Genomic DNA, 72,089 nt, shown 5'->3' with positions numbered 1-72,089 from the left:
ACTAAAATAAGTGTGTTTAAAGTGATTTCTAGGCCTGAAATTGGTCAAAAGTGAAGCTTCTGAGTAAGCAAAACTCTGTAAAAATGACAATTTTGGTAACTGTGAGGGTTTAAAAAGTGGTTATTCAACATGAGGCCCGATCCAAATGACATTTTGAATCATTTTTGGTAGAGTCCATAAAATCAATTTTATGATGAAAAACTATGACCCCGGACCAGTCGAATATACAAAAAAAAAAAAAAAATTAACAAAAAAAAAAAAAAATTTAACAAACAAAAAAATGATGAAATTTTAACATTTAATCTTTTGACTTTAAATTACTGTTGGATGTGAATTATTACTTTTTCAACTAAAATAAGTGTGTTTAAAGTGACTTCTGTGCCTGAAATTGGTCAAAAGTGAAGCTTCTGAGTAAGCAAAACTCTGTAGAAATGACAATTTTGGTAACTGTGAGGGTTTAAAAAGTGGTTATTCAACATGAGGCCGGTTCCAAATGACATTTTGAATCATTTTTGGTAGAGTCCATAAAATCAATTTTATGATGAAAAACTATGACCCCGGACCAGTCGAATGTACAAAAAAAAAAAAAAATTATCAAAAAAAAAAAAAAACATTTAAATTTAAAAAAAATGATGAAATTTTAACATTATCAGCCTGATTCATCAATATCCCGTTTTGCGAGCCCCTAATAGCGAATCATAGCGATTCGCTATTAAGGACTCGCAAAACGGTATTCATGTAGGAATTGCTAAATAATTAGCGATTCCTACACATTCCTCATTTGCGAGTAGCAAATTGCTAATCGCAAATAAGGAAAAACTCCCCATTCATTCCTATGGGCCAAAAGGCCCATAGGAATGAATGGGGAGTATTCCTTATTTGCGATTAGCAATTTGCTACTCGCAAATAAGATAGCGATTTGAAGGGTGCCAGGGGTGTCCAAAGGACACCCTGTAGCACCCCTTAAATGCACATTTGAACAGATGTTGCGCACACACATGTCCAAAGGACATGTGTGTGTGTGTAACATGCAAAAGAAAAAAATGGACTTAAGTGCTTTTTACACTATTTTCGCAATTTACCACCAAGTCAGACTTGGTGGTAAATTGCGACCAAATATTGCAATTTCGCAATTTCTAATTGGTTGATGAATTGCATTTAAGGAATCCCTATTAGAGATTCCTTAAATCCAATTCCTCGCAAATATGCGAATTCTTAAATAGCGATTTTTGCATTTGGGATGATGAATCCCAAATGCAAAAATTGCACTCGCAAAAGGCAAGATTCTGAGAATCTTGCCCTTTGCGAGTGCAATTTAGCTTGATGAATCAGGCTGTTAAACTTTTGACTTTAAATTACTGTTGGATGTGAATTATTACTTTTTCAACTAAAATAAGTGTGTTTAAAGTGATTTCTGTGCCTGAAATTGGTCAAAAGTGAAGCTTCTGAGTAAGCAAAACTCTGTAAAAATGACAATTTTGGTAACTGTGAGGGTTTAAAAAGTGGTTATTCAAGAGGCCCGATCCAAATGGCATTTTGAATCATTTTTGGTAGAGTCCATAAAATCAATTTTATGATGAAAAACTATGACCCCGGACCAGTCAAACGTACAAAAAAAAATAATTAACAAAAAAAAAAAAAAAAAAAAATTACATAAAAAAAAATGATGACATTTTAACATTTAATCTTTTGACTTTAAATTACTGTTGGATGTGAATTATTACTTTTTCAACTAAAATAAGTGTGTTTAAAGTGATTTCTGTGCCTGAAATTGGTCAAAAGTGAAGCTTCTGAGTAAGCAAAACTCTCTAAAAATGACAATTTTGGTAACTGTGAGGGTTTAAAAAGTGGTTATTCAACATGAGGCCCGATCCAAATGACATTTTGAATCATTTTTGGAAGAGTCCATAAAATCAATTTTATGATGAAAAACGATGACCCCTGACCAGTCGAACGTACAACAATAAAAAAAAAAAAAAAAAAAAATTGATAAAAAAAATTGTAAACAAATTTAACAAAATTAAAAAAAAAAAAATGATGACTTTTTAACATTTAATCTTTTGACTTTAAATTACTGTTGGATGTGAATTATTACTTTTTCAACTAAAATAAGTGTGTTTAAAGTGATTTCTGTGCCTGAAATTGGTCAAAAGTGAAGCTTCTGAGTAAGCAAAACTCTGTAAAAATGACAATTTTGGTAACTGTGAGGGTTTAAAAAGGGTTATTCAACATGAGGCCCGATTCAAATGACATTTTGAATCATTTTTGGTAGAGTCCATAAAATCAATTTTATGATGAAAAACGATGACCCCGGACCAGTCGAACATACAACAATAAAAAATAATAATAAAATGAATAAAATGCTTAAAATTTTTTTTTTTTTAAAATTGAACAAAATTTACAAAAAACCAAAAAACCAAAATGATGACATTTTTACATTTAATCTTTTGACTTTAAATTACTGTTGGATGTGAATTATTACTTTTTCAAGTAAAATAAGTTTGTTTAAAGTGATTTCTGTGCCTGAAATTGGTCAAAAGTGAAGCCTCTGAGTAAGCAAAACTCTGTAAAAATGACAATTTTGGTAACTGTGAGGGTTTAAAAAGTGGTTATTCAACATGAGGCACGATCCAAATGACATTTTGAATCATTTTTGGTAGAGTCCATCAAATCAATTTTATGATGAAAAACGATTACCCCGGACCAGTCGAACATACAACAATAATAAAAAAAAAATAAAAAAAAAATGATAACAAAATTTTTTTTTTTAAATTTAACAAAATTAAAAAAAAAAAAAAGATGACATTTTTACATTTAATCTTTTGACTTTAAATTACTGTTGGATGTGAATTATTACTTTTTCAACTAAAATAAGTGTGTTTAAAGTGATTTCTGTGCCTGAAATTGGTCAAAAGTGAAGCTTCTGAGTAAGAAAAACTCTGTAAAAATGACAATTTTGGTAACTGTGAGGGTTTAAAAAGTGGTTATTCAACATGAGGCCCGATCCAAATGACATTTTGAATCATTTTTGGTAGAGTCCATAAAATCAATTTTATGATGAAAAACTATGACCCCGGACCAGTCAAACGTACAAAAAAAAAAAAAAAATTAAATAAAAAAAAAATGATGACATTTTAACATTTAATCTTTTGACTTTAAATTACTGTTGGATGTGAATTATTACTTTTTCAACTAAAATAAGTGTGTTTAAAGTGATTTCTGTGCCTGAAATTGGTCAAAAGTGAAGCTTCTGAGTAAGCAAAACTCTCTAAAAATGACAATTTTCGTAACTGTGAGGGTTTAAAAAGTGGTTATTCAACATGAGGCCCGATCCAAATGACATTTTGAATCATTTTTGGAAGAGTCCATAAAATCAATTTTATGATGAAAAACGATGACCCCTGACCAGTCTAACGTACAACAATAAAAAAAAAAATTTGAAAAAAAGATGATAAAAAAAAATTGTAAACAAATTTAACAAAAATAAAAAAAATAAAAATGATGACATTTTAACATTTAATCTTTTGACTTTAAATTACTGTTGGATGTGAATTATTACTTTTTCAACTAAAATAAGTGTGTTTAAAGTGATTTCTGTGCCTGAAATTGGTCAAAAGTGAAGCTTCTGAGTAAGCAAAACTCTGTAAAAATGACAATTTTGGTAACTGTGAGGGTTTAAAAAGTGGTTATTCAACATGAGGCCCGATCCAAATGACATTTTGAATCATTTTTGGTAGAGTCCATCAAATCAATTTTATGATGAAAAACGATAACCCCGGACCAGTCGAACATACAACAATAATAAAAAAAAAAATAAAAAAAAAAATAATAACAACATTTTTTTTTTAAATTTAACAAAATTAAAAAAAAAAAATGATGAAATTTTTACATTTAATCTTTTGACTTTAAATTACTGTTGGATGTGAATTATTACTTTTTCAACTAAAATAAGTGTGTTTAAAGTGATTTCTGTGCCTGAAATTGGTCAAAAGTGAAGCTTCTGAGTAAGCAAAACTCTGTAAAAATGACAATTTTGGTAACTGTGAGGGTTTAAAAAGTGGTTATTCAACATGAGGCCCGATCCAAATGACATTTTATATCATTTTTGGTAGAGTCCATAAAATCAATTTTATGATGAAAAACGATGACCCCGGACCAGTCGAACGTACAAAAATAAAAAATAAATAAGCAAAAAAAATAACAAAATTTAAAAAAAAACAAAAAACAAATGTATTTAAAAAAAATTATGACATTTTAACATTTAATCTTTTGACTTTAAATTACTGTTGGATGTGAATTATTACTTTTTCAACTAAAATATGTGTGTTTAAAGTGATTTCTGTGCCTGAAATTGGTCAAAAGTGAAGCTTCTGAGTAAGCAAAACTCTGTAAAAATGACAATTTTGGTAACTTTGAGGGTTTAAAAAGTGGTTATTCAACATGAGGCCCGATCCAAATGACATTTTGAATCATTTTTGGTAGAGTCCATAAAATCAATTTTATGATGAAAAACGATGACCCCGGACCAGTCGAACATACAACAATAAAAATAAAAATAATAAAATAAATAAAATGTTTAAAAATTTTTTTTTTTTTAAATTGAACAAAATTTACAAAAAACAAAAAAAACAAAATGATGACATTTTTACATTTAATCTTTTGACTTTAAATTACTGTTGGATGTGAATTATTACTTTTTCAACTAAAATAAGTGTGTTTAAAGTGATTTCTGTGCCTGAAATTGGTCAAAAGTAAAGCTTCTGAGTAAGCAAAAATCTGTAAAAATGACAATTTTGGTAACTTTGAGGGTTTAAAAAGTGGTTATTCAACATGAGGCCCGATCCAAATGACATTTTGAATCATTTTTGGTAGAGTCCATAAAATCAATTTTATGATGAAAAACGATGACCCTGGACCAGTCGAACATACAACAATAAAAAAAAAATTTGAAAAAAATGATAAAAAAAAATAACAAAATTTAACAAAATAAAAAAAATAAAAAAAAATGATGACATTTTTACATTTAATCTTTTGACTTTAAATTACTGTTGGATGTGAATTATTACTTTTTCAACTAAAATAAGTGTGTTTAAAGTGATTTCTGTGCCTGAAATTGGTCAAAAGTGAAGCTTCTGAGTAAGCAAAACTCTGTAAAAATGACAATTTTGGTAACTGTGAGGGTTTAAAAAGTGGTTATTCAACATGAGGCCCGATCCAAATGACATTTTGAATCATTTTTGGTAGAGTCCATAAAATCAATTTTATGATGAAAAACTATGACCCCGGACCAGTCGAATGTACAAAAAAAAAAAAAAAATTATCAAAAAAAAAAAAACAACATTTTAATTTCAAAAAAATGATGAAATTTTAACATTATCAGCCTGATTCATCAATATCCCGTTTTGCGAGCCCCTAATAGCGAATCATAGCGATTCGCTATTAAGGACTCGCAAAACGGTATTCATGTAGGAATTGCTAAATAAATAGCGATTCCTACACATTCCTTATTTGCGAGTAGCAAATTGCTAATCGCAAATAAGGAAAAACTCCCCATTTATTCCTATGGGCCAAAAGGCCCATAGGAATGAATGGGGAGTATTTCTTATTTGCGATTAGCAATTTGCTACTCGCAAATAAGATAGCGATTTGAAGGGTGCCAGGGGTGTCCAAAGGACACCCTGTAGCACCCCTTAAATGCACATTTGAACAGATGTTGCGCACACACATGTCCAAAGGACATGTGTGTGTGTAACATGCAAAAGAAAAAAATGCACTTAAGTGCTTTTTACACTATTTTCGCAATTTACCACCAAGTCAGACTTGGTGGTAAATTGCGACCAAATATTGCAATTTCGCAATTTCTAATTGGTTGATGAATTTCATTTAAGGAATCCCTATTAGAGATTCCTTAAATCCAATTCCTCGCAAATATGCGAATTCTTAAATAGCGATTTTTGCATTTGGGATGATGAATCCCAAATGCAAAAATTGCACTCGCAAAAGGCAAGATTCTGAGAATCTTGCCCTTTGCGAGTGCAATTTAGCTTGATGAATCAGGCTGTTAAACTTTTGGCTTTAAATTACTGTTGGATGTGAATTATTACTTTTTCAACTAAAATAAGTGTGTTTAAAGTGACTTCTGTGCCTGAAATTGGTCAAAAGTGAAGCTTCTGAGTAAGCAAAACTCTGTAAAAATGACAATTTTGGTAACTGTGAGGGTATAAAAAGTGGTTATTCAACATGAGGCCCGATCCAAATGACATTTTGAATCATTTTTGGTAGAGTCCATAAAATCAATTTTATGATGAAAAAGGATGACTCCAGACCAGTCAAACGTACACAAAAAAAAAAAATTTACAAAATTAAAAAAAAAAAAAAAAATTTAAAAAAAAATGATGACATTTTAACATTTAATTTTTTGACTTTAAATTACTGTTGGATGTGAATTATTACTTTTTCAACTAAAATAAGTGTGTTTAAAGTGATTTCTGTGCCTGAAATTGGTCAAAAGTGAAGCTTCTGAGTAAGCAAAACTCTCTAAAAATGACAATTTTGGTAACTGTGAGGGTTTAAAAAGTGGTTATTCAACATGAGGCCCGATCCAAATGACATTTTGAATCATTTTTGGAAGAGTCCATAAAATCAATTTTATGATGAAAAACGATGACCCCTGACCAGTCGAACGTACAACAATAAAAAAAAAAATTTGAAAAAAAGATGATAACAAAATTTAAAAAAACCCAAAAATGATGACATTTTTACATTTAATCTTTTGACTTTAAATTACTGTTGGATGTGAATTATTACTTTTTCAACTAAAATAAGTGTGTTTAAAGTGATTTCTGTGCCTGAAATCGGTCAAAAGTAAAGCTTCTGAGTAAGGAAAACTCTGTAAAAATGACAATTTTGGTAACTTTGAGGGTTTAAAAAGTGGTTATTCAACACGAGGCCCGATCCAAATGACATTTTGAATCATTTTTGGTAGAGTCCATAAAATCAATTTTATGATGAAAAACGATGACCCCGGACCAGTCGAACATACAACAATAAAAAAAAATTGAAAAAAATGATAAATTTTTTTTAAAAAAAAATTTAACAAAATAAAAAAAATAAAAAAAAATGATGACATTTTTACATTTAATCTTTTGACTTTAAATTACTGTTGGATGTGAATTATTACTTTTTCAACTAAAATAAGTGTGTTTAAAGTGATTTCTGTGCCTGAAATTGGTCAAAAGTGAAGCTTCTGAGTAAGCAAAACTCTCTGAAAATGACAATTTTGGTAACTGTGAGGGTTTAAAAAGTGGTTATTCAACATGAGGCCCGATCCAAATGACATTTTGAATCATTTTTGGTAGAGTCCATAAAATCAATTTTATGATGAAAAACTATGACACCGGACCAGTCAAACGTACACAAAAAAAAATTTAACAAAATTAAAAAAAAAAAAAAAATTAAATACAAAAAAATGATGACATTTTAACATTTAATCTTTTGACTTTAAATTACTGTTGGATGTGAATTATTACTTTTTCAACTAAAATAAGTGTGTTTAAAGTGATTTCTGTGCCTGAAATTGGTCAAAAGTGAAGCTTCTGAGTAAGCAAAACTCTCTGAAAATGACAATTTTGGTAACTGTGAGGGTTTAAAAAGTGGTTATTCAACATGAGGCCCGATCCAAATGACATTTTGAATCATTTTTGGAAGAGTCCATAAAATCAATTTTATGATGAAAAACGATGACCCCTGACCAGTCGAACGTACAACAATAAAAAAAAATTGAAAAAAAGATGATAAAAAAAAAATGTAAACAAATTTAACAAAATTAAAAAAAAACAAAATGATGACATTTTAACATTTAATCTTTTGACTTTAAATTACTGTTGGATGTGAATTATTACTTTTTCAACTAAAATAAGTGTGTTTAAAGTGATTTCTGTGCCTGAAATTGGTCAAAAGTGAAGCTTCTGAGTAAGCAAAACTCTGTAAAAATGACAATTTTGGTAACGTGAGGGTTTAAAAAGGGTTATTCAACATGAGGCCCGATCCAAATGACATTTTGAATCATTTTTGGTAGAGTCCATAAAATCAATTTTATGAAGAAAAACGATGACCCCGGACCAGTCGAACATACAACAATAAAAAAAAATAATAAAATGAATAAAATGATTAAAAAAAATTTTTTTTTAAAATTGAACAAAATTTACAAAAAACAAAAAAAATAAAATGATGACATTTTTACATTTAATCTTTTGACTTTAAATTACTGTTGGATGTGAATTATTACTTTTTCAAGTAAAATAAGTTTGTTTAAAGTGATTTCTGTGCCTGAAATTGGTCAAAAGTGAAGCTTCTGAGTAAGCAAAACTCTGTAAAAATGACAATTTTGGTAACTGTGAGGGTTTAAAAAGTGGTTATTCAACATGAGGCCCGATCCAAATGACATTTTGAATCATTTTTGGTAGAGTCCATAAAATCAATTTTATGATGAAAAACGATAACCCCGGACCAGTCGAACATACAACAATAATAAAAAAAAAAATGAAAAAAAAAATGATAACAACATTTTTTTTTAAATTTAACAAAATTTAAAAAAAAAAAATGATGAAATTTTTACATTTAATCTTTTGACTTTAAATTACTGTTGGATGTGAATTATTACTTTTTCAACTAAAATAAGTGTGTTTAAAGTGATTTCTGTGCCTGAAATTGGTCAAAAGTGAAGCTTCTGAGTAAGCAAAACTCTCTGAAAATGACAATTTTGGTAACTGTGAGGGTTTAAAAAGTGGTTATTCAACATGATGACCGATCCAAATGACATTTTGAATCATTTTTTGAAGAGTCCATAAAATCAATTTTATGATGAAAAACGATGACCCCTGACCAGTCGAACGTACAACAATAAAAAAAAAATTTGAAAAAAGATGATAAAAAAAATTGTAAACAAATTTAACAAAAAAAAAAAAAAAAAAAATGATGACATTTTAACATTTAATCTTTTGACTTTAAATTACTGTTGGATGTGAATTATTACTTTTTCAACTAAAATAAGTGTGTTTAAAGTGATTTCTGTGCCTGAAATTGGTCAAAAGTGAAGCTTCTGAGTAAGCAAAACTCTGTAAAAATGACAATTTTGGTAACTGTGAGGGTTTAAAAAGGGTTATTCAACATGAGGCCCGTTCCAAATGACATTTTGAATCATTTTTGGTAGAGTCCATAAAATCAATTTTATGATGAAAAACGATGACCCCGGACCAGTCGTACATACAACAATAAAAAAAATAATAAAATGATTAAAAAAATTTTTTTTTTAAAAATTGAACAAAATTTACAAAAAACAAAAAAAACAAAATGATGACATTTTTACATTTAATCTTTTGACTTTAAATTACTGTTGGATGTGAATTATTACTTTTTCAAGTAAAATAAGTTTGTTTAAAGTGATTTCTGTGCCTGAAATTGGTCAAAAGTGAAGCTTCTGAGTAAGCAAAACTCTGTAAAAATGACAATTTTGGTAACTGTGAGGGTTTAAAAAGTGGTTATTCAACATGAGGCCCGATCCAAATGACATTTTGAATCATTTTTGGTAGAGTCCATCAAATCAATTTTATGATGAAAAACGATAACCCCGGACCAGTCGAACATACAACAATAATAAAAAAAAAAATAAAAAAAATAATAATAACAACATTTTTTTTTTAAATTTAACAAAATTAAAAAAAAAAATGATGAAATTTTTACATTTAATCTTTTGACTTTAAATTACTGTTGGATGTGAATTATTACTTTTTCAACTAAAATAAGTGTGTTTAAAGTGATTTCTGTGCCTGAAATTGGTCAAAAGTGAAGCTTCTGAGTAAGCAAAACTCTGTAAAAATGACAATTTTGGTAACTGTGAGGGTTTAAAAAGTGGTTATTCAACATGAGGCCCGATCCAAATGACATTTTATATCATTTTTGGTAGAGTCCATAAAATCAATTTTATGATGAAAAACGATGACCCCGGACCAGTCGAACGTACAAAAATAAAAAATAAATAAGCAAAAAAAATAAAAAAATTTAAAAAAAAACAAAAAACAAATGTATTTAAAAAAAATTATGACATTTTAACATTTAATCTTTTGACTTTAAATTACTGTTGGATGTGAATTATTACTTTTTCAACTAAAATATGTGTGTTTAAAGTGATTTCTGTGCCTGAAATTGGTCAAAAGTGAAGCTTCTGAGTAAGCAAAACTCTGTAAAAATGACAATTTTGGTAACTTTGAGGGTTTAAAAAGTGGTTATTCAACATGAGGCCCGATCCAAATGACATTTTGAATCATTTTTGGTAGAGTCCATAAAATCAATTTTATGATGAAAAACGATGACCCCGGACCAGTCGAACATACAACAATAAAAATAAAAATAATAAAATAAATAAAATGTTTAAAAAAAATTTTTTTTTAAAATTGAACAAAATTTACAAAAAACAAAAAAAACAAAATGATGACATTTTTACATTTAATCTTTTGACTTTAAATTACTGTTGGATGTGAATTATTACTTTTTCAACTAAAATAAGTGTGTTTAAAGTGATTTCTGTGCCTGAAATTGGTCAAAAGTAAAGCTTCTGAGTAAGCAAAACTCTGTAAAAATGACAATTTTGGTAACTTTGAGGGTTTAAAAAGTGGTTATTCAACATGAGGCCCGATCCAAATGACATTTTGAATCATTTTTGGTAGAGTCCATAAAATCAATTTTATGATGAAAAACGATGACCCTGGACCAGTCGAACATACAACAATAAAAAAAAAAATTGAAAAAAATGATAAAAAAAAATAACAAAATTTAACAAAATAAAAAAAATAAAAAAAAATGATGAAATTTTTACATTTAATCTTTTGACTTTAAATTACTGTTGGATGTGAATTATTACTTTTTCAACTAAAATAAGTGTGTTTAAAGTGATTTCTGTGCCTGAAATTGGTCAAAAGTGAAGCTTCTGAGTAAGCAAAACTCTGTAAAAATGACAATTTTGGTAACTGTGAGGGTTTAAAAAGTGGTTATTCAACATGAGGCCCGATCCAAATGACATTTTGAATCATTTTTGGTAGAGTCCATAAAATCAATTTTATGATGAAAAACTATGACCCCGGACCAGTCGAATGTACAAAAAAAAAAAAAAAATTATCAAAAAAAAAAAACAACATTTTAATTTAAAAAAAATGATGAAATTTTAACATTATCAGCCTGATTCATCAATATCCCGTTTTGCGAGCCCCTAATAGCGAATCATAGCGATTCGCTATTAAGGACTCGCAAAACGGTATTCATGTAGGAATTGCTAAATAAATAGCGATTCCTACACATTCCTTATTTGCGAGTAGCAAATTGCTAATCGCAAATAAGGAAAAACTCCCCATTTATTCCTATGGGCCAAAAGGCCCATAGGAATGAATGGGGAGTATTCCTTATTTGCGATTAGCAATTTGCTACTCGCAAATAAGATAGCGATTTGAAGGGTGCCAGGGGTGTCCAAAGGACACCCTGTAGCACCCCTTAAATGCACATGTGTCCAAAGGACATGTGTGTGTGTAACATGCAAAAGAAAAAAATGCACTTAAGTGCTTTTTACACTATTTTCGCAATTTACCACCAAGTCAGACTTGGTGGTAAATTGCGACCAAATATTGCAATTTCGCAATTTCTAATTGGTTGATGAATTTCATTTAAGGAATCCCTATTAGAGATTCCTTAAATCCAATTCCTCGCAAATATGCGAATTCTTAAATAGCGATTTTTGCATTTGGGATGATGAATCCCAAATGCAAAAATTGCACTCGCAAAAGGCAAGATTCTGAGAATCTTGCCCTTTGCGAGTGCAATTTAGCTTGATGAATCAGGCTGTTAAACTTTTGGCTTTAAATTACTGTTGGATGTGAATTATTACTTTTTCAACTAAAATAAGTGTGTTTAAAGTGACTTCTGTGCCTGAAATTGGTCAAAAGTGAAGCTTCTGAGTAAGCAAAACTCTGTAAAAATGACAATTTTGGTAACTGTGAGGGTATAAAAAGTGGTTATTCAACATGAGGCCCGATCCAAATGACATTTTGAATCATTTTTGGTAGAGTCCATAAAATCAATTTTATGATGAAAAAGGATGACTCCAGACCAGTCAAACGTACACAAAAAAAAAAAATTTACAAAATTAAAAAAAAAAAAAAAAAATTTAAAAAAAAATGATGACATTTTAACATTTAATTTTTTGACTTTAAATTACTGTTGGATGTGAATTATTACTTTTTCAACTAAAATAAGTGTGTTTAAAGTGATTTCTGTGCCTGAAATTGGTCAAAAGTGAAGCTTCTCAGTAAGCAAAACTCTCTAAAAATGACAATTTTGGTAACTGTGAGGGTTTAAAAAGTGTTTATTCAACATGAGGCCCGATCCAAATGACATTTTGAATCATTTTTGGAAGAGTCCATAAAATCAATTTTATGATGAAAAACGATGACCCCTGACCAGTCGAACGTTCAACAATAAAAAAAAAAATTTGAAAAAAAGATGATAACAAAATTTAAAAAAAAACAAAAATGATGACATTTTTACATTTAATCTTTTGACTTTAAATTACTGTTGGATGTGAATTATTACTTTTTCAACTAAAATAAGTGTGTTTAAAGTGATTTCTGTGCCTGAAATCGGTCAAAAGTAAAGCTTCTGAGTAAGGAAAACTCTGTAAAAATGACAATTTTGGTAACTTTGAGGGTTTAAAAAGTGGTTATTCAACATGAGGCCCGATCCAAATGACATTTTGAATCATTTTTGGTAGAGTCCATAAAATCAATTTTATGATGAAAAACGATGACCCCGGACCAGTCGAACATACAACAATAAAAAAAAATTGAAAAAAATGATAAATTTTTTTTTAAAAAAAATTTAACAAAATTAAAAAAATTAAAAAAAATGATGACATTTTTACATTTAATCTTTTGACTTTAAATTACTGTTGGATGTGAATTATTACTTTTTCAACTAAAATAAGTGTGTTTAAAGTGATTTCTGTGCCTGAAATTGGTCAAAAGTGAAGCTTCTGAGTAAGCAAAACTCTGTAAAAATGACAATTTTGGTAACTGTGAGGGTTTAAAAAGTGTTTATTCAACATGAGGCCCGATCCAAATGACATTTTGAATCATTTTTGGTAGAGTCCATAAAATCAATTTTATGATGAAAAACTATGACCCCGGACCAGTCAAACGTACAAAAAAAAAAACAATTAACAAAATAAAAAAAATAAAAAAATTTCATTAAAAAAAAATGATGACATTTTAACATTTAATCTTTTGACTTTAAATTACTGTTGGATGTGAATTATTACTTTTTCAACTAAAATAAGTGTGTTTAAAGTGATTTCTGTGCCTGAAATTGGTCAAAAGTGAAGCTTCTGAGTAAGCAAAACTCTGTAAAAATGACAATTTTGGTAACTGTGAGGGTTTAAAAAGTGGTTATTCAACATGAGGCCCGATCCAAATGACATTTTGAATCATTTTTGGTAGAGTCCATAAAATCAATTTTATGATGAAAAACTATGACACCGGACCAGTCAAACGTACACAAAAAAAAAAATTAACAAAATTAAAAAAAAAAAAAAAATTAAATACAAAAGAATGATGACATTTTAACATTTAATCTTTTGACTTTAAATTACTGTTGGATGTGAATTATTACTTTTTCAACTAAAATAAGTGTGTTTAAAGTGATTTCTGTGCCTGAAATTGGTCAAAAGTGAAGCTTCTGAGTAAGCAAAACTTTCTGAAAATGACAATTTTGGTAACTGTGAGGGTTTAAAAAGTGGTTATTCAACATGAGGCCCGATCCAAATGACATTTTGAATCATTTTTGGAAGAGTCCATAAAATCAATTTTATGATGAAAAACGATGACCCCTGACCAGTCGAACGTACAACAATAAAAAAAAAATTGAAAAAAAGATGATAAAAAAAAATTGTAAACAAATTTAACAAAATTAAAAAAAAACAAAATGATGACATTTTAACATTTAATCTTTTGACTTTAAATTACTGTTGGATGTGAATTATTACTTTTTCAACTAAAATAAGTGTGTTTAAAGTGATTTCTGTGCCTGAAATTGGTCAAAAGTGAAGCTTCTGAGTAAGCAAAACTCTGTAAAAATGACAATTTTGGTAACGTGAGGGTTTAAAAAGGGTTATTCAACATGAGGCCCGATCCAAATGACATTTTGAATCATTTTTGGTAGAGTCCATAAAATCAATTTTATGAAGAAAAACGATGACCCCGGACCAGTCGAACATACAACAATAAAAAATAATAATAAAATGAATAAAATGATTAAAAAATTTTTTTTTTAAAAATTGAACAAAATTTACAAAAAACAAAAAAAATAAAATGATGACATTTTTACATTTAATCTTTTGACTTTAAATTACTGTTGGATGTGAATTATTACTTTTTCAAGTAAAATAAGTTTGTTTAAAGTGATTTCTGTGCCTGAAATTGGTCAAAAGTGAAGCTTCTGAGTAAGCAAAACTCTGTAAAAATGACAATTTTGGTAACTGTGAGGGTTTAAAAAGTGGTTATTCAACATGAGGCCCGATCCAAATGACATTTTGAATCATTTTTGGTAGAGTCTATAAAATCAATTTTATGATGAAAAACTATGACCCCGGACCAGTCAAACGTACACAAAAAAAAAAATTAACAAAATAAAAAAAAAAAAAAAAAATTTAAAAAAAAATGATGACATTTTAACATTTAATCTTTTGACTTTAAATTACTGTTGGATGTGAATTATTACTTTTTCAACTAAAATAAGTGTGTTTAAAGTGATTTCTGTGCCTGAAATTGGTCAAAAGTGAAGCTTCTGAGTAAGCAAAACTCTCTAAAAATGACAATTTTGGTAACTGTGAGGGTTTAAAAAGTGGTTATTCAACATGAGGCCCGATCCAAATGACATTTTGAATCATTTTTGGAAGAGTCCATAAAATCAATTTTATGATGAAAAACGATGACCCCTGACCAGTCGAACGTACAACAATAAAAAAAAAAAATTGAAAAAAAGATGATAAAAAAAAATTGTAAACAAATTTAACAAAATAAAAAAAAAAAAAAATGATGACATTTTAACATTTAATCTTTTGACTTTAAATTACTGTTGGATGTGAATTATTACTTTTTTAACTAAAATAAGTGTGTTTAAAGTGATTTCTGTGCCTGAAATTGGTCAAAAGTGAAGCTTCTGAGTAAGCAAAACTCTGTAAAAATGACAATTTTGGTAACGTGAGGGTTTAAAAAGGGTTATTCAACATGAGGCCCGATCCAAATGACATTTTGAATCATTTTTGGTAGAGTCCATAAAATCAATTTTATGAAGAAAAACGATGACCCCGGACCAGTCGGACATACAACAATAAAAAAAAATAATAAAATGATTAAAAAAAATTTTTTTAAAAAATTTAACAAAATTTACAAAAAACAAAAAAAATAAAATGATGACATTTTTACATTTAATCTTTTGACTTTAAATTACTGTTGGATGTGAATTATTACTTTTTCAAGTAAAATAAGTTTGTTTAAAGTGATTTCTGTGCCTGAAATTGGTCAAAAGTGAAGCTCCTGAGTAAGCAAAACTCTGTAAAAATGACAATTTTGGTAACTGTGAGGGTTTAAAAAGTGGTTATTCAACATGAGGCCCGATCCAAATGACATTTTGAATCATTTTTGGTAGAGTCCATCAAATCAATTTTATGATGAAAAACGATAACCCGGACCAGTCGAACATACAACAATAATAAAAATAAAAAATTAAAAAAAAAATGATAACATTTTTTTTTAAATTTAACAAAATTTAAAAAAAAAAATGATGACATTTTTACATTTAATCTTTTGACTTTAAATTACTGTTGGATGTGAATTATTACTTTTTCAAGTAAAATAAGTTTGTTTAAAGTGATTTCTGTGCCTGAAATTGGTCAAAAGTGAAGCTTCTGAGTAAGCAAAACTCTGTAAAAATGACAATTTTGGTAACTGTGAGGGTTTAAAAAGTGGTTATTCAACATGAGGCCCGATCCAAATGACATTTTGAATCATTTTTGGTAGAGTCCATCAAATCAATTTTATGATGAAAAACGATAACCCCGGACCAGTCGAACATCCAACAATAATAAAAAAAAAAATAAAAAAAAAAATGATAACAAAATTTTTTTTTTTATTTAACAAAATTAAAACAAAAAAAATGATGAAATTTTTACATTTAATCTTTTGACTTTGAATTACTGTTGGATGTGAATTATTACTTTTTCAACTAAAATAAGTGTGTTTAAAGTGATTTCTGTGCCTGAAATTGGTCAAAAGTGAAGCTTCTGAGTAAGCAAAACTCTGTAAAAATGACAATTTTGGTAACTGTGAGGTTTTAAAAAGTGGTTATTCAACATGAGGCCCGATCCAAATGACATTTTGAATCATTTTTGGTAGAGTCCATAAAATCAATTTTATGATGAAAAACGATGACCCCGGACCAGTCGAATGTACAAAAATAAAAAATAAATAAGCAAAAAAAATAACAACATTTAAAAACAAAAAAAAAAAAAAATTTATTTAAAAAAAATTATGACATTTTAACATTTAATCTTTTGACTTTAAATTACTGTTGGATGTGAATTATTACTTTTTCAACTAAAATAAGTGTGTTTAAAGTGATTTCTGTGCCTGAAATCGGTCAAAAGTAAAGCTTCTGAGTAAGGAAAACTCTGTAAAAATGACAATTTTGGTAACTTTGAGGGTTTAAAAAGTGGTTATTCAACATGAGGCCCGATCCAAATGACATTTTGAATCATTTTTGGTAGAGTCCATAAAATCAATTTTATGATGAAAAACGATGACCCCGGACCAGTCGAACATACAATAATAAAAAAAAATGGAAAAAAATGATAAATTTTTTTTTAAAAAAAATTTAACAAAATAAAAAAAATTAAAAAAAATGATGACATTTTTACATTTAATCTTTTGACTTTAAATTACTGTTGGATGTGAATTATTACTTTTTCAACTAAAATAAGTGTGTTTAAAGTGATTTCTGTGCCTGAAATTGGTCAAAAGTGAAGCTTCTGAGTAAGCAAAACTCTGTAAAAATGACAATTTTGGTAACTGTGAGGGTTTAAAAAGTGTTTATTCAACATGAGGCCCGATCCAAATGACATTTTGAATCATTTTTGGTAGAGTCCATAAAATCAATTTTATGATGAAAAACTATGACCCCGGACCAGTCAAACGTACAAAAAAAAAAAAAATTAACAAAATAAAAAAAAAAAAAAACATTTTATAAAAAAAAAAATGATGACATTTTAACATTTAATCTTTTGACTTTAAATTACTGTTGGATGTGAATTATTACTTTTTCAACTAAAATAAGTGTGTTTAAAGTGATTTCTGTGCCTGAAATTGGTCAAAAGTGAAGCTTCTGAGTAAGCAAAACTCTCTAAAAATGACAATTTTGGTAACTGTGAGGGTTTAAAAAGTGGTTATTCAACATGAGGCCCGATCCAAATGACATTTTGAATCATTTTTGGAAGAGTCCATAAAATCAATTTTATGATGAAAAACGATGACCCCTGACCAGTCGAACGTACAACAATAAAAAAAAAAAATTGAAAAAAAGATGATAAAAAAAAATTGTAAACAAATTTAACAAAATAAAAAAAAAAAAAAATGATGACATTTTAACATTTAATCTTTTGACTTTAAATTACTGTTGGATGTGAATTATTACTTTTTTAACTAAAATAAGTGTGTTTAAAGTGATTTCTGTGCCTGAAATTGGTCAAAAGTGAAGCTTCTGAGTAAGCAAAACTCTGTAAAAATGACAATTTTGGTAACGTGAGGGTTTAAAAAGGGTTATTCAACATGAGGCCCGATCCAAATGACATTTTGAATCATTTTTGGTAGAGTCCATAAAATCAATTTTATGAAGAAAAACGATGACCCCGGACCAGTCGGACATACAACAATAAAAAAAAATAATAAAATGATTAAAAAAAATTTTTTTAAAAAATTTAACAAAATTTACAAAAAACAAAAAAAATAAAATGATGACATTTTTACATTTAATCTTTTGACTTTAAATTACTGTTGGATGTGAATTATTACTTTTTCAAGTAAAATAAGTTTGTTTAAAGTGATTTCTGTGCCTGAAATTGGTCAAAAGTGAAGCTCCTGAGTAAGCAAAACTCTGTAAAAATGACAATTTTGGTAACTGTGAGGGTTTAAAAAGTGGTTATTCAACATGAGGCCCGATCCAAATGACATTTTGAATCATTTTTGGTAGAGTCCATCAAATCAATTTTATGATGAAAAACGATAACCCGGACCAGTCGAACATACAACAATAATAAAAATAAAAAATTAAAAAAAAAATGATAACATTTTTTTTTAAATTTAACAAAATTTAAAAAAAAAAATGATGACATTTTTACATTTAATCTTTTGACTTTAAATTACTGTTGGATGTGAATTATTACTTTTTCAAGTAAAATAAGTTTGTTTAAAGTGATTTCTGTGCCTGAAATTGGTCAAAAGTGAAGCTTCTGAGTAAGCAAAACTCTGTAAAAATGACAATTTTGGTAACTGTGAGGGTTTAAAAAGTGGTTATTCAACATGAGGCCCGATCCAAATGACATTTTGAATCATTTTTGGTAGAGTCCATCAAATCAATTTTATGATGAAAAACGATAACCCCGGACCAGTCGAACATCCAACAATAATAAAAAATAAAATAAAAAAAAAAATGATAACAAAATTTTTTTTTTTATTTAACAAAATTAAAACAAAAAAAATGATGAAATTTTTACATTTAATCTTTTGACTTTGAATTACTGTTGGATGTGAATTATTACTTTTTCAACTAAAATAAGTGTGTTTAAAGTGATTTCTGTGCCTGAAATTGGTCAAAAGTGAAGCTTCTGAGTAAGCAAAACTCTGTAAAAATGACAATTTTGGTAACTGTGAGGTTTTAAAAAGTGGTTATTCAACATGAGGCCCGATCCAAATGACATTTTGAATCATTTTTGGTAGAGTCCATAAAATCAATTTTATGATGAAAAACGATGACCCCGGACCAGTCGAATGTACAAAAATAAAAAATAAATAAGCAAAAAAAATAACAACATTTAAAAACAAAAAAAAAAAAAAATTTATTTAAAAAAAATTATGACATTTTAACATTTAATCTTTTGACTTTAAATTACTGTTGGATGTGAATTATTACTTTTTCAACTAAAATAAGTGTGTTTAAAGTGATTTCTGTGCCTGAAATCGGTCAAAAGTAAAGCTTCTGAGTAAGGAAAACTCTGTAAAAATGACAATTTTGGTAACTTTGAGGGTTTAAAAAGTGGTTATTCAACATGAGGCCCGATCCAAATGACATTTTGAATCATTTTTGGTAGAGTCCATAAAATCAATTTTATGATGAAAAACGATGACCCCGGACCAGTCGAACATACAATAATAAAAAAAAATGGAAAAAATGATAAATTTTTTTTAAAAAAAAATTTAACAAAATAAAAAAAATTAAAAAAAATGATGACATTTTTACATTTAATCTTTTGACTTTAAATTACTGTTGGATGTGAATTATTACTTTTTCAACTAAAATAAGTGTGTTTAAAGTGATTTCTGTGCCTGAAATTGGTCAAAAGTGAAGCTTCTGAGTAAGCAAAACTCTGTAAAAATGACAATTTTGGTAACTGTGAGGGTTTAAAAAGTGTTTATTCAACATGAGGCCCGATCCAAATGACATTTTGAATCATTTTTGGTAGAGTCCATAAAATCAATTTTATGATGAAAAACTATGACCCCGGACCAGTCAAACGTACAAAAAAAAAAAAATTAACAAAATAAAAAAAAAAAAAAACATTTTATAAAAAAAAAAATGATGACATTTTAACATTTAATCTTTTGACTTTAAATTACTGTTGGATGTGAATTATTACTTTTTCAACTAAAATAAGTGTGTTTAAAGTGATTTCTGTGCCTGAAATTGGTCAAAAGTGAAGCTTCTGAGTAAGCAAAACTCTCTAAAAATGACAATTTTGGTAACTGTGAAGGTTTAAAAAGTGGTTATTCAACATGAAGCCCGATCCAAATGACATTTTGAATCATTTTTGGAAGAGTCCATAAAATCAATTTTATGATGAAAAACGATGACCCCTGACCAGTCGAACGTACAACAATAAAAAAAAAAATTGAAAAAAAGATGATAAAAAAAAATTGTAAACAAATTTAACAAAATAAAAAAAAAATGATGACATTTTAACATTTAATCTTTTGACTTTAAATTACTGTTGGATGTGAATTATTACTTTTTCAACTAAAATAAGTGTGTTTAAAGTGATTTCTGTGCCTGAAATTGGTCAAAAGTGAAGCTTCTGAGTAAGCAAAACTCTGTAAAAATGACAATTTTGGTAACTGTGAGGGTTTAAAAAGGGTTATTCAACATGAGGCCCGATCCAAATGACATTTTGAATCATTTTTGGTAGAGTCCATAAAATCAATTTTATGATGAAAAACGATGACCCCGGACCAGTCGAACATACAACAATAAAAAAAATAATAAAATGAATAAAATGATTAAAAATTTTTTTTTAAAGAAATTAAAATTGAACAAAATAAAAAAAAAAAAAAAAAATGATGACATTTTTACATTTAATCTTTTGACTTTAAATTACTGTTGGATGTGAATTATTACTTTTTCAACTAAAATAAGTGTGTTTAAAGTGATTTCTGTGCCTGAAATCGGTCAAAAGTAAAGCTTCTGAGTAAGGAAAACTCTGTAAAAATGACAATTTTGGTAACTTTGAGGGTTTAAAAAGTGGTTATTCAACATGAGGCCCGATCCAAATGACATTTTGAATCATTTTTGGTAGAGTCCATAAAATCAATTTTATGATGAAAAACGATGACCCCGGACCAGTCGAACATACAATAATAAAAAAAAATGGAAAAAATGATAAATTTTTTTTAAAAAAAAATTTAACAAAATAAAAAAAATTAAAAAAAATGATGACATTTTTACATTTAATCTTTTGACTTTAAATTACTGTTGGATGTGAATTATTACTTTTTCAACTAAAATAAGTGTGTTTAAAGTGATTTCTGTGCCTGAAATTGGTCAAAAGTGAAGCTTCTGAGTAAGCAAAACTCTGTAAAAATGACAATTTTGGTAACTGTGAGGGTTTAAAAAGTGTTTATTCAACATGAGGCCCGATCCAAATGACATTTTGAATCATTTTTGGTAGAGTCCATAAAATCAATTTTATGATGAAAAACTATGACCCCGGACCAGTCAAACGTACAAAAAAAAAAAAATTAACAAAATAAAAAAAAAAAAAAACATTTTATAAAAAAAAAAATGATGACATTTTAACATTTAATCTTTTGACTTTAAATTACTGTTGGATGTGAATTATTACTTTTTCAACTAAAATAAGTGTGTTTAAAGTGATTTCTGTGCCTGAAATTGGTCAAAAGTGAAGCTTCTGAGTAAGCAAAACTCTCTAAAAATGACAATTTTGGTAACTGTGAAGGTTTAAAAAGTGGTTATTCAACATGAAGCCCGATCCAAATGACATTTTGAATCATTTTTGGAAGAGTCCATAAAATCAATTTTATGATGAAAAACGATGACCCCTGACCAGTCGAACGTACAACAATAAAAAAAAAAATTGAAAAAAAGATGATAAAAAAAAATTGTAAACAAATTTAACAAAATAAAAAAAAAATGATGACATTTTAACATTTAATCTTTTGACTTTAAATTACTGTTGGATGTGAATTATTACTTTTTCAACTAAAATAAGTGTGTTTAAAGTGATTTCTGTGCCTGAAATTGGTCAAAAGTGAAGCTTCTGAGTAAGCAAAACTCTGTAAAAATGACAATTTTGGTAACTGTGAGGGTTTAAAAAGGGTTATTCAACATGAGGCCCGATCCAAATGACATTTTGAATCATTTTTGGTAGAGTCCATAAAATCAATTTTATGATGAAAAACGATGACCCCGGACCAGTCGAACATACAACAATAAAAAAAATAATAAAATGAATAAAATGATTAAAAATTTTTTTTTAAAGAAATTAAAATTGAACAAAATAAAAAAAAAAAAAAAAAATGATGACATTTTTACATTTAATCTTTTGACTTTAAATTACTGTTGGATGTGAATTATTACTTTTTCAACTAAAATAAGTGTGTTTAAAGTGATTTCTGTGCCTGAAATTGGTCAAAAGTGAAGCTTCTGAGTAAGCAAAACTCTGTAAAAATGACAATTTTGGTAACTGTGAGGGTTTAAAAAGTGGTTATTCAACATGAGGCCCGATCCAAATGACATTTTGAATCATTTTTGGTAGAGTCCATAAAATCAATTTTATGATGAAAAACTATGACCCCGGACCAGTCGAATGTACAAAAAAAAAAAAAAAATTATCAAAAAAAAAAACCAACATTTTAATTTAAAAAAAATGATGAAATTTTAACATTATCAGCCTGATTCATCAATATCCCGTTTTGCGAGCCCCTAATAGCGAATCATAGCGATTCGCTATTAAGGACTCGCAAAACGGTATTCATGTAGGAATTGCTAAATAAATAGCGATTCCTACACATTCCTTATTTGCGAGTAGCAAATTGCTAATCGCAAATAAGGAAAAACTCCCCATTTATTCCTATGGGCCAAAAGGCCCATAGGAATGAATGGGGAGTATTCCTTATTTGCGATTAGCAATTTGCTACTCGCAAATAAGATAGCGATTTGAAGGGTGCCAGGGGTGTCCAAAGGACACCCTGTAGCACCCCTTAAATGCACATTTGAACAGATGTTGCGCACACACATGTCCAAAGGACATGTGTGTGTGTAACATGCAAAACAAAAAAATGCACTTAAGTGCTTTTTACACTATTTTCGCAATTTACCACCAAGTCAGACTTGGTGGTAAATTGCGACCAAATATTGCAATTTCGCAATTTCTAATTGGTTGATGAATTTCATTTAAGGAATCCCTATTAGAGATTCCTTAAATCCAATTCCTCGCAAATATGCGAATTCTTAAATAGCGATTTTTGCATTTGGGATGATGAATCCCAAATGCAAAAATTGCACTCGCAAAAGGCAAGATTCTGAGAATCTTGCCCTTTGCGAGTGCAATTTAGCTTGATGAATCAGGCTGTTAAACTTTTGGCTTTAAATTACTGTTGGATGTGAATTATTACTTTTTCAACTAAAATAAGTGTGTTTAAAGTGACTTCTGTGCCTGAAATTGGTCAAAAGTGAAGCTTCTGAGTAAGCAAAACTCTGTAAAAATGACAATTTTGGTAACTGTGAGGGTATAAAAAGTGGTTATTCAACATGAGGCCCGATCCAAATGACATTTTGAATCATTTTTGGTAGAGTCCATAAAATCAATTTTATGATGAAAAAGGATGACCCCAGACCAGTCGAACGTACAAAAAAAAAAAATAACAAAATTAAAAAAAATAATAATAATTTTAATTAAAAAAATGATGAAATTTTAACATTTAATCTTTTGACTTTAAATTACTGTTGGATGTGAATTATTACTTTTTCAACTAAAATAAGTGTGTTTAAAGTGATTTCTGTGCCTGAAATTGGTCAAAAGTGAAGCTTCTGAGTAAGCAAAACTCTGTAAAAATGACAATTTTGGTAACTGTGAGGGTTTAAAAAGTGGTTATTCAACATGAGGCCCGATCCAAATGACATTTTGAATCATTTTTGGTAGAGTCCATAAAATCAATTTTATGATGAAAAACTATGACCCCGGACCAGTCAAACGTACACAAAAAAAAAAATTTCACAAAAAAAAAAAAATAATAATAATTAAATAAAAAAAAAATGATGACATTTTAACATTTAATCTTTTGACTTTAAATTACTGTTGGATGTGAATTATTACTTTTTCAACTAAAATAAGTGTGTTTAAAGTGATTTCTGTGCCTGAAATTGGTCAAAAGTGAAGCTTCTGAGTAAGCAAAACTCTCTAAAAATGACAATTTTGGTAACTGTGAGGGTTTAAAAAGTGGTTATTCAACATGAGGCCCGATCCAAATGACATTTTGAATCATTTTTGGAAGAGTCCATAAAATTAATTTTATGATGAAAAACGATGACCCCTGACCAGTCGAACGTACAACAATAAAAAAAAAAAATTGAAAAAAAGATGATAAAAAAAAATTGTAAACAAATTTAACAAAATTAAAAAAAAACAAAATGATGACATTTTAACATTTAATCTTTTGACTTTAAATTACTGTTGGATGTGAATTATTACTTTTTCAACTAAAATAAGTGTGTTTAAAGTGATTTCTGTGCCTGAAATTGGTCAAAAGTGAAGCTTCTGAGTAAGCAAAACTCTCTAAAAATGACAATTTTGGTAACTGTGAGGGTTTAAAAAGTGGTTATTCAACATGAGGCCCGATCCAAATGACATTTTGAATCATTTTTGGAAGAGTCCATAAAATCAATTTTATGATGAAAAACGATGACCCCTGACCAGTCGAACGTACAACAATAAAAAAAAAAATTGAAAAAAAGATGATAAAAAAAAATTGTAAACAAATTTAACAAAATTAAAAAAAAACAAAATGATGACATTTTAACATTTAATCTTTTGACTTTAAATTACTGTTGGATGTGAATTATTACTTTTTCAACTAAAATAAGTGTGTTTAAAGTGATTTCTGTGCCTGAAATTGGTCAAAAGTGAAGCTTCTGAGTAAGCAAAACTCTGTAAAAATGACAATTTTGGTAACGTGAGGGTTTAAAAAGGGTTATTCAACATGAGGCCCGATCCAAATGACATTTTGAATCATTTTTGGTAGAGTCCATAAAATCAATTTTATGAAGAAAAACGATGACCCCGGACCAGTCGAACATACAACAATAAAAAAAATAATAAAATGGTTAAAAATTTTTTTTTTTAAAAATTGAACAAAATTTACAAAAAACAAAAAAAATAAAATGATGACATTTTTACATTTAATCTTTTGACTTTAAATTACTGTTGGATGTGAATTATTACTTTTTCTAGTAAAATAAGTTTGTTTAAAGTGATTTCTGTGCCTGAAATTGGTCAAAAGTGAAGCTTCTGAGTAAGCAAAACTCTGTAAAAATGACAATTTTGGTAACTGTGAGGGTTTAAAAAGTGGTTATTCAACATGAGGCCCGATCCAAATGACATTTTGAATCATTTTTGGTAGAGTCCATCAAATCAATTTTATGATGAAAAACGATAACCCCGGACCAGTCGAACATACAACAATAATAAAAAAAAAATATTAAAAATAAAATGATAACATTTTTTTTTTAAATTTAACAAAATTTAAAAAAAAGAAATGATGAAATTTTTACATTTAATCTTTTGACTTTAAATTACTGTTGGATGTGAATTATTACTTTTTCAACTAAAATAAGTGTGTTTAAAGTGATTTCTGTGCCTGAAATTGGTCAAAAGTGAAGCTTCTGAGTAAGCAAAACTCTGTAAAAATGACAATTTTGGTAACTGTGAGGGTTTAAAAAGTGGTTATTCAACATGATGACCGATCCAAATGACATTTTGAATCATTTTTGGAAGAGTCCATAAAATCAATTTTATGATGAAAAACGATGACCCCTGACCAGTCGAACGTACAACAATAAAAAAAAAATTGAAAAAAAGATGATAAAAAAAAATTGTAAACAAATTTAACAAAATAAAAAAAAAAAAAATGATGACATTTTAACATTTAATCTTTTGACTTTAAATTACTGTTGGATGTGAATTATTACTTTTTCAACTAAAATAAGTGTGTTTAAAGTGATTTCTGTGCCTGAAATTGGTCAAAAGTGAAGCTTCTGAGTAAGCAAAACTCTGTAAAAATGACAATTTTGGTAACTGTGAGGGTTTGAAAAGGGTTATTCAACATGAGGCCCGATCCAAATGACATTTTGAATCATTTTTGGTAGAGTCCATAAAATCAATTTTATGATGAAAAACGATGACCCCGGACCAGTCGAACATACAACAATAAAAAAAAATAATAAAATGAATAAAATGATTAAAAAAAGTTTTTTAAAAAAATTGAACAAAATTTACAAAAAACAAAAAAAACAAAATGATGAAATTTTTACATTTAATCTTTTGACTTTAAAGTACTGTTGGATGTGAATTATTACTTTTTCAAGTAAAATAAGTTAGTTTAAAGTGATTTCTGTGCCTGAAATTGGTCAAAAGTGAAGCTTCTGAGTAAGCAAAACTCTGTAAAAATGACAATTTTGGTAACTGTGAGGGTTTAAAAAGTGGTTATTCAACATGAGGCCCGATCCAAATGACATTTTGAATCATTTTTGGTAGAGTCCATCAAATCAATTTTATGATGAAAAACGATAACCCCGGACCAGTCGAACATCCAACAATAATAAAAAAAAAATACAAAAAAAATGATAAATTTTTTTTTTAATTTAACAAAATTAAAAAAAAAAAATGATGAAATTTTTACATTTAATCTTTTGACTTTAAATTACTGTTGGATGTGAATTATTACTTTTTCAACTAAAATAAATGTGTTTAAAGTGATTTCTGTGCCTGAAATTGGTCAAAAGTGAAGCTTCTGAGTAAGCAAAACTCTGTAAAAATGACAATTTTGGTAACTGTGAGGGTTTAAAAAGTGGTTATTCAACATGAGGCCCGATCCAAATGACATTTTGAATCATTTTTGGTAGAGTCCATAAAATCAATTTTATGATGAAAAACGATGACCCCGGACCAGTCGAACGTACAAAAATAAAAAATAAATAAGCAAAAAAAATAACAAAATTTAAAAAAAAATAAAAAAAACATTTATTTAACAAAAATTATGACATTTTAACATTTAATCTTTTGACTTTAAATTACTGTTGGATGTGAATTATTACTTTTTCAACTAAAATAAGTGTGTTTAAAGTGATTTCTGTGCCTGAAATTGGTCAAAAGTGAAGCTTCTGAGTAAGCAAAACTCTGTAAAAATGACAATTTTGGTAACTTTGAGGGTTTAAAAAGTGGTTATTCAACATGAGGCCCGATCCAAATGACATTTTGAATAATTTTTGGTAGAGTCCATAAAATCAATTTTATGATGAAAAACGATGACCCCGGACCAGTCGAACATACAACAATAAAAACAAAAATAATAAAATAAATAAAATGTTTAAAAAAAAATATTTTTTTAAAAATTGAACAAAATTTACAAAAAACAAAAAAAACAAAATGATGACATTTTTACATTTAATCTTTTGACTTTAAATTACTGTTGGATGTGAATTATTACTTTTTCAACTAAAATAAGTGTGTTTAAAGTGATTTCTGTGCCTGAAATCGGTCAAAAGTAAAGCTTCTGAGTAAGGAAAACTCTGTAAAAATGACAATTTTGGTAACTGTGAGGGTTTAAAAAGTGGTTATTCAACATGAGGCCCGATCCAAATGACATTTTGAATCATTTTTGGTAGAGTCCATCAAATCAATTTTATGATGAAAAACGATAACCCCGGACCAGTCGAACATCCAACAATAATAAAAAAAAAAATTTAAAAAAAAATGATAACAAATTTTTTTTTTTTTAATTTAACAAAATTTAAATAAAAAAAAAGATGAAATTTTTACATTTAATCTTTTGACTTTAAATTACTGTTGGATGTGAATTATTACTTTTTCAACTAAAATAAGTGTGTTTAAAGTGATTTCTGTGCCTGAAATTGGTCAAAAGTGAAGCTTCTGAGTAAGCAAAACTCTGTAAAAATGACAATTTTGGTAACTGTGAGGGTTTAAAAAGTGGTTATTCAACATGAGGCCCGATCCAAATGACATTTTGAATCATTTTTGGTAGAGTCCATAATATCAATTTTATGATGAAAAACGATGACCCCGGACCAGTCGAACATACAACAATAAAAAAAATAATAAAATGAATAAAATGATTAAAAAAATTTTTTAAAAAAAATTGAACAAAATTTACAAAAAACAAAAAAAACAAAATGATGACATTTTTACATTTAATCGTTTGACTTTAAATTACTGTTGGATGTGAATTATTACTTTTTCAAGTAAAATAAGTTTGTTTAAAGTCATTTCTGTGCCTGAAATTGGTCAAAAGTGAAGCTTCTGAGTAAGCAAAACTCTGTAAAAATGACAATTTTGGTAACTGTGAGGGTTTAAAAAGTGGTTATTCAACATGAGGCCCGATCCAAATGACATTTTGAATCATTTTTGGTAGAGTCCATCAAATCAATTTTATGATGAAAAACGATAACCCCGGACCAGTCGAACATCCAACAATAATAAAAAAAAATATAAAAAAAAAAATGATAACAAATTTTTTTTTTTTAATTTAACAAAATTAAAAAAAAAAAGATGAAATTTTTACATTTAATCTTTTGACTTTAAATTACTGTTGGATGTGAATTATTACTTTTTCAACTAAAATAAGTGTGTTTAAAGTGATTTCTGTGCCTGAAATTGGTCAAAAGTGAAGCTTCTGAGTAAGCAAAACTCTGTAAAAATGACAATTTTGGTAACTGTGAGGGTTTAAAAAGTGGTTATTCAACATGAGGCCCGATCCAAATGACATTTTGAATCATTTTTGGTAGAGTCCATCAAATCAATTTTATGATGAAAAACGATAACCCCGGACCAGTCGAACATCCAACAATAATAAAAAAAAAAAAAAAAAAAAAATGATAACAATTTTTTTTTTTTTAATTTAACAAAATTTTAAAAAAAAAAAAGATGAAATTTTTACATTTAATCTTTTGACTTTAAATTACTGTTGGATGTGAATTATTACTTTTTCAACTAAAATATGTGTGTTTAAAGTGATTTCTGTGCCTGAAATTGGTCAAAAGTGAAGCTTCTGAGTAAGCAAAACTCTGTAAAAATGACAATTTTGGTAACTTTGAGGGTTTAAAAAGTGGTTATTCAACATGAGGCCCGATCCAAATGACATTTTGAATCATTTTTGGTAGTCCATAAAATCAATTTTATGATGAAAAACGATGAACCCGGACCAGTCGAACATACAACAATAAAAACAAAAATAATAAAATAAATAAAATGTTTAAAATTTTTTTTTTTTTTTAAATTGAACAAAATTTACAAAAAACAAAAAAAACAAAATGATGACATTTTTACATTTAATCTTTTGACTTTAAATTACTGTTGGATGTGAATTATTACTTTTTCAACTAAAATAAGTGTGTTTAAAGTGATTTCTGTGCCTGAAATTGGTCAAAAGTAAAGCTTCTGAGTAAGCAAAACTCTGTAAAAATGACAATTTTGGTAACTTTGAGGGTTTAAAAAGTGGTTATTCAACATGAGGCCCGATCCAAATGACATTTTGAATCATTTTTGGTAGAGTCCATAAAATCAATTTTATGATGAAAAACGATGACCCCGGACCAGTCGAACATACAAAAAAAAAAAATGTAATTAAAAAAAATGATGAAATTTTAACATTTAATCTTTTGACTTTAAATTACTGTTGGATGTGAATTATTACTTTTTCAACTAAAATAAGTGTGTTTATAGTGATTTCTGTGCCTGAAATTGGTCAAAAGTGAAGCTTCTGAGTAAGCAAAACTCTGTAAAAATGACAATTTTGGTAACTTTGAGGGTTTAAAAAGTGGTTATTCAACATGAGGCCCGATCCAAATGACATTTTGAATCATTTTTGGTAGAGTCCATAAAATCAATTTTATGATGAAAAACGATGACCCCGGACCAGTCGAACATACAACAATAAAAAAAAAAAAATGAAATGAATAAAATTATTTTAAAAAAAATTAAAAAAAATTGAACAAAATTTACAAAAAACAAAAAAACCAAAATGATGACATTTTTACATTTAATCTTTTGACTTTAAATTACTGTTGGATGTGAATTATTACTTTTTCAAGTAAAATAAGTTTGTTTAAAGTGATTTCTGTGCCTGAAATTGGTCAAAAGTGAAGCTTCTGAGTAAGCAAAACTCTGTAAAAATGACAATTTTGGTAACTGTGAGGGTTTAAAAAGTGGTTATTCAACATGAGGCCCGATCCAAATGACATTTTGAATCATTTTTGGTAGAGTCCATCAAATCAATTTTATGATGAAAAACGATGACCCCGGACCAGTCGAACATACAAAAAAAAAAAATGTAATTAAAAAAAATGATGAAATTTTAACATTTAATCTTTTGACTTTAAATTACTGTTGGATGTGAATTATTACTTTTTCAACTAAAATAAGTGTGTTTATAGTGATTTCTGTGCCTGAAATTGGTCAAAAGTGAAGCTTCTGAGTAAGCAAAACTCTGTAAAAATGACAATTTTGGTAACTGTGAGGGTTTAAAAAGTGGTTATTCAACATGAGGCCCGATCCAAATGACATTTTGAATCATTTTTGGTAGAGTCCATCAAATCAATTTTATGATGAAAAACGATAACCCCGGACCAGTCGAACATCCAACAATAATAAAAAAAAAAATAAAAAAAAAAATGATAACAAATTTTTTTTTTTTAATTTAACAAAATTAAAAAAAAAAAAGATGAAATTTTTACATTTAATCTTTTGACTTTAAATTACTGTTGGATGTGAATTATTACTTTTTCAACTAAAATAAGTGTGTTTAAAGTGATTTCTGTGCCTGAAATTGGTCAAAAGTGAAGCTTCTGAGTAAGCAAAACTCTGTAAAAATGACAATTTTGGTAACTGTGAGGGTTTAAAAAGTGGTTATTCAACATGAGGCCCGATCCAAATGACATTTTGAATCATTTTTGGTAGAGTCCATCAAATCAATTTTATGATGAAAAACGATGACCCCGGACCAGTCGAACATACAACAATAAAAAAAAAATAATGAAATGAATAAAATGATTTAAAAAAAAATTAAAAAAAATTGAACAAAATTTACAAAAACCAAAAAAACCAAAATGATGACATTTTTACATTTAATCTTTTGACTTTAAATTACTGTTGGATGTGAATTATTACTTTTTCAAGTAAAATAAGTTTGTTTAAAGTGATTTCTGTGCCTGAAATTGGTCAAAAGTGAAGCTTCTGAGTAAGCAAAACTCTGTAAAAATGACAATTTTGGTAACTGTGAGGGTTTAAAAAGTGGTTATTCAACATGAGGCCCGATCCAAATGACATTTTGAATCATTTTTGGTAGAGTCCATCAAATCAATTTTATGATGAAAAACGATAACCCCGGACCAGTCGAACATACAACAATAATAAAAAAAAAAGTTAAAAAAAAAATGATAACAACATTTTTTTTTTTAATTTTAACAAAATTAAAAAAAAAATGATGAAATTTTTACATTTAATCTTTTGACTTTAAATTACTGTTGGATGTGAATTATTACTTTTTCAACTAAAATAAGTGTGTTTAAAGTGATTTCTGTGCCTGAAATTGGTCAAAAGTGAAGCTTCTGAGTAAGCAAAACTCTGTAAAAATGACAATTTTGGTAACTGTGAGGGTTTAAAAAGTGGTTATTCAACATGAGGCCCGATCCAAATGACATTTTGAATCATTTTTGGTAGAGTCCATAAAATCAATTTTATGATGAAAAACGATGACCCCGGACCAGTCGAACGTACAAAAATAAAAAATAAATAAGAAAAAAAATAACAAAATTAAAAAAAAAAAAAAAAAAATGTAATTAAAAAAAAAATTATGACATTTTAACATTTAATCTTTTGACTTTAAATTACTGTTGGATGTGAATTATTACTTTTTCAACTAAAATAAGTGTGTTTATAGTGATTTCTGTGCCTGAAATTGGTCAAAAGTGAAGCTTCTGAGTAAGCAAAACTCTGTAAAAATGACAATTTTGGTAACTTTGAGGGTTTAAAAAGTGGTTATTCAACATGAGGCCCGATCCAAATGACATTTTGAATCATTTTTGGTAGAGTCCATAAAATCAATTTTATGATGAAAAACGATGACCCCGGACCAGTCGAACATACAACAATAAAAAAAAAAATAATAAAAGGATTAAAAAAAAATTTTAAAAAATTGAACAAAATTTACAAAAACCAAAAAAAACAAAATGATGACATTTTTACATTTAATCTTTTGACTTTAAATTACTGTTGGATGTGAATTATTACTTTTTCAAGTAAAATAAGTTTGTTTAAAGTGATTTCTGTGCCTGAAATTGGTCAAAAGTGAAGCTTCTGAGTAAGCAAAACTCTGTAAAAATGACAATTTTGGTAACTGTGAGGGTTTAAAAAGTGGTTATTCAACATGAGGCCCGATCCAAATGACATTTTGAATCATTTTTGGTAGAGTCCATCAAATCAATTTTATGATGAAAAACGATGACCCCGGACCAGTCGAACATACAAAAAAAAAAAATGTAATTAAAAAAAATGATGAAATTTTAACATTTAATCTTTTGACTTTAAATTACTGTTGGATGTGAATTATTACTTTTTCAACTAAAATAAGTGTGTTTATAGTGATTTCTGTGCCTGAAATTGGTCAAAAGTGAAGCTTCTGAGTAAGCAAAACTCTGTAAAAATGACAATTTTGGTAACTGTGAGGGTTTAAAAAGTGGTTATTCAACATGAGGCCCGATCCAAATGACATTTTGAATCATTTTTGGTAGAGTCCATCAAATCAATTTTATGATGAAAAACGATAACCCCGGACCAGTCGAACATCCAACAATAATAAAAATAAAAATAAAAAAAAAAATGATAACAAATTTTTTTTTTTTTTATTTAACAAAATTAAAAAAAAAAAAGATGAAATTTTTACATTTAATCTTTTGACTTTAAATTACTGTTGGATGTGAATTATTACTTTTTCAACTAAAATAAGTGTGTTTAAAGTGATTTCTGTGCCTGAAATTGGTCAAAAGTGAAGCTTCTGAGTAAGCAAAACTCTGTAAAAATGACAATTTTGGTAACTGTGAGGGTTTAAAAAGTGGTTATTCAACATGAGGCCCGATCCAAATGACATTTTGAATCATTTTTGGTAGAGTCCATCAAATCAATTTTATGATGAAAAACGATGACCCCGGACCAGTCGAACATACAACAATAAAAAAAAAATAATGAAATGAATAAAATGATTTAAAAAAAAATTAAAAAAAATTGAACAAAATTTACAAAAACCAAAAAAACCAAAATGATGACATTTTTACATTTAATCTTTTGACTTTAAATTACTGTTGGATGTGAATTATTACTTTTTCAAGTAAAATAAGTTTGTTTAAAGTGATTTCTGTGCCTGAAATTGGTCAAAAGTGAAGCTTCTGAGTAAGCAAAACTCTGTAAAAATGACAATTTTGGTAACTGTGAGGGTTTAAAAAGTGGTTATTCAACATGAGGCCCGATCCAAATGACATTTTGAATCATTTTTGGTAGAGTCCATCAAATCAATTTTATGATGAAAAACGATAACCCCGGACCAGTCGAACATACAACAATAATAAAAAAAAAGTTTTAAAAAAAATGATAACAACATTTTTTTTTTTAATTTTAACAAAATTAAAAAAAAAATGATGAAATTTTTACATTTAATCTTTTGACTTTAAATTACTGTTGGATGTGAATTATTACTTTTTCAACTAAAATAAGTGTGTTTAAAGTGATTTCTGTGCCTGAAATTGGTCAAAAGTGAAGCTTCTGAGTAAGCAAAACTCTGTAAAAATGACAATTTTGGTAACTGTGAGGGTTTAAAAAGTGGTTATTCAACATGAGGCCCGATCCAAATGACATTTTGAATCATTTTTGGTAGAGTCCATAAAATCAATTTTATGATGAAAAACGATGACCCCGGACCAGTCGAACGTACAAAAATAAAAAATAAATAAGAAAAAAAATAACAAAATTAAAAAAAAAAAAAGAAAATGTAATTAAAAAAAAAATTATGACATTTTAACATTTAATCTTTTGACTTTAAATTACTGTTGGATGTGAATTATTACTTTTTCAACTAAAATAAGTGTGTTTATAGTGATTTCTGTGCCTGAAATTGGTCAAAAGTGAAGCTTCTGAGTAAGCAAAACTCTGTAAAAATGACAATTTTGGTAACTTTGAGGGTTTAAAAAGTGGTTATTCAACATGAGGTCCGATCCAAATGACATTTTGAATCATTTTTGGTAGAGTCCATAAAATCAATTTTATGATGAAAAACGATGACCCCGGACCAGTCGAACATACAACAATAAAAAAAAAAATAATAAAAGGATTAAAAAAAAATTTAAAAAAATTGAACAAAATTTACAAAAACCAAAAAAAACAAAATGATGACATTTTTACATTTAATCTTTTGACTTTAAATTACTGTTGGATGTGAATTATTACTTTTTCAAGTAAAATAAGTTTGTTTAAAGTGATTTCTGTGCCTGAAATTGGTCAAAAGTGAAGCTTCTGAGTAAGCAAAACTCTGTAAAAATGACAATTTTGGTAACTGTGAGGGTTTAAAAAGTGGTTATTCAACTTGAGGCCCGATCCAAATGACATTTTGAATCATTTTTGGTAGAGTCCATCAAATCAATTTTATGATGAAAAACTATAACCCCGGACCAGTCGAACATACAACAATAATAAAAAAATTTTTTTTTAAAAAAAATGCTAACAACATTTTTTTTTTTTAAATTTAACAAAATTTAAAAAAAAATGATGAAATTTTTACATTTAATCTTTTGACTTTAAATTACTGTTGGATGTGAATTATTACTTTTTCAACTAAAATAAGTGTGTTTAAAGTGATTTCTGTGCCTGAAATTGGTCAAAAGTGAAGCTTCTGAGTAAGCAAAACTCTGTAAAAATGACAATTTTGGTAACTGTGAGGGTTTAAAAAGTGGTTATTCAACATGAGGCCCGATCCAAATGACATTTTGAATCATTTTTGGTAGAGTCCATAAAATCAATTTTATGATGAAAAACGATGACCCCGGACCAGTCGAACGTACAAAAATAAAAAATAAATAAGAAAAAAAAATAACAAAATTTAAAAAAAAAATAAAAAAAAAATTAATTTAAAAAAAATTATGACATTTTAACATTTAATCTTTTGACTTTAAATTACTGTTGGATGTGAATTATTACTTTTTCAACTAAAATATGTGTGTTTAAAGTGATTTCTGTGCCTGAAATTGGTCAAAAGTGAAGCTTCTGAGTAAGCAAAACTCTGTAAAAATGACAATTTTGGTAACTTCGAGGGTTTAAAAAGTGGTTATTCAACATGAGGCCCGATCCAAATGACATTTTGAATCATTTTTGGTAGAGTCCATAAAATCAATTTTATGATGAAAAACGATGACCCCGGACCTGTCGAACATACAACAATAAAAAAATAATAAATAAAATGATAAAAAAAATTAAAAAATTGAACAAAATTTACAAAAAACAAAAAAAACAAAATGATGACATTTTAACATTTAATCTTTTGACTTTAAATTACTGTTGGATGTGAATTATTACTTTTTCAACTCAAATAAGTGTGTTTAAAGTGATTTCTGTGCCTGAAATTGGTCAAAAGTGAAGCTTCTGAGTAAGCAAAATTCTGTAAAAATGACAATTTTGGTAACTGTGAGGGTTTAAAAAGTGGTTATTCAACATGAGGCCCGATCCAAATGACATTTTGAATAATTTTTGGTAGAGTCCATAAAATCAATTTTATGATGAAAAACGATGACCAGTCGAACATACAACAATAAAAAAAAAATAATAAAATGAATAAAATGATTAAAAAAAAAATTAAAAAAAATTTGAACAAAATTTACAAAAAACAAAAAAAAACAAAATGATGACATTTTTACATTTAATCTTTTGACTTTAAATTACTGTTGGATGTGAATTATTACTTTTTCAACTAAAATAAGTGTGTTTATAGTGATTTCTGTGCCTGAAATTGGTCAAAAGTGAAGCTTCTGAGTAAGCAAAACTCTGTAAAAATGACAATTTTGGTAACTTTGAGGGTTTAAAAAGTGTTTATTCAACATGAGGCCCGATCCAAATGACATTTTGAATCATTTTTGGTAGAGTCCATAAAATCAATTTTATGATGAAAAACGATGACCCCGGACCAGTCGAACATACAACAATAAAAAAAATATTAATAAAATGAATAAAATGATTAAAAAAAAAATTTAAAAAAATTGAACAAAATTTACAAAAAACAAAAAAAACAAAATGATGACATTTTTACATTTAATCTTTTGACTTTAAATTACTGTTGGATGTGAATTATTACTTTTTCAACTAAAATAAGTGTGTTTAAAGTGATTTCTGTGCCTGAAATTGGTCAAAAGTGAAGCTTCTGAGTAAGCAAAACTCTGTAAAAATGACAATTTTGGTAACTGTGAGGGTTTAAAAAGTGGTTATTCAACATGAGGCCCGATCCAAATGACATTTTGAATCATTTTTGGTAGAGTCCATAAAATCAATTTTATGATGAAAAACGATGACCCCGGACCAGTCGAACGTACAAAAATAAAAAAAAAATAAAAAAAAAAATAACAAAATTTAAAAAAAAAATAAAAAAAATATAATTTAAAAAAAATTATGACATTTTAACATTTAATCTTTTGACTTTAAATTACTGTTGGATGTGAATTATTACTTTTTCAACTAAAATATGTGTGTTTAAAGTGATTTCTGTGCCTGAAATTGGTCAAAAGTGAAGCTTCTGAGTAAGCAAAACTCTGTAAAAATGACAATTTTGGTAACTTTGAGGGTTTAAAAAGTGGTTATTCAACATGAGGCCCGATCCAAATGACATTTTTAATCATTTTTGGTAGAGTCCAAAAAATCAATTTTATGATGACAAACAATGACCCCGGACCAGTCGAACGTACAAAAAATTGTCAATATTGATAACATTTTAACATTTAATCTTTTGACTTTAAATTACTGTTGGATGTGAATTATTACTTTTTCAACTAAAATAAGTGTGTTTAAAGTGATTTCTGTGCCTGAAATTGGTCACAATTGAAGCTTCTGAGTAAGCAAAACTCAGTAAAAATGACAATTTTGTTAACTGTGAGGGTTTAAAAAGTGGTTATTCAACATGAGGCCCGATCCAAATGACATTTTGAATCATTTTTGGTAGAGTCCATAAATCAATTTTATGATGAAAAACGATGACCCCGGACCAGTCGAACATACAACAATAAAAAAATAATAAATAAAATGATAAAAAAAATTAAAAAAAATTGAACAAAATTTACAAAAAACAAAAAAAACAAAATGATGACATTTTAACATTTAATCTTTTGACTTTAAATTACTGTTGGATGTGAATTATTACTTTTTCAAGTAAAATAAGTTTGTTTAAAGTGATTTCTGTGCCTGAAATTGGTCAAAAGTGAAGCTTATGAGTAAGCAAAACTCTGTAAAAATGACAATTTTGGTAACTGTGAGGGTTTAAAAAGTGGTTATTCAACATGAGGCCCGATCCAAATGACATTTTGAATCATTTTTGGTAGAGTCCATCAAATCAATTTTATGATGAAAAACGATAACCCCGGACCAGTCGAACATACAACAATAATAAAAAAAAAGTTTTAAAAAAAATGATAACAACATTTTTTTTTTTAATTTTAACAAAATTAAAAAAAAAATGATGAAATTTTTACATTTAATCTTTTGACTTTAAATTACTGTTGGATGTGAATTATTACTTTTTCAACTAAAATAAGTGTGTTTAAAGTGATTTCTGTGCCTGAAATTGGTCAAAAGTGAAGCTTCTGAGTAAGCAAAACTCTGTAAAAATGACAATTTTGGTAACTGTGAGGGTTTAAAAAGTGGTTATTCAACATGAGGCCCGATCCAAATGACATTTTGAATCATTTTTGGTAGAGTCCATAAAATCAATTTTATGATGAAAAACGATGACCCCGGACCAGTCGAACGTACAAAAATAAAAAATAAATAAGAAAAAAAATAACAAAATTAAAAAAAAAAAAAGAAAATGTAATTAAAAAAAAAATTATGACATTTTAACATTTAATCTTTTGACTTTAAATTACTGTTGGATGTGAATTATTACTTTTTCAACTAAAATAAGTGTGTTTATAGTGATTTCTGTGCCTGAAATTGGTCAAAAGTGAAGCTTCTGAGTAAGCAAAACTCTGTAAAAATGACAATTTTGGTAACTTTGAGGGTTTAAAAAGTGGTTATTCAACATGAGGCCCGATCCAAATGACATTTTGAATCATTTTTGGTAGAGTCCATAAAATCAATTTTATGATGAAAAACGATGACCCCGGACCAGTCGAACATACAACAATAAAAAAAAAAATAATAAAAGGATTAAAAAAAAATTTAAAAAAATTGAACAAAATTTACAAAAACCAAAAAAAACAAAATGATGACATTTTTACATTTAATCTTTTGACTTTAAATTACTGTTGGATGTGAATTATTACTTTTTCAAGTAAAATAAGTTTGTTTAAAGTGATTTCTGTGCCTGAAATTGGTCAAAAGTGAAGCTTCTGAGTAAGCAAAACTCTGTAAAAATGACAATTTTGGTAACTGTGAGGGTTTAAAAAGTGGTTATTCAACTTGAGGCCCGATCCAAATGACATTTTGAATCATTTTTGGTAGAGTCCATCAAATCAATTTTATGATGAAAAACTATAACCCCGGACCAGTCGAACATACAACAATAATAAAAAAAATTTTTTTAAAAAAAAATGCTAACAACATTTTTTTTTTTTAAATTTAACAAAATTTAAAAAAAAATGATGAAATTTTTACATTTAATCTTTTGACTTTAAATTACTGTTGGATGTGAATTATTACTTTTTCAACTAAAATAAGTGTGTTTAAAGTGATTTCTGTGCCTGAAATTGGTCAAAAGTGAAGCTTCTGAGTAAGCAAAACTCTGTAAAAATGACAATTTTGGTAACTGTGAGGGTTTAAAAAGTGGTTATTCAACATGAGGCCCGATCCAAATGACATTTTGAATCATTTTTGGTAGAGTCCATAAAATCAATTTTATGATGAAAAACGATGACCCCGGACCAGTCGAACGTACAAAAATAAAAAATAAATAAGAAAAAAAAATAACAAAATTTAAAAAAAAAATAAAAAAAAATTTAATTTAAAAAAAATTATGACATTTTAACATTTAATCTTTTGACTTTAAATTACTGTTGGATGTGAATTATTACTTTTTCAACTAAAATATGTGTGTTTAAAGTGATTTCTGTGCCTGAAATTGGTCAAAAGTGAAGCTTCTGAGTAAGCAAAACTCTGTAAAAATGACAATTTTGGTAACTTTGAGGGTTTAAAAAGTGGTTATTCAACATGAGGCCCGATCCAAATGACATTTTGAATCATTTTTGGTAGAGTCCATAAAATCAATTTTATGATGAAAAACGATGACCCCGGACCTGTCGAACATACAACAATAAAAAAATAATAAATAAAATGATAAAAAAAATTAAAAAATTGAACAAAATTTACAAAAAACAAAAAAAACAAAATGATGACATTTTAACATTTAATCTTTTGACTTTAAATTACTGTTGGATGTGAATTATTACTTTTTCAACTCAAATAAGTGTGTTTAAAGTGATTTCTGTGCCTGAAATTGGTCAAAAGTGAAGCTTCTGAGTAAGCAAAATTCTGTAAAAATGACAATTTTGGTAACTGTGAGGGTTTAAAAAGTGGTTATTCAACATGAGGCCCGATCCAAATGACATTTTGAATAATTTTTGGTAGAGTCCATAAAATCAATTTTATGATGAAAAACGATGACCAGTCGAACATACAACAATAAAAAAAAAAATAATAAAATGAATAAAATGATTAAAAAAAAAATTAAAAAAAATTTGAACAAAATTTACAAAAAACAAAAAAAAACAAAATGATGACATTTTTACATTTAATCTTTTGACTTTAAATTACTGTTGGATGTGAATTATTACTTTTTCAACTAAAATAAGTGTGTTTATAGTGATTTCTGTGCCTGAAATTGGTCAAAAGTGAAGCTTCTGAGTAAGCAAAACTCTGTAAAAATGACAATTTTGGTAACTTTGAGGGTTTAAAAAGTGTTTATTCAACATGAGGCCCGATCCAAATGACATTTTGAATCATTTTTGGTAGAGTCCATAAAATCAATTTTATGATGAAAAACGATGACCCCGGACCAGTCGAACATACAACAATAAAAAAAATATTAATAAAATGAATAAAATGATTAAAAAAAAAATTTAAAAAAATTGAACAAAATTTACAAAAAACAAAAAAAACAAAATGATGACATTTTTACATTTAATCTTTTGACTTTAAATTACTGTTGGATGTGAATTATTACTTTTTCAACTAAAATAAGTGTGTTTAAAGTGATTTCTGTGCCTGAAATTGGTCAAAAGTGAAGCTTCTGAGTAAGCAAAACTCTGTAAAAATGACAATTTTGGTAACTGTGAGGGTTTAAAAAGTGGTTATTCAACATGAGGCCCGATCCAAATGACATTTTGAATCATTTTTGGTAGAGTCCATAAAATCAATTTTATGATGAAAAACGATGACCCCGGACCAGTCGAACGTACAAAAATAAAAAAAAAATAAAAAAAAAAATAACAAAATTTAAAAAAAAAATAAAAAAAATTTAATTTAAAAAAAATTATGACATTTTAACATTTAATCTTTTGACTTTAAATTACTGTTGGATGTGAATTATTACTTTTTCAACTAAAATATGTGTGTTTAAAGTGATTTCTGTGCCTGAAATTGGTCAAAAGTGAAGCTTCTGAGTAAGCAAAACTCTGTAAAAATGACAATTTTGGTAACTTTGAGGGTTTAAAAAGTGGTTATTCAACATGAGGCCCGATCCAAATGACATTTTTAATCATTTTTGGTAGAGTCCAAAAAATCAATTTTATGATGACAAACAATGACCCCGGACCAGTCGAACGTACAAAAAATTGTCAATATTGATAACATTTTAACATTTAATCTTTTGACTTTAAATTACTGTTGGATGTGAATTATTACTTTTTCAACTAAAATAAGTGTGTTTAAAGTGATTTCTGTGCCTGAAATTGGTCACAATTGAAGCTTCTGAGTAAGCAAAACTCAGTAAAAATGACAATTTTGTTAACTGTGAGGGTTTAAAAAGTGGTTATTCAACATGAGGCCCGATCCAAATGACATTTTGAATCATTTTTGGTAGAGTCCATAAATCAATTTTATGATGAAAAACGATGACCCCGGACCAGTCGAACATACAACAATAAAAAAATAATAAATAAAATGATAAAAAAAATTAAAAAAAATTGAACAAAATTTACAAAAAACAAAAAAAACAAAATGATGACATTTTAACATTTAATCTTTTGACTTTAAATTACTGTTGGATGTGAATTATTACTTTTTTAACTAAAATAAGTGTGTTTAAAGTGATTTCTGTGCCTGAAATTGGTCAAAAGTGAAGCTTATGAGTAAGCAAAACTCTGTAAAAATGACAATTTTGGTAACTGTGAGGGTTTAAAAAGGGTTATTCAACATGAGGCCCGATCCAAATGACATTTTGAATCATTTTTGGTAGAGTCCATAAAATCAATTTTATGATGAAAAACGATGACCCCGGACCAGTCGAACATACAACAATAAAAAAAATAATAAAATGAATAAAATGATTAAAAAAATTTTTTTTTAAAAATTGAACAAAATTTACAAAAAACAAAAAAAACAAAATGATGAAATTTTTACATTTAATCGTTTGACTTTAAATTACTGTTGGATGTGAATTATTACTTTTTCAAGTAAAATAAGTTTGTTTAAAGTGATTTCTGTGCCTGAAATTGGTCAAAAGTGAAGCTTCTGAGTAAGCAAAACTCTGTAAAAATGACACTTTTGGTAACTGTGAGGGTTTAAAAAGTGGTTATTCAACATGAGGCCCGATCCAAATGACATTTTGAATCATTTTTGGTAGAGTCCATCAAATCAATTTTATGATGAAAAACGATGACCCCGGACCAGTCGAACATACAACAATAAAAAAAAAAATTGAAAAAAATGATTAAAAAAAAAATAACAAAATTTAACAAAATTAAAAAAATTAAAAAAAATGATGACATTTTTACATTTAATCTTTTGACTTTAAATTACTGTTGGATGTGAATTATTACTTTTTCAACTAAAATAAGTGTGTTTAAAGTGATTTCTGTGCCTGAAATTGGTCAAAAGTGAAGCTTCTGAGTAAGCAAAACTCTGTAAAAATGACAATTTTGGTAACTGTGAGGGTTTAAAAAGTGTTTATTCAACATGAGGCCCGATCCAAATGATATTTTGAATCATTTTTGGTAGAGTCCATAAAATCAATTTTATGATGAAAAACTATGACCCCGGACCAGTCAAACGTACAAAAAAAAAAAAATTTAACAAAATTAAAAAAAAAAAAAATCATTTAAATAAAAAAAAAATGATGACATTTTAACATTTAATCTTTTGACTTTAAATTACTGTTGGATGTGAATTATTACTTTTTCAACTAAAATAGGTGTGTTTAAAGTGATTTCTGTGCCTGAAATTGGTCAAAAGTGAAGCTTCTGAGTAAGCAAAACTCTCTAAAAATGACAATTTTGGTAACTGTGAAGGTTTAAAAAGTGGTTATTCAACATAAGGCCCGATCCAAATGACATTTTGAATCATTTTTGGAAGAGTCCATAAAATCAATTTTATGATGAAAAACATGACCCCTGACCAGTCGAACGTACAACAATAAAAAAAAAAATTTAAAAAAAAGATGATAAAAAAAATTGTAAACAAATTTAACAAAATAAAAAAAAAAAAAATGATGACATTTTAACATTTAATCTTTTGACTTTAAATTACTGTTGGATGTGAATTATTACTTTTTCAACTAAAATAAGTGTGTTTAAAGTGATTTCTGTGCCTGAAATTGGTCAAAAGTGAAGCTTATGAGTAAGCAAAACTCTGTAAAAATGACAATTTTGGTAACTGTGAGGGTTTAAAAAGGGTTATTCAACATGAGGCCCGATCCAAATGACATTTTGAATCATTTTTGGTAGAGTCCATAAAATCAATTTTATGATGAAAAACGATGACCCCGGACCAGTCGAACATACAACAATAAAAAAAAATAATAAAATGAATAAAATGATTAAAAAAAAATTTTTAAAAAAATTGAACAAAATTTACAAAAAACAAAAAAAACAAAATGATGAAATTTTTACATTTAATCGTTTGACTTTAAATTACTGTTGGATGTGAATTATTACTTTTTCAAGTAAAATAAGTTTGTTTAAAGTGATTTCTGTGCCTGAAATTGGTCAAAAGTGAAGCTTCTGAGTAAGCAAAACTCTGTAAAAATGACAATTTTGGTAACTGTGAGGGTTTAAAAAGTGGTTATTCAACATGAGGCCCGATCCAAATGACATTTTGAATCATTTTTGGTAGAGTCCATCAAATCAATTTTATGATGAAAAACGATAACCCCGGACCAGTCGAACATCCAACAATAAAAAAAAAAAAAATTAAAAAAAAATGATAACAAATTTTTTTGTTTTTAATTTAACAAAATTTAAAAAAAAAAATGATGAAATTTTTACATTTAATCTTTTGACTTTAAATTACTGTTGGATGTGAATTATTACTTTTTCAACTAAAATAAGTGTGTTTAAAGTGATTTCTGTGCCTGAAATTGGTCAAAAGTGAAGCTTCTGAGTAAGCAAAACTCTGTAAAAATGACAATTTTGGTAACTTTGAGGGTTTAAAAAGTGGTTATTCAACATGAGGCCCGATCCAAATGACATTTTGAATCATTTTTGGTAGTCCATAAAATCAATTTTATGATGAAAAACGATGACCCCGGACCAGTCGAACATACAACAATAAAAACAAAAATAATAAAATGATGACATTTTTACATTTAATCTTTTGACTTTAAATTACTGTTGGATGTGAATTATTACTTTTTCAACTAAAATAAGTGTGTTTAAAGTGATTTCTGTGCCTGAAATTGGTCAAAAGTAAAGCTTCTGAGTAAGCAAAACTCTGTAAAAATGACAATTTTGGTAACTTTGAGGGTTTAAAAAGTGGTTATTCAACATGAGGCCCGATCCAAATGACATTTTGAATCATTTTTGGTAGAGTCCATAAAATCAATTTTATGATGAAAAACGATGACCCCGGACCAGTCGAACATACAAAAAAAAAAAAAAGTAATTAAAAAAAATGATGAAATTTTAACATTTAATCTTTTGACTTTAAATTACTGTTGGATGTGAATTATTACTTTTTCAACTAAAATAAGTGTGTTTAAAGTGATTTCTGTGCCTGAAATTGGTCAAAAGTGAAGCTTCTGAGTAAGCAAAATTCTGTAAAAATGACAATTTTGGTAACTGTGAGGGTTTAAAAAGTGGTTATTCAACATGAGGCCCGATCCAAATGACATTTTGAATCATTTTTGGTAGAGTCCATAATTGATATTGATGAAATTTTAACATTTAATCTTTTGACTTTAAATTACTGTTGGATGTGAATTATTACTTTTTCAACTAAAATAAGTGTGTTTAAAGTGATTTCTGTGCCTGAAATTGGTCAAAAGTGAAGCTTCTGAGTAAGCAAAGCTCTGTAAAAATGACAATTTTGGTAACTGTGAGGGTTTAACAAGTGATTATTCAACATGAGGCCCGATCCAAATGACATTTTAAATTATTTTTGGTAGAGTCCAAAAAATCAATTTTATGATGAAAAACGATAACCCCAGACCAGTCGAACGTTCAAAAAAGTGGTCAATATTGATGAAATTTTAACATTTAATCTTTTGACTTTAAATGACTGTTGGATGTGAATTATTACTTTTTCAACTAAAATAAGTGTGTTTAAAGTCATTTCTGTGCCTGAAATTGGTCAAAATTGAAGCTTCTGAGTAAGCAAAACTCTGTAAAAATGACAATTTTGGTAACTGTGAGGGTTTAAAAAGTGATTATTCAACATGAGGCCCGATCCAAATGACATTTTAAATTATTTTTGGTAGAGTCCAAAAAATCAATTTTATGATGAAAAACGATGTCCCCAGACCTGTTGAACGTTCAAAAAAGTGGTCAATATTGATGAAATTTTAACATTTGATCTTTAGACTTTAAATGACGGTTGGATGTGAATTATTACTTTTTCAACTAAAATAAGTGTGTTTAAAGTCATTTCTGTGCCTGAAATTGGTCAAAATTGAAGCTTTTGAGTAATCGAAAACTCTGTAAAAATGGCAATTTTGGTCACTGTGAGGGTTTAAAAAGTGGTTATTCAACATGAGGCCCGATCCAAATGACATTTTGAATCATTTTCGGTAGAGTCCAAAAAAAGCAATTTTATGATGAAAAACGATGACCCCGGACCAGTCGAACGTTCAAAAAATTGTCAATATTGATGAAATTTTAACATTTAATCTTTTGACTTTAAATTACTGTTGGATGTGAATTATTACTTTTTCAACTAAAATAAGTGTGTTTAAAGTGATTTCTGTGCCTGAAATTGGTCAAAAGTGAAACTTCTGAGTAAGCAAAGCTCTGTAAAAATGACAATTTTGGTAACTGTGAGGGGTTAACAAGTGATTATTCAACATGAGGCCCGATCCAAATGACATTTTGAATCATTTTTGGTAGAGTCCAAAAAATCAATTTTATTATGAAAAACAATGACCCCTGACCAGTCGAACGTACAAAAAATTGTCAATATTGATGAAATTTTAACATTTAATCTTTTGACTTTAAATTACTGTTGGATGTGAATTATTACTTTTTCAACTAAAATAAGTGTGTTTAAAGTGATTTCTGTGCCTGAAATTGGTCAAAATTGAAGCTTTTGAGTAAGCGAAAACTCTGTAAAAATGGCAATTTTGGTCACTGTGAGGGTTTAAAAAGTGGTTATTCAACATGAGGCCCGATCCAAATGACATTTTGAATCATTTTTGGTAGAGTCCCAAAAATCTATTTTGTGATGAAAAACGATGACCCCGGACCAGTCGAACGTACAAAAAATTGTCAATATTGATGAAATTTTAACATTTAATCTTTTGACTTTAAATTACTGTTGGATGTGAATTATTACTTTTTCAACTAAAATAAGTGTGTTTAAAGTGATTTCTGTGCCTGAAATTGGTCAAAAGTGAAACTTCTGAGTAAGCAAAGCTCTGTAAAAATGACAATTTTGGTAACTGTGAGGGTTTAACAAGTGATTATTCAACATGAGGCCCGATCCAAATGACATTTTAAATTATTTTTGGTAGAGTCCAAAAAATCAATTTTATGATGAAAAACGATAACCCCAGACCTGTCGAACGTTCCAAAAAGTGGTCAATATTGATGAAATTTTAACATTTAATCTTTTGACTTTAAATGACGGTTGGATGTGAATTATTACTTTTTCAACTAAAATAAGTGTGTTTAAAGTCATTTCTCTGCTGAAATTGGTCAAAATTGAAGCTTTTGAGTAATCGAAAACTCTGTAAAAATGGCAATTTTGGTCACTGTGAGGGTTTAAAAAATGGTTATTCAACATGAGGCCTGATCCAACTGACTTTTTGAATCATTTTTGGTAGAGTCCAAAAAAAGCAATTTTATGATGAAAAACGATGACCCCGGACCAGTCGAACGTTCAATTTTTTTTTTATATTGATGACATTTTAACATTTAATCTTTTGACTTTAAATTACTGTTGGATGTGAATTATTACTTTTTCAACTAAAATAAGTGTGTTTAAAGTGATTTCTGTGCCTGAAATTGGTCAAAAGTGAAGCTTCTGAGTAAGCAAAGCTCTGTAAAAATGACAATTTTGGTAACTGTGAGGGTTTAACAAGTGATTATTCAACATGAGGCCCGATCCAAATGACATTTTAAATTATTTTTGGTAGAGTCCAAAAAATCAATTTTATGATGAAAAACGATAACCCCAGACCTGTCGAACGTTCCAAAAAGTGGTCAATATTGATGAAATTTTAACATTTAATCTTTTGACTTTAAATGATGGTTGGATGTGAATTATTACTTTTTCAACTAAAATAAGTGTGTTTAAAGTCATTTCTGTGCCTGAAATTGGTCAAAATTGAAGCTTCTGAGTAAGCAAAACTCTGTAAAAATGACAATTTTGGTAACTGTGAGGGTTTAAAAAGTGGTTATTCAACATGAGGCCCGATCTAAATGACATTTGGAATCATTTTTGGTAGAGTCCAAAAAATCAATTTTACGATGAAAAACGATGACCCCGGACCAGTCGAACGTTCAAAAAAGTGGTCAATATTGATGAAATTTTAACATTTAATCTTTTGACTTTAAATAACTATTGGATGTGAATTATTACTTTTTCAACTAAAATAAGTGTGTTTAAAGTCATTTCTGTGCCTGAAATTGGTCAAAATTGAAGCTTCTGAGTAAGCAAAACTCTGTAAAAATGACAATTTTGGTCACTGTGAGGGTTTAAAAAGTAGTTATTCAACATGAGGCCCGATCCAAATGACATTTTGAATCATTTTTGGTAGAGTACAAAAAAAGCAATTTTATGATGAAAAACGATGACCCCGGACCAGTCGAACGTACAAAAAATTGTCAATATTGATGAAATTTTAACATTTAATCTTTTGACTTTAAATTACTGTTGGATGTGAATTATTACTTTTTCAACTAAAATAAGTGTGTTTAAAGTGATTTCTGTGCCTGAAATTGGTCAAAAGTGAAACTTCTGAGTAAGCAAAGCTCTGTAAAAATGACAATTTTGGTAACTGTGAGGGTTTAACAAGTGATTATTCAACATGAGGCCCGATCCAAATGACATTTTAAATTATTTTTGGTAGAGTCCAAAAAATCAATTTTATGATGAAAAACGATAACCCCAGACCTGTCGAACGTTCCAAAAAGTGGTCAATATTGATGAAATTTTAACATTTAATCTTTTGACTTTAAATGACGGTTGGATGTGAATTATTACTTTTTCAACTAAAATAAGTGTGTTTAAAGTCATTTCTCTGCTGAAATTGGTCAAAATTGAAGCTTTTGAGTAATCGAAAACTCTGTAAAAATGGCAATTTTGGTCACTGTGAGGGTTTAAAAAATGGTTATTCAACATGAGGCCTGATCCAACTGACTTTTTGAATCATTTTTGGTAGAGTCCAAAAAAAGCAATTTTATGATGAAAAACGATGACCCCGGACCAGTCGAACGTTCAAATTTTTTTTAATATTGATGACATTTTAACATTTAATCTTTTGACTTTAAATTACTGTTGGATGTGAATTGTTACTTTTTCAACTAAAATAAGTGTGTTTAAAGTGATTTCTGTGCCTGAAATTGGTCAAAAGTGAAGCTTCTGAGTAAGCAAAGCTCTGTAAAAATGACAATTTTGGTAACTGTGAGGGTTTAACAAGTGATTATTCAACATGAGGCCCGATCCAAATGACATTTTAAATTATTTTTGGTAGAGTCCAAAAAATCAATTTTATGATGAAAAACGATAACCCCAGACCTGTCGAACGTTCCAAAAAGTGGTCAATATTGATGAAATTTTAACATTTAATCTTTTGACTTTAAATGATGGTTGGATGTGAATTATTACTTTTTCAACTAAAATAAGTGTGTTTAAAGTCATTTCTGTGCCTGAAATTGGTCAAAATTGAAGCTTCTGAGTAAGCAAAACTCTGTAAAAATGACAATTTTGGTAACTGTGAGGGTTTAAAAAGTGGTTATTCAACATGAGGCCCGATCTAAATGACATTTGGAATCATTTTTGGTAGAGTCCAAAAAATCAATTTTACGATGAAAAACGATGACCCCGGACCAGTCGAACGTTCAAAAAAGTGGTCAATATTGATGAAATTTTAACATTTAATCTTTTGACTTTAAATAACTATTGGATGTGAATTATTACTTTTTCAACTAAAATAAGTGTGTTTAAAGTCATTTCTGTGCCTGAAATTGGTCAAAATTGAAGCTTCTGAGTAAGCAAAACTCTGTAAAAATGACAATTTTGGTCACTGTGAGGGTTTAAAAAGTAGTTATTCAACATGAGGCCAGATCCAAATGACATTTTGAATCATTTTTGGTAGAGTCCAAAAAATCAATTTTATGATGAAAAACGATGACCCCGGACCTGTCGAACGTACAAAAAATTGTCAATATTGATGACATTTTAACCTTTAATCTTTTGACTTTAAATGACTGCTGGATGTGAATTATTACTTTTCAACTAAAATAAGTGTGTTTAAAGTCATTTCTGTGCCTAAAATTGGTCAAAATTGAAGCTTCTGAGTAAGCAAAACTCTGTAAAAATGTCCATTTTGGTCACTGTGAGGGTTTAAAAAGTGGTTATTCAACATGAGGCCCAATCCAAATGACATTTTGAATCATTTTCGGTAGAGTCCAAAAAAAGCAATTTTATGATGAAAAACGATGACCCCGGACCAGTCGAACGTTCAAAAAGTGGTCAATATTGATGAAATTTTAACATTTAATCTTTTGACTTTAAATGACTGTTGGGTGTGAATTATTACTTTTTCAACTAAAATAAGTGTGTTTAAAGTGATTTCTGTGCCTGAAATTGGTCAAAAGTGAAACTTCTGAGTAAGCAAAGCTCTGTAAAAATGACAATTTTGGTAACTGTGAGGGGTTAACAAGTGATTATTCAACATGAGGCCCGATGCAAATGACATTTTGAATCATTTTTGGTAGAGTCCAAAAAATCAATTTTATTATGAAAAACAATGACCCCTGACCAGTCGAACGTACAAAAAATTGTCAATATTGATGAAATTTTAACATTTAATCTTTTGACTTTAAATTACTGTTGGATGTGAATTATTACTTTTTCAACTAAAATAAGTGTGTTTAAAGTGATTTCTGTGCCTGAAATTGGTCAAAATTGAAGCTTTTGAGTAAGCGAAAACTCTGTAAAAATGGCAATTTTGGTCACTGTGAGGGTTTAAAAAGTGGTTATTCAACATGAGGCCCGATCCAAATGACATTTTGAATCATTTTTGGTAGAGTCCAAAAAATCAATTTTATGATGAAAAACGATAACCCCAGACCAGTCGAACGTTCAAAAAAGTGGTCAATATTGATGAAATTTTAACATTTAATCTTTTGACTTTAAATGACTGTTGGATGTGAATTATTACTTTTTCAACTAAAATAAGTGTGTTTAAAGTCATTTCTGTGCCTGAAATTGGTCAAAATTGAAGCTTCTGAGTAAGCAAAACTCTGTAAAAATGACAATTTTGGTAACTGTGAGGGTTTAAAAAGTGGTTATTCGACATGAGACCCGATCCAAATGACATTTTGAATAATTTTTGGTAGAGTCCAAAAAATCAATTTTGTGATGAAAAACGATGACCCCGGACCAGTCGAACGTTCAAAAAATGGTCAATATTGATGAAATTTGAACATGTAATCTTTTGACTTTAAATGACTGTTGGATGTGAATTATTACTTTTTCAACTAAAATAAGTGTGTTTAAAGTCATTTCTGTGCCTGAAATTGGTCAAAATTGAAGCTTCTGAGTAAGCAAAACTCTGTAAAAATGACAATTTTGGTAACTGTGAGGGTTTAAAAAGTGGTTATTCAACATGAGACCCGATCCAAATGACATTTTGAATAATTTTTGGTAGAGTCCAAAAAAATCAATTTTCTGATAAAAAACGATGTCCCTGTCGAACGTTCAAAAAAGTGGTCAATATTGATGAAATTTTAACATTTAATCTTTTGACTTTAAATGACGGTTGGATGTGAATTATTACTTTTTCAACTAAAATAAGTGTGTTTAAAGTGATTTCTGTGCCTGAAATTGGTCAAAATTGAAGCTTTTGAGTAAGCGAAAACTCTGTAAAAATGGCAATTTTGGTCACTGTGAGGGTTTAAAAAATGGTTATTCAACATGAGGCCTGATCCAACTGACTTTTTGAATCATTTTTGGTAGAGTCCAAAAAATCAATTTTATGATGAAAAACGATGACCCCGGACCAGTCGAACGTTCAAAAATGGTCAATATTGATGAAATTTTAACATTTAATCTTTTGACTTTAAATTACTGTTGGATGTGAATTATTACTTTTTCAACTAAAATAAGTGTGTTTAAAGTGATTTCTGTGCCTGAAATTGGTCAAAAGTGAAGCTTCTGAGTAAGCAAAGCTCTGTAAAAATGACAATTTTGGTAACTGTGAGGGTTTAACAAGTGATTATTCAACATGAGGCCCGATCCAAATGACATTTTAAATTATTTTTGGTAGAGTCCAAAAAATCAATTTTATGATGAAAAACGATAACCCCAGACCAGTCGAACGTTCAAAAAAGTGGTCAATATTGATGACATTTTAACATTTAATCTTTTGACTTTAAATGACTGTTGGATGTGAATTATTACTTTTTCAACTAAAATAAGTGTGTTTAAAGTCATTTCTGTGCCTGAAATTGGTCAAAATTGAAGCTTCTGAGTAAGCAAAACTCTGTAAAAATGACAATTTTGGTAACTGTGAGGGTTTAAAAAGTGATTATTCAACATGAGGCCCGATCCAAATGACATTTTAAATTATTTTTGGTAGAGTCCAAAAAATCAATTTTATGATGAAAAACGATGTCCCCAGACCTGTTGAACGTTCAAAAAAGTGGTCAATATTGATGAAATTTTAACATTTGATCTTTTGACTTTAAATGACGGTTGGATGTGAATTATTACTTTTTCAACTAAAATAAGTGTGTTTAAAGTCATTTCTGTGCCTGAAATTGGTCAAAATTGAAGCTTTTGAGTAATCGAAAACTCTGTAAAAATGGCAATTTTGGTCACTGTGAGGGTTTAAAAAGTGGTTATTCAACATGAGGCCCGATCCAAATGACATTTTGAATCATTTTCGGTAGAGTCCAAAAAAAGCAATTTTATGATGAAAAACGATGACCCCGGACCAGTCGAACGTTCAAAAAATTATTAATATTGATGAAATTTTAACATTTAATCTTTTGACTTTAAATTACTGTTGGATGTGAATTATTACTTTTTCAACTAAAATAAGTGTGTTTAAAGTGATTTCTGTGCCTGAAATTGGTCAAAAGTGAAGCTTCTGAGTAAGCAAAGCTCTGTAAAAATGACAATTTTGGTAACTGTGAGGGTTTAACAAGTGATTATTCAACATGAGGCCCGATCCAAATGACATTTTAAATTATTTTTGGTAAAGTCCAAAAAATCAATTTTATGATGAAAAACGATAACCCCAGACCTGTCGAACGTTCCAAAAAGTGGTCAATATTGATGAAATTTTAACATTTAATCTTTTGACTTTAAATGACGGTTGGATGTGAATTATTACTTTTTCAACTAAAATAAGTGTGTTTAAAGTCATTTCTCTGCTGAAATTGGTCAAAATTGAAGCTTTTGAGTAAGCGAAAACTCTGTAAAAATGGCAATTTTGGTCACTGTGAGGGTTTAAAAAGTGGTTGTTCAACATGAGGCCCGATCCAAATGACATTTTGAATCATTTTTGGTAGAGTCCAAAAAATCAATTTTGTGATGAAAAACGAAGACCCCGGACCAGTCGAACGTACAAAAAATTGTCAATATTGATGACATTTTAACATTTAATCTTTTGACTTTAAATTACTGTTGGATGTGAATTATTACTTTTTCAACTAAAATAAGTGTGTTTAAAGTGATTTCTGTGCCTGAAATTGGTCAAAAGTGAAACTTCTGAGTAAGCAAAGCTCTGTAAAAATGACAATTTTGGTAACTGTGAGGGGTTAACAAGTGATTATTCAACATGAGGCCCGATCCAAATGACATTTTGAATCATTTTTGGTAGAGTCCAAAAAATCAATTTTATTATGAAAAACGATAACCCCAGACCAGTCGAACGTTCAAAAAAGTGGTCAATATTGATGAAATTTTAACATTTAATCTTTTGACTTTAAATGACTGTTGGATGTGAATTATTACTTTTTCAACTAAAATAAGTGTGTTTAAAGTCATTTCTGTGCCTGAAATTGGTCAAAATTGAAGCTTCTGAGTAAGCAAAACTCTGTAAAAATGACAATTTTGGTAACTGTGAGGGTTTAAAAAGTGGTTATTCAACATGAGACCCGAGCCAAATGACATTTTGAATAGTTTTTGGTAGTCCAAAAAATCAATTTTCTGATAAAAAACGATGTCCCCAGACCTGTCGAACGTTCAAAAAAGTGGTCAATATTGATGACATTTTAACATTTAATCTTTTGACTTTAAATGACTGTTGGATGTGAATTATTACTTTTTCAACTAAAATAAGTGTGTTTAAAGTCATTTCTGTGCCTGAAATTGGTCAAAATTGAAGCTTCTGAGTAAGCAAAACTCTGTAAAAATGACAATTTTGGTAACTGTGAGGGTTTAAAAAGTGATTATTCAACATGAGGCCCGATCCAAATGACATTTTAAATTATTTTTGGTAGAGTCCAAAAAATCAATTTTATGATGAAAAACGATGTCCCCAGACCTGTTGAACGTTCAAAAAAGTGGTCAATATTGATGAAATTTTAACATTTGATCTTTTGACTTTAAATGACGGTTGGATGTGAATTATTACTTTTTCAACTAAAATAAGTGTGTTTAAAGTCATTTCTGTGCCTGAAATTGGTCAAAATTGAAGCTTTTGAGTAATCGAAAACTCTGTAAAAATGGCAATTTTGGTCACTGTGAGGGTTTAAAAAGTGGTTATTCAACATGAGGCCCGATCCAAATGACATTTTGAATCATTTTCGGTAGAGTCCAAAAAAAGCAATTTTATGATGAAAAACGATGACCCCGGACCAGTCGAACGTTCAAAAAATTATTAATATTGATGACATTTTAACATTTAATCTTTTGACTTTAAATTACTGTTGGATGTGAATTATTACTTTTTCAACTAAAATAAGTGTGTTTAAAGTGATTTCTGTGCCTGAAATTGGTCAAAAGTGAAGCTTCTGAGTAAGCAAAGCTCTGTAAAAATGACAATTTTGGTAACTGTGAGGGTTTAACAAGTGATTATTCAACATGAGGCCCGATCCAAATGACATTTTAAATTATTTTTGGTAAAGTCCAAAAAATCAATTTTATGATGAAAAACGATAACCCCAGACCTGTCGAACGTTCCAAAAAGTGGTCAATATTGATGAAATTTTAACATTTAATCTTTTGACTTTAAATGACGGTTGGATGTGAATTATTACTTTTTCAACTAAAATAAGTGTGTTTAAAGTCATTTCTCTGCTGAAATTGGTCAAAATTGAAGCTTTTGAGTAATCGAAAACTCTGTAAAAATGGCAATTTTGGTCACTGTGAGGGTTTAAAAAATGGTTATTCAACATGAGGCCTGATCCAACTGACTTTTTGAATCATTTTTGGTAGAGTCCAAAAAAAGCAATTTTATGATGAAAAACGATGACCCCGGACCAGTCGAACGTTCAAATTTTTTTTAATATTGATGAAATTTTAACATTTAATCTTTTGACTTTAAATTACTGTTGGATGTGAATTATTACTTTTTCAACTAAAATAAGTGTGTTTAAAGTGATTTCTGTGCCTGAAATTGGTCAAAAGTGAAGCTTCTGAGTAAGCAAAGCTCTGTAAAAATGACAATTTTGGTAACTGTGAGGGTTTAACAAGTGATTATTCAACATGAGGCCCGATCCAAATGACATTTTAAATTATTTTTGGTAGAGTCCAAAAAAATCAATTTTATGATGAAAAACGATAACCCCAGACCTGTCGAACGTTCCAAAAAGTGGTCAATATTGATGAAATTTTAACATTTAATCTTTTGACTTTAAATGACGGTTGGATGTGAATTATTACTTTTTCAACTAAAATAAGTGTGTTTAAAGTCATTTCTGTGCCTGAAATTGGTCAAAATTGAAGCTTTTGAGTAAGCGAAAACTCTGTAAAAATGGCAATTTTGGTCACTGTGAGGGTTTAAAAAGTGGTTGTTCAACATGAGGCCCGATCCAAATGACATTTTGAATCATTTTTGGTAGAGTCCAAAAAATCAATTTTGTGATGAAAAACGAAGACCCCGGACCAGTCGAACGTACAAAAAATTGTCAATATTGATGACATTTTAACATTTAATCTTTTGACTTTAAATTACTGTTGGATGTGAATTATTACTTTTTCAACTAAAATAAGTGTGTTTAAAGTCATTTCTGTGCCTGAAATTGGTCAAAATTGAAGCTTCTGAGTAAGCAAAACTCTGTAAAAATGACAATTTTGGTAACTGTGAGGGTTTAAAAAGTGGTTATTCAACATGAGACCCGATCCAAATGACATTTTGAATAATTTTTGGTAGAGTCCAAAAAAATCAATTTTCTGATAAAAAACGATGTCCCTGTCGAACGTTCAAAAAAGTGGTCAATATTGATGAAATTTTAACATTTAATCTTTTGACTTTAAATGACGGTTGGATGTGAATTATTACTTTTTCAACTAAAATAAGTGTGTTTAAAGTGATTTCTGTGCCTGAAATTGGTCAAAATTGAAGCTTTTGAGTAAGCGAAAACTCTGTAAAAATGGCAATTTTGGTCACTGTGAGGGTTTAAAAAATGGTTATTCAACATGAGGCCTGATCCAACTGACTTTTTGAATCATTTTTGGTAGAGTCCAAAAAATCAATTTTATGATGAAAAACGATGACCCCGGACCAGTCGAACGTTCAAAAATGGTCAATATTGATGAAATTTTAACATTTAATCTTTTGACTTTAAATTACTGTTGGATGTGAATTATTACTTTTTCAACTAAAATAAGTGTGTTTAAAGTGATTTCTGTGCCTGAAATTGGTCAAAAGTGAAGCTTCTGAGTAAGCAAAGCTCTGTAAAAATGACAATTTTGGTAACTGTGAGGGTTTAACAAGTGATTATTCAACATGAGGCCCGATCCAAATGACATTTTAAATTATTTTTGGTAGAGTCCAAAAAATCAATTTTATGATGAAAAACGATAACCCCAGACCAGTCGAACGTTCAAAAAAGTGGTCAATATTGATGACATTTTAACATTTAATCTTTTGACTTTAAATGACTGTTGGATGTGAATTATTACTTTTTCAACTAAAATAAGTGTGTTTAAAGTCATTTCTGTGCCTGAAATTGGTCAAAATTGAAGCTTCTGAGTAAGCAAAACTCTGTAAAAATGACAATTTTGGTAACTGTGAGGGTTTAAAAAGTGATTATTCAACATGAGGCCCGATCCAAATGACATTTTAAATTATTTTTGGTAGAGTCCAAAAAATCAATTTTATGATGAAAAACGATGTCCCCAGACCTGTTGAACGTTCAAAAAAGTGGTCAATATTGATGAAATTTTAACATTTGATCTTTTGACTTTAAATGACGGTTGGATGTGAATTATTACTTTTTCAACTAAAATAAGTGTGTTTAAAGTCATTTCTGTGCCTGAAATTGGTCAAAATTGAAGCTTTTGAGTAATCGAAAACTCTGTAAAAATGGCAATTTTGGTCACTGTGAGGGTTTAAAAAGTGGTTATTCAACATGAGGCCCGATCCAAATGACATTTTGAATCATTTTCGGTAGAGTCCAAAAAAAGCAATTTTATGATGAAAAACGATGACCCCGGACCAGTCGAACGTTCAAAAAATTATTAATATTGATGAAATTTTAACATTTAATCTTTTGACTTTAAATTACTGTTGGATGTGAATTATTACTTTTTCAACTAAAATAAGTGTGTTTAAAGTGATTTCTGTGCCTGAAATTGGTCAAAAGTGAAGCTTCTGAGTAAGCAAAGCTCTGTAAAAATGACAATTTTGGTAACTGTGAGGGTTTAACAAGTGATTATTCAACATGAGGCCCGATCCAAATGACATTTTAAATTATTTTTGGTAAAGTCCAAAAAATCAATTTTATGATGAAAAACGATAACCCCAGACCTGTCGAACGTTCCAAAAAGTGGTCAATATTGATGAAATTTTAACATTTAATCTTTTGACTTTAAATGACGGTTGGATGTGAATTATTACTTTTTCAACTAAAATAAGTGTGTTTAAAGTCATTTCTCTGCTGAAATTGGTCAAAATTGAAGCTTTTGAGTAAGCGAAAACTCTGTAAAAATGGCAATTTTGGTCACTGTGAGGGTTTAAAAAGTGGTTGTTCAACATGAGGCCCGATCCAAATGACATTTTGAATCATTTTTGGTAGAGTCCAAAAAATCAATTTTGTGATGAAAAACGAAGACCCCGGACCAGTCGAACGTACAAAAAATTGTCAATATTGATGACATTTTAACATTTAATCTTTTGACTTTAAATTACTGTTGGATGTGAATTATTACTTTTTCAACTAAAATAAGTGTGTTTAAAGTGATTTCTGTGCCTGAAATTGGTCAAAAGTGAAACTTCTGAGTAAGCAAAGCTCTGTAAAAATGACAATTTTGGTAACTGTGAGGGGTTAACAAGTGATTATTCAACATGAGGCCCGATCCAAATGACATTTTGAATCATTTTTGGTAGAGTCCAAAAAATCAATTTTATTATGAAAAACGATAACCCCAGACCAGTCGAACGTTCAAAAAAGTGGTCAATATTGATGAAATTTTAACATTTAATCTTTTGACTTTAAATGACTGTTGGATGTGAATTATTACTTTTTCAACTAAAATAAGTGTGTTTAAAGTCATTTCTGTGCCTGAAATTGGTCAAAATTGAAGCTTCTGAGTAAGCAAAACTCTGTAAAAATGACAATTTTGGTAACTGTGAGGGTTTAAAAAGTGGTTATTCAACATGAGACCCGAGCCAAATGACATTTTGAATAGTTTTTGGTAGTCCAAAAAATCAATTTTCTGATAAAAAACGATGTCCCCAGACCTGTCGAACGTTCAAAAAAGTGGTCAATATTGATGACATTTTAACATTTAATCTTTTGACTTTAAATGACTGTTGGATGTGAATTATTACTTTTTCAACTAAAATAAGTGTGTTTAAAGTCATTTCTGTGCCTGAAATTGGTCAAAATTGAAGCTTCTGAGTAAGCAAAACTCTGTAAAAATGACAATTTTGGTAACTGTGAGGGTTTAAAAAGTGATTATTCAACATGAGGCCCGATCCAAATGACATTTTAAATTATTTTTGGTAGAGTCCAAAAAATCAATTTTATGATGAAAAACGATGTCCCCAGACCTGTTGAACGTTCAAAAAAGTGGTCAATATTGATGAAATTTTAACATTTGATCTTTTGACTTTAAATGACGGTTGGATGTGAATTATTACTTTTTCAACTAAAATAAGTGTGTTTAAAGTCATTTCTGTGCCTGAAATTGGTCAAAATTGAAGCTTTTGAGTAATCGAAAACTCTGTAAAAATGGCAATTTTGGTCACTGTGAGGGTTTAAAAAGTGGTTATTCAACATGAGGCCCGATCCAAATGACATTTTGAATCATTTTCGGTAGAGTCCAAAAAAAGCAATTTTATGATGAAAAACGATGACCCCGGACCAGTCGAACGTTCAAAAAATTATTAATATTGATGACATTTTAACATTTAATCTTTTGACTTTAAATTACTGTTGGATGTGAATTATTACTTTTTCAACTAAAATAAGTGTGTTTAAAGTGATTTCTGTGCCTGAAATTGGTCAAAAGTGAAGCTTCTGAGTAAGCAAAGCTCTGTAAAAATGACAATTTTGGTAACTGTGAGGGTTTAACAAGTGATTATTCAACATGAGGCCCGATCCAAATGACATTTTAAATTATTTTTGGTAAAGTCCAAAAAATCAATTTTATGATGAAAAACGATAACCCCAGACCTGTCGAACGTTCCAAAAAGTGGTCAATATTGATGAAATTTTAACATTTAATCTTTTGACTTTAAATGACGGTTGGATGTGAATTATTACTTTTTCAACTAAAATAAGTGTGTTTAAAGTCATTTCTCTGCTGAAATTGGTCAAAATTGAAGCTTTTGAGTAATCGAAAACTCTGTAAAAATGGCAATTTTGGTCACTGTGAGGGTTTAAAAAATGGTTATTCAACATGAGGCCTGATCCAACTGACTTTTTGAATCATTTTTGGTAGAGTCCAAAAAAAGCAATTTTATGATGAAAAACGATGACCCCGGACCAGTCGAACGTTCAAATTTTTTTTAATATTGATGAAATTTTAACATTTAATCTTTTGACTTTAAATTACTGTTGGATGTGAATTATTACTTTTTCAACTAAAATAAGTGTGTTTAAAGTGATTTCTGTGCCTGAAATTGGTCAAAAGTGAAGCTTCTGAGTAAGCAAAGCTCTGTAAAAATGACAATTTTGGTAACTGTGAGGGTTTAACAAGTGATTATTCAACATGAGGCCCGATCCAAATGACATTTTAAATTATTTTTGGTAGAGTCCAAAAAAATCAATTTTATGATGAAAAACGATAACCCCAGACCTGTCGAACGTTCCAAAAAGTGGTCAATATTGATGAAATTTTAACATTTAATCTTTTGACTTTAAATGACGGTTGGATGTGAATTATTACTTTTTCAACTAAAATAAGTGTGTTTAAAGTCATTTCTGTGCCTGAAATTGGTCAAAATTGAAGCTTTTGAGTAAGCGAAAACTCTGTAAAAATGGCAATTTTGGTCACTGTGAGGGTTTAAAAAGTGGTTGTTCAACATGAGGCCCGATCCAAATGACATTTTTAATCATTTTTGGTAGAGTCCAAAAAATCAATTTTGTGATGAAAAACGAAGACCCCGGACCAGTCGAACGTACAAAAAATTGTCAATATTGATGACATTTTAACATTTAATCTTTTGACTTTAAATTACTGTTGGATGTGAATTATTACTTTTTCAACTAAAATAAGTGTGTTTAAAGTGATTTCTGTGCCTGAAATTGGTCAAAAGTGAAACTTCTGAGTAAGCAAAGCTCTGTAAAAATGACAATTTTGGTAACTGTGAGGGGTTAACAAGTGATTATTCAACATGAGGCCCGATCCAAATGACATTTTGAATCATTTTTGGTAGAGTCCAAAAAATCAATTTTATTATGAAAAACGATAACCCCAGACCAGTCGAACGTTCAAAAAAGTGGTCAATATTGATGAAATTTTAACATTTAATCTTTTGACTTTAAATGACTGTTGGATGTGAATTATTACTTTTTCAACTAAAATAAGTGTGTTTAAAGTCATTTCTGTGCCTGAAATTGGTCAAAATTGAAGCTTCTGAGTAAGCAAAACTCTGTAAAAATGACAATTTTGGTAACTGTGAGGGTTTAAAAAGTGGTTATTCAACATGAGACCCGATCCAAATGACATTTTGAATAGTTTTTGGTAGTCCAAAAAATCAATTTTCTGATAAAAAACGATGTCCCCAGACCTGTCGAACGTTCAAAAAAGTGGTCAATATTGATGAAATTTTAACATTTAATCTTTTGACTTTAAATGACGGTTGGATGTGAATTATTACTTTTTCAACTAAAATAAGTGTGTTTAAAGTCATTTCTGTGCCTGAAATTGGTCAAAATTGAAGCTTTTGAGTAATCGAAAACTCTGTAAAAATGTCAATTTTGGTCACTGTGAGGGTTTAAAAACATGGTTCTTCAACATGAGGCCTGATCCAACTGACTTTTTGAATCATTTTTGGTAGAGTCCAAAAAATCAATTTTATGATGAAAAACGATGACCCCGGACCAGTCGAACGTTCAAAAAATGGTCTACATTGATGAAATTTGAACATGTAATCTTTTTACTTTAAATGACTGTTGGATGTGAATTATTACTTTTTCAACTAAAATAAGTGTGTTTAAAGTCATTTCTGTGCCTGAAATTGGTCAAAATTGAAGCTTCTGAGTAAGCACAACTCTGTAAAAATGTCAATTTTGGTCACTGTGAGGGTTTAAAAAGTGGTTATTCAACATGAGGCCCGATCCAAATGACATTTTGAATAATTTTTGGTAGAGTCCAAAAAATCTATTTTATGATAAAAATTGATGTCCCCAGACCTGTCGAACGTTGAAAAAAGTGGTCAATATTGATGAAATTTTAACATTTAATCTTTTGTTTTTAAATGACCGTTGGATGTGAATTATTACTTTTTCAACTATAATAAGTGTGATTAAAGTCATTTTGGTCACTGTGAGGGTTTAAAAAATGGTTATTCAACATGAGGCCTGATCCAACTGACTTTTTGAATCATTTTTGGTAGAGTCCAAAAAATCAATTTTATGATGAAAAACAATGACCCCGGACCAGTCGAACGTTCAAAAAATGGTCAATATTGATGAAATTTGAACATGTAATCTTTTGACTTTAAATGACTGTTGGATGTGAATTATTACTTTTTCAACTAAAATAAGTGTGTTTAAAGTCATTTCTGTGCCTGAAATTGGTCAAAATTGAAGCTTCTGAGTAAGCAAAACTCTGTAAAAATTTCAATTTTGGTCACTGTGAGGGTTTAAAAAGTGGTTATTCAACATGAGGCCCGATCCAAATGACATTTTGAATTATTTTTGGTAGAGTCCAAAAAATCAATTTTATGATGAAAAACGATAACCCCAGACCAGTCGAACGTTCAAAAAAGTGGTCAATATTGATGAAATTTTAACATTTAATCTTTTGACTTTAAATGACTGTTGGATGTGAAATATTACTTTTTCAACTAATATAAGTGTGTTTAAAGTCATTTCTGTGCCTGAAATTGGTCAAAATTGAAGCTGCTGAGTAAGCAAAACTCTGTAAAAATGACAATTTTGGTAACTGTGAGGGTATAAAAAGTGGTTATACAACATGAGGCCCGATCCAAATGACATTTGGAATCATTTTTGGTAGAGTCCAAAAAATCAATTTTACGATGAAAAACGATGACCCCGGACCAGTCGAACGTTCAAAAAAGTGGTCAATATTGATGAAATTTTAATATTTAATCTTTTGACTTTAAATGACTGTTGGATGTGAATTATTAATTTTTCAACTAAAATAAGTGTGTTTAAAGTCATTTCTGTGCCTGAAATTGGTCAAAATTGAAGCTTCTGAGTAAGCAAAACTCTGTAAAAATGTCAATTTTGGTCACTGTGAGGGTTTAAAAAGTGGTTATTCAACATGAGGCCCGATCCAAATGAAATTTTGAATTATTTTTGGTAGAGTCCAAAAAATCAATTTTATGATGAAAAACGATAACCCCAGACCAGTCGAACGTTCAAAAAAGTGGTCAATATTGATGACATTTTAACATTTAATCTTTTGACTTTAAATGACTGTTGGATGTGAATTATTACTTTTTCAACTAATATAAGTGTGTTTAAAGTCATTTCTGTGCCTGAAATTGGTCAAAATTGAAGCTGCTGAGTAAGCAAAACTCTGTAAAAATGACAATTTTGGTAACTGTGAGGGTTTAAAAAGTGGTTATACAACATGAGGCCCGATCCAAATGACATTTGGAATCATTTTTGGTAGAGTCCAAAAAATCAATTTTACGATGAAAAACGATGACCCCGGACCAGTCGAACGTTCAAAAAAGTGGTCAATATTGATGAAATTTTAACATTTAATCTTTTGACTTTAAATGACGGTTGGATGTGAATTATTACTTTTTCAACTAAAATAAGTGTGTTTAAAGTCATTTCTGTGCCTGAAATTTGTCAAAATTGAAGCTTTTGAGTAAGCGAAAACTCTGTAAAAATGGCAATTTTGGTCACTGTGAGGGTTTAAAAAATGGTTATTCAACATGAGGCCTGATCCAACTGACTTTTTGAATCATTTTTGGTAGAGTCCAAAAAATCAATTTTATGATGAAAAACGATGACCTCGGACCAGTCCAACGTTCAAAAAATGGTCAATATTGATGAAATTTGAACATGTAATCTTTTGACTTTAAATGACTGTTGGATGTGAATTATTACTTTTTCAACTAAAATAAGTGGGTTTAAAGTCATTTCTGTGCCTGAAATTGGTCAAAATTGAAGCTTCTGAGTAAGCAAAACTCTGTAAAAATGTCAATGTTGGTCACTGTGAGGGTTTAAAAGTGGTTATTCAACATGAGGCCCGATCCAAATGACATTTTGAATCATTTTTTGTAGAGTCCAAAAAAAGCAATTTTATGATGAAAAACGATGACCCCGGACCAGTCGAACGTTCAAAAAATTGTCAATATTGATGAAATTTTAACATTTAATCTTTTGACTTTAAATTACTGTTGGATGTGAATTATTACTTTTTCAACTAAAATAAGTGTGTTTAAAGTGATTTCTGTGCCTGAAATTGGTCAAAAGTGAAGCTTCTGAGTAAGCAACGCTCTGTAAAAATGACAATTTTGGTAACTGTGAGGGTTTAACAAGTGATTATTCAACATGAGGCCCGATCCAAATGACATTTTAAATTATTTTTGGTAGAGTCCAAAAAATCAATTTTATGATGAAAAACGATAACCCCAGACCAGTCGAACGTTCAAAAAAGTGGTCAATATTGATGAAATTTTAACATTTAATCTTTTGACTTTAAATGACTGTTGGATGTGAATTATTACTTTTTCAACTGAAATAAGTGTGTTTAAAGTCATTTCTGTGCCTGAAATTGGTCAAAATTGAAGCTTCTGAGTAAGCAAAACTCTGTAAAAATGACAATTTTGGTAACTGTGAGGGTTTAAAAAGTGGTTATTCAACATGAGACCCGATCCAAATGACATTTTGAATAATTTTTGGTAGAGTCCAAAAAAATCAATTTTCTGATAAAAAACGATGTCCCCAGACCTGTCGAACGTTGAAAAAAGTGGTCAATATTGATGAAATTTTAACATTTAATCTTTTGTTTTTAAATGACGGTTGGATGTGAATTATTACTTTTTCAACTATAATAAGTGTGTTTAAAGTCATTTCTGGGCCTGAAATTGGTCAAAATTGAAGCTTTTGAGTAATCGAAAACTCTGTAAAAATGGCAATTTTGGTCACTGTGAGGGTTTAAAAAATGGTTATTCAACATGAGGCCTGATCCAACTGACTTTTTGAATCATTTTTGGTAGAGTCCAAAAAATCAATTTTATGATGAAAAACAATGACCCCGGACCAGTCGAACGTTCAAAAAATGGTCAATATTGATGAAATTTGAACATGTAATCTTTTGACTTTAAATGACTGTTGGATGTGAATTATTACTTTTTCAACTAAAATAAGTGTGTTTAAAGTCATTTCTGTGCCTGAAATTGGTCAAAATTGAAGCTTCTGAGTAAGCAACACTCTGTAAAAATGACAATTTTGGTAACTGTGAGGGTTTAAAAAGTGGTTATTCAACATGAGACCCGATCCAAATGACATTTTGAATAGTTTTTGGTAGTCCAAAAAATCAATTTTCTGATAAAAAACGATGTCCCCAGACCTGTCGAACGTTCAACAAAGTGGTCAATATTGATGAAATTTTAACATTTAATCTTTTGACTTTAAATGACGGTTGGATGTGAATTATTACTTTTTCAACTAAAATAAGTGTGTTTAAAGTCATTTCTGTGCCTGAAATTGGTCAAAATTGAAGCTTTTGAGTAATCGAAAACTCTGTAAAAATGGCAATTTTGGTCACTGTGAGGGTTTAAAAAATGGTTCTTCAACATGAGGCCTGATCCAACTGACTTTTTGAATCATTTTTGGTAGAGTCCAAAAAATCAATTTTATGATGAAAAACGATGACCCCGGACCAGTCGAACGTTCAAAAAATAGTCTACATTGATGAAATTTGAACATGTAATCTTTTTACTTTAAATGACTGTTGGATGTGAATTATTACTTTTTCAACTAAAATAAGTGTGTTTAAAGTCATTTCTGTGCCTGAAATTGGTCAAAATTGAAGCTTTTGAGTAATCGAAAACTCTGTAAAAATGGCAATTTTGGTCACTGTGAGGGTTTAAAAAATGGTTCTTCAACATGAGGCCTGATCCAACTGACTTTTTGAATCATTTTTGGTAGAGTCCAAAAAATCAATTTTATGATGAAAAACGATGACCCCGGACCAGTCGAACGTTCAAAAAATAGTCTACATTGATGAAATTTGAACATGTAATCTTTTTACTTTAAATGACTGTTGGATGTGAATTATTACTTTTTCAACTAAAATAAGTGTGTTTAAAGTCATTTCTGTGCCTGAAATTGGTCAAAATTGAAGCTTCTGAGTAAGCACAACTCTGTAAAAATGTCAATTTTGGTCACTGTGAGGGTTTAAAAAGTGGTTATTCAACATGAGGCTCGATCCAAATGACATTTTGAATCATTTTTGGTAGAGTCCAAAAAAAGCAATTTTATGATGAAAAACGATGACCCCGGACCAGTCGAACGTTCAAAAAATTGTCAAAATTGATGAAATTTTAACATTTAATCTTTTGACTTTAAATTACTGTTGGATGTGAATTATTACTTTTTCAACTAAAATAAGTGTGTTTAAAGTCATTTCTGGGCCTGAAATTGGTCAAAATTGAAGCTTTTGAGTAATCGAAAACTCTGTAAAAATGGCAATTTTGGTCACTGTGAGGGTTTAAAAAATGGTTATTCAACATGAGGCCTGATCCAACTGACTTTTTGAATCATTTTTGGTAGAGTCCAAAAAATCAATTTTATGATGAAAAACGATGACCCCGGACCAGTCGAACGTTCAAAAAATGGTCAATATTGATGAAATTTGAACATGTAATCTTTTGACTTTAAATGACTGTTGGATGTGAATTATTACCTTTTCAACTAAAATAAGTGTGTTTAAAGTCATTTCTGTGCCTGAAATTGGTCAAAAGTGAAGCTTCTGAGTAAGCAAAGCTCTGTAAAAATGACAATTTTGGTAACTGTGAGGGTTTAACAAGTGATTAATCAACATGAGGCCCGATCCAAATGACATTTTAAATTATTTTTGGTAGAGTCCAAAAAATCAATTTTATGATGAAAAACGATGACCCCGGACAAGTCCAACGTTCAAAAAATGGTCTACATTGATGAAATTTGAACATGTAATCTTTTTACTTTAAATGACTGTTGGATGTGAATTATTACTTTTTCAACTAAAATAAGTGTGTTTAAAGTCATTTCTGTGCCTGAAATTGGTCAAAATTGAAGCTTCTGAGTAAGCACAACTCTGTAAAAATGTCAATTTTGGTCACTGTGAGGGTTTAAAAAGTGGTTATTCAACATGAGGCTCGATCCAAATGAAATTTTGAATCATTTTTGGTAGAGTCCAAAAAAGCAATTTTATGATGAAAAACGATGACCCCGGACCAGTCGAACGTTCAAAAAATTGTCAAAATTGATGAAATTTGAACATGTAATCTTTTGACTTTAAATGACTGTTGGATGTGAATTATTACTTTTTCAACTAAAATAAGTGTGTTTAAAGTCATTTCTGTGCCTGAAATTGGTCAAAATTGAAGCTTCTGAGTAAGCACAACTCTGTAAAAATGTCAATTTTGGTCACTGTGAGGGTTTAAAAAGTGGTTATTCAACATGAGGCTCGATCCAAATGACATTTTGAATCATTTTTGGTAGTGTCCAAAAAAGCAATTTTATGATGAAAAACGATGACCCCGGACCAGTCGAACGTTCAAAAAATTGTCAAAATTGATGAAATTTTAACATTTAATCTTTTGACTTTAAATTACTGTTGGATGTGAATTATTACTTTTTCAACTAAAATAAGTGTGTTTAAAGTGATTTCTGTGCCTGAAATTGGTCAAAAGTGAAGCTTCCGAGTAAGCAACGCTCTGTAAAAATGACAATTTTGGTAACTGTGAGGGTTTAACAAGTGATTATTCAACATGAGGCCCGATCCAAATGACATTTTAAATTATTTTTGGTAGAGTCCAAAAAAACAGTTTTATGATGAAAAACGATAACCCCAGACCAGTCGAACGTTCAAAAAATGGTCTACATTGATGAAATTTGAACATGTAATCTTTTTACTTTAAATGACTGTTGGATGTGAATTATTACTTTTTCAACTAAAATAAGTGTGTTTAAAGTCATTTATGTGCCTGAAATTGGTCAAAATTGAAGCTTCTGAGTAAGCACAACTCTGTAAAAATGTCAATTTTGGTCACTGTGAGGGTTTAAAAAGTGGTTATTCAACATGAGGCTCGATCCAAATGACATTTTGAATCATTTTTGGTAGTGTCCAAAAAAGCAATTTTATGATGAAAAACGATGACCCCGGACCAGTCGAACGTTCAAAAAATTGTCAAAATTGATGAAATTTTAACATTTAATCTTTTGACTTTAAATTACTGTTGGATGTGAATTATTACTTTTTCAACTAAAATAAGTGTGTTTAAAGTGATTTCTGTGCCTGAAATTGGTCAAAAGTGAAGCTTCCGAGTAAGCAACGCACTGTAAAAATGACAATTTTGGTAACTGTGAGGGTTTAACAAGTGATTATTCAACATGAGGCCCGATCCAAATGACATTTTAAATTATTTTTGGTAGAGTCCAAAAAAACAGTTTTATGATGAAAAACGATAACCCCAGACCAGTCGAACGTTCAAAAAAGTGGTCAATATTGATGAAATTTTAACATTTAATCTTTTGACTTTAAATGACTGTTGGATGTGAATTATTACTTTTTCAACTGAAATAAGTGTGTTTAAAGTCATTTCTGTGCCTGAAATTGGTCAAAATTGAAGCTTCTGAGTAAGCAAAACTCTGTAAAAATGACAATTTTGGTAACTGTGAGGGTTTAAAAAGTGGTTATTCAACATGAGACCCGATCCAAATGACATTTTGAATAATTTTTGGTAGAGTCCCAAAAAATCAATTTTCTGATAAAAAACGATGTCCCCAGACCTGTCGAACGTTGAAAAAAGTGGTCATAATTGATGAAATTTTAACATTTAATCTTTTGACTTTAAATGACGGTTGGATGTGAATTATTACTTTTTCAACTAAAATAAGTGTGTTTAAAGTCATTTCTGTGCCTGAAATTGGTCAAAATTGAAGCTTTTGAGTAATCTAAAACTCTGTAAAAATGGCAATTTTGGTCACTGTGAGGGTTTAAAAAATGGTTCTTCAACATGAGGCCTGATCCAACTGACTTTTTGAATCATTTTTGGTAGAGTCCAAAAAATCAATTTTATGATGAAAAACGATGACCCCGGACCAGTCGAACGTTCAAAAAATAGTCTACATTGATGAAATTTGAACATGTAATCTTTTTACTTTAAATGACTGTTGGATGTGAATTATTACTTTTTCAACTAAAATAAGTGTGTTTAAAGTCATTTCTGTGCCTGAAATTGGTCAAAATTGAAGCTTCTGAGTAAGCACAACTCTGTAAAAATGTCAATTTTGGTCACTGTGAGGGTTTAAAAAGTGGTTATTCAACATGAGGCTCGATCCAAATGACATTTTGAATCATTTTTGGTAGAGTCCAAAAAAAGCAATTTTATGATGAAAAACGATGACCCCGGACCAGTCGAACGTTCAAAAAATTGTCAAAATTGATGAAATTTTAACATTTAATCTTTTGACTTTAAATTACTGTTGGATGTGAATTATTACTTTTTCAACTAAAATAAGTGTGTTTAAAGTCATTTCTGGGCCTGAAATTGGTCAAAATTGAAGCTTTTGAGTAATCGAAAACTCTGTAAAAATGGCAATTTTGGTCACTGTGAGGGTTTAAAAAATGGTTATTCAACATGAGGCCTGATCCAACTGACTTTTTGAATCATTTTTGGTAGAGTCCAAAAAATCAATTTTATGATGAAAAACGATGACCCCGGACCAGTCGAACGTTCAAAAAATGGTCTACATTGATGAAATTTGAACATGTAATCTTTTGACTTTAAATGACTGTTGGATGTGAATTATTACTTTTTCAACTAAAATAAGTGTGTTTAAAGTCATTTATGTGCCTGAAATTGGTCAAAATTGAAGCTTCTGAGTAAGCACAACTCTGTAAAAATGTCAATTTTGGTCACTGTGAGGGTTTAAAAAGTGGTTATTCAACATGAGGCTCGATCCAAATGACATTTTGAATCATTTTTGGTAGTGTCCAAAAAAGCAATTTTATGATGAAAAACGATGACCCCGGACCAGTCGAACGTTCAAAAAATTGTCAAAATTGATGAAATTTTAACATTTAATCTTTTGACTTTAAATTACTGTTGGATGTGAATTATTACTTTTTCAACTAAAATAAGTGTGTTTAAAGTGATTTCTGTGCCTGAAATTGGTCAAAAGTGAAGCTTCCGAGTAAGCAACGCTCTGTAAAAATGACAATTTTGGTAACTGTGAGGGTTTAACAAGTGATTATTCAACATGAGGCCCGATCCAAATGACATTTTAAATTATTTTTGGTAGAGTCCAAAAAAACAGTTTTATGATGAAAAACGATAACCCCAGACCAGTCGAACGTTCAAAAAATGGTCTACATTGATGAAATTTGAACATGTAATCTTTTTACTTTAAATGACTGTTGGATGTGAATTATTACTTTTTCAACTAAAATAAGTGTGTTTAAAGTCATTTATGTGCCTGAAATTGGTCAAAATTGAAGCTTCTGAGTAAGCACAACTCTGTAAAAATGTCAATTTTGGTCACTGTGAGGGTTTAAAAAGTGGTTATTCAACATGAGGCTCGATCCAAATGACATTTTGAATCATTTTTGGTAGTGTCCAAAAAAGCAATTTTATGATGAAAAACGATGACCCCGGACCAGTCGAACGTTCAAAAAATTGTCAAAATTGATGAAATTTTAACATTTAATCTTTTGACTTTAAATTACTGTTGGATGTGAATTATTACTTTTTCAACTAAAATAAGTGTGTTTAAAGTGATTTCTGTGCCTGAAATTGGTCAAAAGTGAAGCTTCCGAGTAAGCAACGCACTGTAAAAATGACAATTTTGGTAACTGTGAGGGTTTAACAAGTGATTATTCAACATGAGGCCCGATCCAAATGACATTTTAAATTATTTTTGGTAGAGTCCAAAAAAACAGTTTTATGATGAAAAACGATAACCCCAGACCAGTCGAACGTTCAAAAAAGTGGTCAATATTGATGAAATTTTAACATTTAATCTTTTGACTTTAAATGACTGTTGGATGTGAATTATTACTTTTTCAACTGAAATAAGTGTGTTTAAAGTCATTTCTGTGCCTGAAATTGGTCAAAATTGAAGCTTCTGAGTAAGCAAAACTCTGTAAAAATGACAATTTTGGTAACTGTGAGGGTTTAAAAAGTGGTTATTCAACATGAGACCCGATCCAAATGACATTTTGAATAATTTTTGGTAGAGTCCCAAAAAATCAATTTTCTGATAAAAAACGATGTCCCCAGACCTGTCGAACGTTGAAAAAAGTGGTCATAATTGATGAAATTTTAACATTTAATCTTTTGACTTTAAATGACGGTTGGATGTGAATTATTACTTTTTCAACTAAAATAAGTGTGTTTAAAGTCATTTCTGTGCCTGAAATTGGTCAAAATTGAAGCTTTTGAGTAATCTAAAACTCTGTAAAAATGGCAATTTTGGTCACTGTGAGGGTTTAAAAAATGGTTCTTCAACATGAGGCCTGATCCAACTGACTTTTTGAATCATTTTTGGTAGAGTCCAAAAAATCAATTTTATGATGAAAAACGATGACCCCGGACCAGTCGAACGTTCAAAAAATAGTCTACATTGATGAAATTTGAACATGTAATCTTTTTACTTTAAATGACTGTTGGATGTGAATTATTACTTTTTCAACTAAAATAAGTGTGTTTAAAGTCATTTCTGTGCCTGAAATTGGTCAAAATTGAAGCTTCTGAGTAAGCACAACTCTGTAAAAATGTCAATTTTGGTCACTGTGAGGGTTTAAAAAGTGGTTATTCAACATGAGGCTCGATCCAAATGACATTTTGAATCATTTTTGGTAGAGTCCAAAAAAAGCAATTTTATGATGAAAAACGATGACCCCGGACCAGTCGAACGTTCAAAAAATTGTCAAAATTGATGAAATTTTAACATTTAATCTTTTGACTTTAAATTACTGTTGGATGTGAATTATTACTTTTTCAACTAAAATAAGTGTGTTTAAAGTCATTTCTGGGCCTGAAATTGGTCAAAATTGAAGCTTTTGAGTAATCGAAAACTCTGTAAAAATGGCAATTTTGGTCACTGTGAGGGTTTAAAAAATGGTTATTCAACATGAGGCCTGATCCAACTGACTTTTTGAATCATTTTTGGTAGAGTCCAAAAAATCAATTTTATGATGAAAAACGATGACCCCGGACCAGTCGAACGTTCAAAAAATGGTCTACATTGATGAAATTTGAACATGTAATCTTTTGACTTTAAATGACTGTTGGATGTGAATTATTACTTTTTCAACTAAAATAAGTGTGTTTAAAGTCATTTATGTGCCTGAAATTGGTCAAAATTGAAGCTTCTGAGTAAGCACAACTCTGTAAAAATGTCAATTTTGGTCACTGTGAGGGTTTAAAAAGTGGTTATTCAACATGAGGCTCGATCCAAATGACATTTTGAATCATTTTTGGTAGTGTCCAAAAAAGCAATTTTATGATGAAAAACGATGACCCCGGACCAGTCGAACGTTCAAAAAATTGTCAAAATTGATGAAATTTTAACATTTAATCTTTTGACTTTAAATTACTGTTGGATGTGAATTATTACTTTTTCAACTAAAATAAGTGTGTTTAAAGTGATTTCTGTGCCTGAAATTGGTCAAAAGTGAAGCTTCCGAGTAAGCAACGCTCTGTAAAAATGACAATTTTGGTAACTGTGAGGGTTTAACAAGTGATTATTCAACATGAGGCCCGATCCAAATGACATTTTAAATTATTTTTGGTAGAGTCCAAAAAAACAGTTTTATGATGAAAAACGATAACCCCAGACCAGTCGAACGTTCAAAAAATGGTCTACATTGATGAAATTTGAACATGTAATCTTTTTACTTTAAATGACTGTTGGATGTGAATTATTACTTTTTCAACTAAAATAAGTGTGTTTAAAGTCATTTATGTGCCTGAAATTGGTCAAAATTGAAGCTTCTGAGTAAGCACAACTCTGTAAAAATGTCAATTTTGGTCACTGTGAGGGTTTAAAAAGTGGTTATTCAACATGAGGCTCGATCCAAATGACATTTTGAATCATTTTTG

Source organism: Lissotriton helveticus, chromosome 10 (assembly GCF_964261635.1).
Source record: "Lissotriton helveticus chromosome 10, aLisHel1.1, whole genome shotgun sequence".
NCBI classification, from domain to species: Eukaryota; Metazoa; Chordata; class Amphibia; order Caudata; family Salamandridae; genus Lissotriton; species Lissotriton helveticus.
This window is presented reverse-complemented; position numbering follows the sequence as displayed.